The sequence below is a fragment of the Diplotaxodon limnothrissa genome, linkage group LG17 (genome assembly GCF_057381915.1).
Source record: "Diplotaxodon limnothrissa isolate DT_005_m linkage group LG17, D_limnothrissa_male_GT1.1, whole genome shotgun sequence".
Lineage (NCBI taxonomy): Eukaryota > Metazoa > Chordata > Actinopteri > Cichliformes > Cichlidae > Diplotaxodon > Diplotaxodon limnothrissa.
In genome coordinates this window covers 40,830,097-40,900,606 of record NC_140612.1, presented here as the reverse complement: position 1 = coordinate 40,900,606, position 70,510 = coordinate 40,830,097, and the positions used below count along the sequence as shown (strand labels likewise).

General features: G+C 43.6%; 5 protein-coding genes across 6 annotated transcripts in view; 2 read left to right on the top strand and 3 right to left on the bottom strand.

Moving 5' to 3' along the window:
* ano8b (anoctamin 8b) overlaps positions 1-21,395 on the bottom strand; it is a 41,125-nt gene extending 19,730 nt beyond the window's left edge. For both annotated transcript variants that reach the window (XM_085375789.1, XM_085375790.1), the window contains exons 1-3: positions 21,045-21,395; positions 1,291-1,401; positions 1-7 (exon numbers count right to left, since the gene is read on the bottom strand). The exon at positions 1-7 is cut by the window's left edge and continues 126 nt beyond it. In XM_085375789.1, coding sequence (XP_085231915.1) covers positions 1-7; positions 1,291-1,401; positions 21,045-21,222 — 296 coding nt within the window. In that variant the 5' untranslated portion in view covers positions 21,223-21,395. The remainder of the gene's footprint in view (positions 8-1,290; positions 1,402-21,044) is intronic.
* Positions 21,396-23,800: 2,405 nt separating this feature from the next.
* gtpbp3 (GTP binding protein 3, mitochondrial) lies at positions 23,801-38,845 on the top strand. The gene is made up of 11 exons (XM_085375791.1): positions 23,801-24,075; positions 24,365-24,639; positions 25,881-25,967; positions 26,679-26,761; positions 28,026-28,145; positions 30,938-31,010; positions 31,647-31,790; positions 34,841-35,006; positions 37,541-37,656; positions 37,846-38,020; positions 38,234-38,845. The coding sequence occupies exons 1-11, from the start codon at positions 24,011-24,013 to the stop codon at positions 38,463-38,465; spliced, it is 1,536 nt and encodes a 511-aa protein (XP_085231917.1). The 5' UTR covers positions 23,801-24,010; the 3' UTR covers positions 38,466-38,845.
* A 4,185-nt stretch (positions 38,846-43,030) lies between these two features.
* Positions 43,031-47,395, bottom strand: plvapb (plasmalemma vesicle associated protein b). Its single transcript, XM_085375792.1, has 9 exons — positions 47,032-47,395; positions 46,556-46,732; positions 46,393-46,474; positions 45,891-46,092; positions 45,584-45,803; positions 44,752-44,901; positions 44,529-44,585; positions 44,020-44,124; positions 43,031-43,862 (listed from the first exon to the last, which is right to left on the bottom strand). The coding sequence occupies exons 1-9, from the start codon at positions 47,230-47,232 to the stop codon at positions 43,854-43,856; spliced, it is 1,203 nt and encodes a 400-aa protein (XP_085231918.1). The 5' UTR covers positions 47,233-47,395; the 3' UTR covers positions 43,031-43,853.
* A 2,212-nt stretch (positions 47,396-49,607) lies between these two features.
* On the bottom strand, positions 49,608-54,466 carry babam1 (BRISC and BRCA1 A complex member 1). Its single transcript, XM_085376223.1, has 9 exons — positions 54,376-54,466; positions 53,319-53,768; positions 53,173-53,231; positions 52,977-53,097; positions 52,711-52,789; positions 52,606-52,630; positions 52,376-52,505; positions 52,191-52,277; positions 49,608-50,365 (listed from the first exon to the last, which is right to left on the bottom strand). Exons 2-9 carry the CDS (start codon positions 53,751-53,753, stop codon positions 50,165-50,167), a joined length of 1,137 nt encoding a protein of 378 aa, XP_085232349.1. The 5' UTR covers positions 53,754-53,768; positions 54,376-54,466; the 3' UTR covers positions 49,608-50,164.
* A 484-nt stretch (positions 54,467-54,950) lies between these two features.
* Positions 54,951-62,382, top strand: ushbp1 (Usher syndrome 1C binding protein 1). The gene is made up of 14 exons (XM_085376221.1): positions 54,951-55,117; positions 56,107-56,330; positions 56,537-56,664; positions 56,852-57,015; positions 57,241-57,399; positions 57,521-57,768; positions 58,566-58,706; positions 58,835-58,923; positions 59,043-59,178; positions 59,309-59,519; positions 59,966-60,124; positions 61,355-61,452; positions 61,934-62,056; positions 62,168-62,382. Exons 1-14 carry the CDS (start codon positions 55,112-55,114, stop codon positions 62,331-62,333), a joined length of 2,052 nt encoding a protein of 683 aa, XP_085232347.1. The 5' UTR covers positions 54,951-55,111; the 3' UTR covers positions 62,334-62,382.
* Positions 62,383-70,510: the final 8,128 nt, after the last annotated feature.

Sequence of the window (70,510 nt, the reverse complement as noted above, 5' to 3'; positions counted from 1 at the left end):
GTAGTATCTGTAACAGGAAGTGGAAAAACAAAGAGTTCGTGTTGACGCCCCCGTAGGATCTGCCGAGTACTCCCACAGTCTTTGCTTTTATCTCTGAGCAGCAGCTGGAGGTGTGAGGTCATACTACTGAATCATCACGTTCTTCTCGGCCTGCAGGGCGCCAGCCTAAGCTTACAGCTGAAGGTGAAACTAGGAAATAAGAGCGCATCTAACATTTTTCCACCGACACTACAGTGACTGACTGAGCGTCACAGTAAAAGATAAGGTAAGATAAGATAAGATAAGATAACCTTTATTAGTCCCACACGTGGGAAATTTGTTTTGTCACAGCAGGAAGTGGACAGTGCAAAAGTTATGAGGCAAAAATTAGAATACAATAAGAATAAATACAGTACACAGCTGTACAGAATAGAATAAAATAAAATACTATATACAGTAGAATAAAATAAAATAAATATACAATAAGATAAAAATAGAATACAAATACAAAAGCTCGTGTTCACTGCAGTTATTGCAAAGTTAACATGTAACATAAGTCATATTGTATGCCACCGCCAATCAGCTCCCAACAGTCATCGTGGTAAGTAAAGACCCTGCAGTCATGGAAACCCCGACAATCACATGATCCTCTGTGAGGCGGAACTTGGTGACAGTGGGAAGGAAAAACTGCCTTGTAACAGGAAGAAACCTAAAGCAGAATCAGATTCGGGGATGGGCGGCCCTCTGCTGGGACTGGTTGGGAGTGAGGGGAGCAAGGCAAGACTAAAGACGCCCGTGGAAGAGAGCCAGAGAGGAATAATAACTAATGATTAAATGCCAAATTGTGTTTAAACATACAGAGAGTAGAAGAAGAAACAGTGCAGCCCTCAGCAGTCTAAGTTAGATCTGATCCAGGTTTAACTTTAAGCTTTATTGAAAAGGAGCGCTGTAAGCCTCATCTTAAAAACAGAGACAGTGTCTGTCCCCTGAACATGAATTATTTCAGTTTTTGGGTCCATGTGATTGTTTCTGCCAAAACTGTTTCCTCAAGACATTCCCAGGACATCACAATGGGCCGAACAATACAAAAAGGACACAGATCCTCTGTGATAGAACAGAAAATTGTTCCAGCGTTTCAAACACGGGGATTACCCTCTTTTCCTACATGAAAAGCAAATTAAAAAGTGATGATGAGCAGCAGCTCCACACTGAGGGTTAACTGCAGACATAGTTCTGTGTTTGTGATATGAAAGCTGTCAGTCAGGATTCTCACACGTATGAAAGCAGCAGGAATGTGTGTGTTTGATTGACCTGCAAATGTCATGAGGACGTCGCAGTTCTCTGTGGGCACCGTTTTCATCCAAGACTTATGAGACATGATGTGTCTTCCAGCCTGCAGCAGCCGCTTCCCGAACAGCTTATCTGAAAGACGGAGAGACAGACGGACAGTCAGACGGACCCACGGAGAGGGGGACAGTCACCTTTTCAAAGAGACAGGGTGTAAGCAGAAATGGCATTTTTAACATTTTCACACACCCCCGCCACCTGACCCCACTTTCTCCAAACCCTTACCCCTGCTGCCACAACACAAAGACACACACACACACACACACACACACACACACACACACACAACTGTCTTTCTTGACAGGACAGATTTAAATGTCACACCGCTCTGACTCACAACACGACACTGACTGAAATAATCCTGCCCTGCCAAGACCAGAGGCCACACATTGTTCACCACCCTCTGCTATGATTTATCTCACACACACACACACACACACACACACACACACACACACACACAGCGGTTATTTCTGAGTGCTGTGATATGTAATGAGTCTCAGAGACAATGCAATGCTCTGTACACACACACATGCATGAACTCGGTCTGTGTACATCTACTTCATCTCTGGTCCCTGAAGTCCAGAGCAAACTGGAAATAGCTCGACTGTCACAGTAATGTGACATTCAAAACGCTGCCAACTCCAGGCGGGCTGAAGGAAGACCAACACAATAAATTTTCCTCCCTGGATCCTGTAACATCGCTGCAATCTTTGCTGTCCCTGACACCTCGCTCATCTTTCAACAACCTCGCTGAAAAATCGGAGCCAGTGCAAAGAGTCAAAAGAAAGCCGAGTGAACTGCGATGGGCGTAAGCTCACATCCTGCTCAGCTGTCACAGGACCGTCTGTGTAAACTGTTTACGAGTCCTAAATAACAACGACAGCAGCGTGGAGAGGCCATCCCACAGCATCCCCCCCTTAATGAAGAGTCAAGAAAGGTGGAATCGCAGTCATGAAAAGTTTATTTTTGTATGTTTGAAGCAGTAAAATGAATCTTACAAATGTAAAAGCTCGTCAGTCTTATCAGTTCAGATATCACTTAAATGCTTTTAAAATGTGGCAAACAGGGAAGTGGCTGCTAATTTTATTACGGTGCTTTAACTCAAACTGTCACATTAATGCATCTCTGCGCTGCTGCCAGTCAGCGTGTCATCCTGCTTCCTGGAACTGTGAACAGAGGGACGCCCGGTGGGGCTTCGGGGAAAAAGCCACAGAGTGTATTTGCACATCTAGATTTGTTTTTCACCTTCACATTATGTATGCGCATCAGCACTGGATCAACGTGCACTATGAAGTCATCTCTGTATTCATGAAAGGTCATGAGATCTGCTGGTACAGTCCCTCAGTGTTTAAAGCTCTATTAATGCAGATTTATTTTTTTAAACAAAAAGAGCAAATTACCAGGTGCACCACGCAGGTGTTACAGGCACTCGAGCTGTTTGTTCATGTCGGACAGATCACCGATAAAACCCTCTGTAAGTCACACATCATGCACGCAGCACACTGTGCTGGGCTAACTACAACAAATACACTACAACACTGCACATGTGTAAGACGTATGAACAGGAAGCTTTGGGTGATTTTTAAAAATTTATTTAACCAGGAAAATCCCACTGAGATTAAAAACTGGCCAAGATGGCAGCAGCGAGTATCTCGCAGTTACAAAAATCCTCCAGGATTCAGAGTTTTGATTTAAAAGCACTTAATGAAATGAATTCTGACGTTTTCCGGTCGTTCGGCAGCTCGTTCCAAGCTGAGGATGCTAAATGGACAAAAGCTCTTTTGTCAAGTTCAGTTTGTGCAAATTGAACAGAAAGCAACAAGTAACGTCGCGGACGAAGACGATAACGAGCAGCACGTTTCACTGCAAGCAGGAAACATTCTTTGGTATTATTAAGAATGGATGGATCCACCATAGTTGGATATTATGAAATATAAATAACAGCATTAAGGTTACGCTGTAGGAACAACACCTACTTTTTTACTGTTTTTATTAATTAAGGCCATTATTATTATTATTTATCAAATATATCCAGGAAATCTAAAGATTTGTCTGCCTCCTATCTGGTGTCTTTTGTCGAGAATAATGATTTCAGTACCAACATCAGTATTTAAAGAGTCCCTCGAGTACTTACGAAGAGGCTGCAACCGCTTTATCTGGTTCCACGCTGATTTTCCTCTGAAGAACATTTTTAAACATCTCAACAGGCCAAACAGGAGACGGAGGTGTTTGTCTTTTTATTCTTCAGTGCTTCTCCTGGATACTGAAATGTGACTGGTTGTTCCACTGTGCTTTAGAGGAGATGCTGCAGGCAGCGCTGCAACATGACAGCAATTCTAATGAGTCCTGTATTCATCGCTGAAGGCAACACACACACACACACACACACTTGGAGCAGCTAACAGATTGGTTTCAACAAAGCTTCACTTCATGTGTCCCGATGTTTGATTCATACGTCGCCCGTCAAGGCTTGAATGCACAGACGGGCTCGTGCTGCAGCTTTGTGTTTGCACGTCCCCCCTTTGCTATAGAAATAACCCGCCTCTCATGTTCTGGGAATAAGTTGTTGTCAGTTTCATAGAAATGTATTTTCATCAAGCAGCACAAATGAGAGCACGGCCAGATAAGCAGCTATTTTTGGAGTGTTTTGAGGTAACGGTTTGTAAAACAGCAGCAAATAATAACGGTATTAAACAGGACCTGTGCAGTGAGGGTCGTGTGTTTGTTTACTCTTTTGATCCATATTTATCTTTAAACAACATCTCGGTAAAGACTGTGGAGCAGCTACACAGAAAAACAAAAGATCCCGGATGTCATTTTGGTCGGTGAGTCTGAGCTTGAAAGCCCCTTTGGCCTCGTAACAGAAACCAGGTCAGTGTGGACTCGGCTGGTCCAGGACTCGCAGTCGTACAGATGAATCCTGCATCACTCACGGCCTTCAGAGTCAGGCGGCTGCTGTGGGGCTTATCAGACAGCAGCCAGGCAGACATAACAAGCAGGGCGTCGTTCTGTGATCTGAGACGCTCGCTGAAGTGTTTCTCTGGGACGTCTGCGTGTGTGTGTGTGTGTGTGTGTGTGTGTGTGTGTGTGTGAACATGAGATATAAAGTATGAGATTAATGGGGTGTAATTCAGTCATGAAAGTCAAGCAAAGCTTTTAAATGAAGGTCACAGACCTGATGTGTCTTCTCTGTGAGCAGTTTGATAACTGATTGCCATTTATGTAACCTTGAGCCTCCTTTAAAGATTTTGCTTTGCCAGGTAAAAGCACGTTTGTTTTTAAAGTTTTATGAACTTATTTCTTCCAAATGGGATAAAAGCTGGGACTGAAAGCAAGCAGCAACCTGCGCGCCTGAGAAATGAAGCCGGCAACAGTGACTCCATCAGGTACCAAACATGGTCACAGCACAAGTTAAGCCTTCAAACTCCATAAGCCAGCAAACTGATAATAATATGTTTTTATGTGTTATTGAGTTTGTGCACAAATAATTAATGTTCTTTCGTTTCTCACTCAGTCCGGTTAGACATGAGGTTTTTTTGTTCTCTGCCAAAAGATGTGCATTCAGGAAAAAGATCAAATGAACGTGCTATGGAAAAATAAGCCTCATTAAACTGTCTGAATAAGCAGATTTCAGTTTGAAGTCCTTGAAAACCTCATTTCAATGTCAAATAAACAAGTGACAACGAATAAGTGAATAAGGGCCCACACAGCCTGCAGACGGCTCGGCTGGCAATTTCTGATCATGAGTGAAAAATGACTGAATGAGTCCCCAAGCGCTGGCCAGCGGTTGCTGGAAGTTGATGGCAGTTGTAGTGAAAATGTTTGGTGAGGCTCGTCACAGAGGCCTACAGTAACCCCTGGCAACCACCTGCCTTCCCCAACCAGTTGGCCAAAACCTCCCAGTGACTGTTTTGCTGCATCGGTTTGAATGGAAGAGCCGGACTTTACAAACAGTTACTCTAAAAATGCACGTTTCCAAGTTTCACTACTGCTGGGATATTTCATGAGTATTTACAGAGAGACACGGAAAATTGGCTCCAAACTAAAGAAATCACAGATTATTGTTGCAGCACCTTCTGTGCAACCGGCGCAACCTCCAGGAACCACACCCAACCGACACATCTTTACCTAGCAACTGGAGGTTGTATAATTTCCAATATGGCAGACAACTCTTGACCAATATGCACACGGTGTCATGTGACCCCAACATCCAGAGCTGCTGGGAGCCTACGACTGATAAAGCTGATTAATGTGGGAATATGAACCTAAACGAAGATGCTTTTACCTTGTGGTGCAAAGCTTTGAGTGGCAGAACTACAGAGGTCCTTAATGAGCATCCTTAGAAATCTCATTAAACTTTTACTGCAGCTTTCAGGTCCTATGATGAACCACAGGACATTTGATGACCGCACATTTCTCTTCACGAACTTTCAGCTCATCGCTTCAAACCACATTCCTGAAAATATGGTCACAGACGTCCCGAACAGAAATAAAATGTGTCGCTTTAAGTAACAACCAGGAACACATTTATGGTTTAGCAGTAATAGCTTCTGTGCTTCACACAGGAGGAAGTTCGGTGAAGCGTCGACTTATAAACAGGTTTCATTTAAACAGAAAGCATCAAAAGAAAGCACACACAATCAGCCTTCATCATCATAATAAACTATCTGTAACAATATTATGTAGTCTTTATCAAAGATTTTACACGTGAGAGATTCTGTCACCGTGAATCTGAATTATTTTCCTCAAAAATCACATCCTGAGAAAACAGCAGGTTTGGTGATTCGCTGCAGGTGATGAAATCTGTAAAATCAGCTTAATGAAAGTCTGCATTGAGCTTCTGAAGACTGGATGTTTTCGTCTATTCAACAGAGAGCCTGAGACAGACATAAAGTAATAAAGGCAGAGAGACAGACACAGCTCCCAGCAGACAGAGGAAGGACGGCAAAATATAAAACAGGCAGAAAATACTTGTACTGTCACATCTAGTGTGCAAATGACCCTGTTACAACGATTACATCAGTAAGTGGGACAGCGAGCCTAATCGGGTTCAAACACCCAACAGTTTCATTTATGTTCCTGACTTGTTGCCATCCTGTGTAGACGAGTCCACAAACAGCCACAGAGGACCCAGAGCTGATCTGTAACCCCAACACAAAGACTGACAGCATTTTTACACCGAGTCGTCAAATCAAATCGTGGCGCCGAGACGTTTGGAATAAATAAAACATTCGATCATTTCGCCCGAGCACAAAATGATCCTGCGCGTCTCGAGGAAAGGGATAGAAACCAGATCCGTCCTGCTTCCTCCTGCTCCCAAACACTGACTCACTCCATCGCTGTGGCAGCGGCCACCTCTCTGTACCGCAAGGTACACGTACAGACACCGACATCGACTCTCGTACACCACGTCCTTCTGGCAGCTGCATACACAGATGTGTTTAGAGGATATGAAAGGCCCTCATCCCAAAGCAGCACAGCCTTCCTGCAGTCTCTCACTTTCTTTCCCCTCAGTCTGCTCTCTCTCCTCTTCATATCTTTTTGGCACCACCGTCTCTTTTCCTCCATCTAAATCTTCTCTTTCCAGCCCCTCAAGGCAGAATCTATCAATCCCTCCTTCCCGCCATGCTTCCGTTTTATCCGTTTCTCTCCTTCAGCTCTCCTGCCTCCTCTCTCAGTCGTCTCAAGAGATATTTGTCATCATTGTGTACACAGAGCTCTTAGGGCTGATGCCTTCACACAGGCAGTGTGCTCTACTCCAGGAGCCAATACTACGAGAGAGCTTGCCTTCGAAATTACCCTCACCCTAAACCTTCTTCATCACTGAAGGTACGCGAGGAAGATCACGCCGTTTTATTTAAAACACACAAACGCACCAGCTAAGGTTTCAAACAGCCAGGCCCAATGACAACGAGCCATCGTCTTTTTACAGCCGTTACCACAGGATGTTACTTTGGGATAAGTCCTACCATGCTCACAGTTAGAGCTGATGTAGCATTTTCAGCACCCATATTTAATCATTTAAAATCAGCTGATAGATTTTTTTCTTTCAGACACATCTCTTTCTTTTTAAGACGTTTTTTTACATTTTCGGCTTCCTTGGATAGAGGAGCAGTGAAAGCTAACGGGCTCCAGGTCAGACTTGAACGTGGCCCCCTGAGCTCCGCCCACAAACAGATTTTTCTGACATTGTTTTACGTGTAGCTATTTGTGAGTCCGTCCCTAGCTAGCACAACAATGCAGTTTAAAACTAAATCTGTTTTAATTCAAACAAGTCGTGGATTAATTCCTTTACGCTCTGCTGGTTGTTGCCAATGACTGTAAGGAACATGGATGACGCGGCTCCACCTCCTCCCATTTTGTATAAATGAAGCTAAAATATCCCGGATCTGGGAGACGCCTTCTTGAATTTGAAGCCAGGATCTGCGCAGTAGTAACCACGGGTGGAGCCGTGGTATGAAACTCCCACCCACAGACATTCGTCAGTACAACCCCCTCTTAACTTTTACGTAGCCTGGACATTTTCCTGCTGGTTGCACTACAACCAGAAGGAAAAAGACCCATTAAGACAGCGGTAGGCCGGTGCCGGTCCGTGAGTCGTTTGGTACCGGGCCGCAAGAGTTGAGGCTCAGGTGTGAAATGTCTGGTTTTCAGGGTTTTTATCGGTTTTCAGCGTTATTTTGTTATCGTTTTTATTGTTAACTCGGTTTTCCTGGGTCTTTTCACGTGTGTTATGAATAAATGTTCTTTTTTTCGGTACCGGTACTAGTTTTATTTTGTTGTATTTATCCGCGACACGTTAAAGGCCGGTCCATGAAAATATTGTCGGGCATAAACCGGTCCGTGGCGCAAAAAAGGTTGGAGACCGCTGCATTAAGACACAATAATTACAACAGCTAAGATTCATACTTTGAAATTCCCACATCTTAACATGTCGTCATTAAGTAAAGAGTAAAGAGGTTTTTTTAATTAATATCAGCATACCTGTTAAAACATGGTGCTTAGCTAAATTATCACTATATTTTAAACAGTCCCTGGTTGTTGCCATCGGGGGTCTGTAGAGCGCCCTCTGGTGGATAAACCTCGCAACATCAATGCTCATAACATAGTTGAATGGTGTCTCTCCCATCGGTTCTTAATGCTGATAGCAATATATCAGCCAGTTTATGTATCTCCAACACCTGCACAAGTAAAAGGTTGTTGGTTCAATTCCAGCCACAGACACATCAAACAGAGAGCAGAGCTACTGACTGTGGAAAGGCAGCTTCATTCGTTTCTACTCGTAGTGACAGTGATAACGTGCTAGTGTTAGCAGCGTGTTTTTGCACCAAAGCATTTTCCAAATATGGGATAAATAAAATATCTAATGTTATCTTGACCCAGTGACACAGTCTCCTGATGCTGGATTAAAATTAGAATGACTGTGTTTCACTGACACCAAGGACATTCATATTTAATGCTGAATTACAGTTATTAGGACATCTAATTCAAAACTACAAGTATGAAATATTTAGCGTGAGAATATTCAGGAAAAAAACCTTCAGTGTTTATTTGCAATACTGTTGTTTTATTGAAAGCAATTTCCATAAAATGTTGTTGAAACTCGTGACAAATTGGTTCCAACAGAGACAGAAGTGCAGAGAGCTGTCCTGAGATAAAAGCACGTATCGATGACGTCGCTCGGATTAAGATTTCTGTGTTTGTTACACGTTTGTGACAAATGGGATAAAGACGCGAATGCCCGTGGATGTCAGAACTCTGGTTTCCTCATTAACAGACGCAGGGAGGATAACAGAGACTCATCCTTGGCTTCAAAATGACAATGATTGCTTATGACACTGGAGCCGCCTGTGGCTGAGAGCCAAGAGGACGAGGCAAGAAAAGAGCCCCACCGCTCACATGGCAGAATAATCAAAGCATGGCGTCTCCCATCCCAGCGTCTTTCTACCCTTTACATCACTTTTTTCCCTGCACTTCAAACCTAGTCTCTCTAAATGTGACGCCTTTATTTCCAACTCTCTTTCTTCTGCCAAGTGGGCTGATCGCTGGTTCATTTCAGGTTAGCTGGTTAATTTAAATGAGCAACCGCAGCGAAAAAGCAGAGAAGCAGGGCCTCGGCTGTTGTTTACAATATAAAACTAGGGGCTGTGTGCATTCATCAGGTAATAATCATAAACAGAATCCCTCTTGTGCCCAGTCGGTGCAGAGCACGCCTTCAGACAACCACAGACTGGTTATCTAACTGCATGAACTGAACATTGTCAAGCAAGGATTACGAATCATGAATAAGTGAGTGGTGATGATGAATATAGTGGACTGAATAGCAGCCTTTGTGAAGCAAACAAACCTCCTTGTTGAGCAGTGGACAACTGCCAGTGTGGAGGAAGGCTTTTCTGGGGGGCAAAAAGGCAACGCGGGCAAGCGGGCCTTTCTGAGCAGCAACGTTTTCACTTCAGTGACAGATTAGATGTAGTTCTGGCTACATTTGATCACAAAATAAACAATAAACTTGCTAAGAACTGACAACGTTGTTAGTTTCTGGCGAAGAGCTTGACGTGGAAGAAAAATATTCAGAGATGTTATTTGAGAAAACACATCGATTCGCTTCGTTTGGACACGTCACAAACGTCACGGATACGAGTTCTTGGTGTGTAAAAGCTAGGGGTGCAACCGTTGGATACAGTGCTTTCGGTTCGGTACGCATATGTATCGAACAATACAACATTTTTTTATTAATTTTATCAACTTTTCTTCTGACGATGCTGTCTGTGTTGAGCGCTCAGTGGATCTGCGTTCGACTACTTCGCCTAGGCTGCACTGTCGAGCGCAGATCCACTGAGCGCAGCGCAAGCTAGCAAGACAGAAGCTAAGCTCGTTGCAACATGGCAAATTGAACCTCCCCCACCCTCATTCAGATCTGGCCTTTGGAACTATTTTGGTCTTCAGGTGAAGTATGACCCTGAAGGTAAGCGCGTCATGGACAAAAATAAAACATCATGTCGGATGTGCCACGCAATGCTCAATTACATTGTTGGGAACTAGCGCGTTAGCGCAGTTAGCTTGTTGACACCGTCCAGCCCCACGCACGGGGCGATCCGCGGTAGCTCGTTAACGGAGATTTGCCGTGTTGTGGCGTTAACGTCATTTTAAATTAACGCTGACAGCACTAGTGGGAACACAACGAGTATGACTGCACATTTACTCCGACATCATCCTAGTGCAAAAACAAGTGGAAGCAGACAAAAACAACAAGCATGCATGCTACAAACTTTACCCGAGTCATTTAGACAGCCGTTAGCACGTGATCCTCATTATGGGGACCTGATATGTTTAATGTGCTGCTGAGAATATAGCCCAGAAGAAGCGTATAGTAGAGCTTTTATTTTGAAAGAGCCATTTCTCTGTAATAAACTCTCTTTTCCAAAGATGAGGGATTCCTCAATCAGATTTTTTTTTATTACTTTGTGGTTTCAGCAACATTAAATTTAAAAACTGTACTTTTGAGTTAAAATATATATTTATAATTTTAATAAATGACAAATTAAAAAGGCATGAATATTTTTTTGTATCGAAAAAATATCGAACCGTGACACCAAAGAACCGAACCAAACCGTGAATTTTGTGTATCGTTGCACCTCTAGTAAAAGCCATCAGCTTATCTAAATGAGGTGCAAAGTGAAATCTGGACAAAGTCCTGCTGGTGATGGTTTCACGTAGGGCTGCTCAATTAATCGAATTTTAATCACGATTACGATCTGGGCTTTCAACGATCATTAAAAATGACTGAGCCGATTATTAGCCCCTCCCTCATTTATCCGCGACACCTTAAAGGCCGGTCCGTGAAAATATTGTCGGGCATAAACCGGTCCGTGGCGCAAAAAAGGTTGGAGACCGCTGATTAAGAGGACCCGAGGGAAGCTCGGAAAGCTAAGCAGAAGTTATTTGGAGAGGAGAGTGACTGCCGTTGGTTGAAAAGAGTTAAAAAAAAAAAAAACTTCAGTGGTGTTGCACACTATTTTATATTATTTTTTTTAAAGTCATTGTTAACCCTTTAAAGCCGGTCAGAGCAGCACGCTCCGTTTTGCGTAACTATTTTTAAATCCCTGTAGAACCTGAACCGTGTAAGCTAGCGCAATAATTTGTTTTGCATATGAAACCGGAGGAGTTGTACTTACATCTGATGCCATCAGCTTGTCCTCGGTCACGGTTTCGTTCCACATATAGCTTTGCAAAAACTGCATAAAAAGCGCTTGCAGGAACAAAAACATAATATTCCAGAAACAGGCTTTGCCGATCCGATCAGCTGTTCGTAACACTTCCCACAGTGAAATGATGCACATGCTGTTTTCTTTGCAAATTTGCATCATAGGATTGTTTTTTGTTTTTCCTGCAGTATATACAAATTGCTGTATCTCCAAAATAAAACTATGAAGACACTCAAAATAAATTTCCTGTGGTGGGAAACTATTTTTTGCAACTTTATTGTATTTAAAGTTTTGAGGGATAAACCTCTTAAACTTCTCCAAGTAGAAATATATGTAAACAAAACAAAAGCGATTTTCAATTTTTTTGTAGTTTATTGCACTTTTTTGCAATTTATGTAATTACTATGGACTTAATACATACATATTATTAAAATATGGGCTATAACAGTTGTATTGATGTATAGCAACTTGAAATGCTCCCACAAATGGCACTACAGCATGTAAAAAAAAATATATATATATAAGCTCTGGTGGACTTGGTTCTATAGTAGGTCTTAAAGGGTTAAATAAATATCGTCAAATAATCGTGATCTCAATTTCAGTGAAAATAATCGTGATTATCATTTTTGCCATAATCGAGCAGCCCTAGTTTCACGGAGAATCAACAACACGACCTTTTATTCAGAGATCGTGCAGAGTGTGGACAACTGAACAGCTGAGGCACGGAGAGAAAACAGACTCATGCATTTTTAAAAAGCTTTTAGTGCATTAGTGTCCAAAGTACACAAGCTCTGTTATCGTGAAAGGGACTGACTTTACTAAGCTTAGAGTTTAGCAGTCGTTTCAGTGGGACTGCGGTTGGACCAAGCTATTTGGGAAGGTTGATTGAATTGTTGTCAGATCCTCTGACGTCGTATTTGCAATGACTCAGAGGATCCAGCTCCTACCAGCATCCTGGGAGATCAGAAAACACTATTAATCATTTGATAATCAGATACTGTGGTGCAGTGAGAGATCCCAGTAAACACTGGGCAAACTGGGCGCTTTTATTCATGTCAGAAAGCATAAGGGGAGGATAATTAAATAATTTGGAGAAAAGGTACTACAGTCAGTCAGTCTGATGGAGCTCTGTCTGTACGATGGTACCATACTCTATTCCTGGACAGGAAAGCCGGAAAGGAGGCTCCGAGTCGGATCAATACCCCGGAGGAACCAGTGATTATTGGACATAACGACACCATTCCTCCCATGAGGATATCATTAATGACTTAGTCAGCTTTGATTTCTTCAGCTTTTTCAAAAGGAGGAAATGCAGCAAATCATCATAATTCATTTAGCCTGGCAGCGCGCGCAGAGAGAGAGAGATGTTGGGATGGTCGGTTACGCCACTGTGCACGCTACAAGAAGCTAACACAGTTTAAACAGATGTAGCTGAACTCATGGAAATGGTCGGCGTGAGGCCTAATTCAAAGTCGCAGCATCTTTGAGCTGGCGAATCCTCTTCTGTTAGAAGGAGGCCACACAGTCGCACTCAAAGACCTTAAAGCAAACGTTAGGCGCTCAGCTGCTTTGCCTGAATAAACAGTGATCAGGAGAAACGTGGAAACGGGAGATCACCCTCTCTCACAGCCACATACGGGTGTTATAGCAGTGGCAATGCAGATCCTGTCCCTCAGCGCGCTTTTCCACATCGAACGAGCTGGAGTAAAAGCTACCAGGAAGACAAAGGGCGCGTAGCCGCAGAGGACACGCTGAGTTTGTGTCCTTTTATATATATATATATCGTGATGATGTAGACTCAAGAGTAAAGATAAGCAAGGAGAAAGAAGAAAACGGAGGAGGAAGAAACCTCTGCTGCATCACACCTGGAACTGTGTGTTCCTGTTCAGCTGTGGACTTTCACCACATTCAAGTTCACATTAAAGGCCCCAGCCAAGATCTGACTCACGTTTTTCAGATAAGGAACAAAGGACGCAAACAAAGAACGAGGAATGAAAATGACCTCGTTACACACTCTTCAACCCCACAAGCCCATCAGGCTGTACAGACTCACGCTACACGGCCGAGCTTCATCACATCTCACAGAACATCGTTTCAAACACGGGTGGAGGTCAGAAACCTTTAAAGACTTCAAATATATCAACTTGTATCGCAGGAAACAAACAGTAACACATAAATAAAGAATATTTCCATCCTGTTGAAGAATACAGCTGTGAGCGTATGGAGGCTTAAAAGACATATAATGGTTTCATTGCTGGTTGGAATCACCAGCCAGTTTGTTAGGTACATCTGTTCAAAGGCTCATATCATCAAATATCTAATGAGCGAGTCACGTTGCAGGAATTTGGGACATTCAGGGATGTAAACATGACCAAGACGGCCTGCCGAAGTCCAACCTGGTGACTCCGCCACAATGGAGGAGAAAGACGAACTATCCAATGAGCAGCAGTTCTCTGCCAAGAACAAAAGTGGAGCATTTTAAGAGGACATTCAAAGAAAAGCCCAGAGCGACGCTGTAATCTGTCATCTACAGCTCTGAGCTTTGTGCTCATATCAAAGCAAAAAAACATTGTTTTTTACACTCACACATGCAGCTGCTTCAGTTTGGAACAACAAACCCTGATTCTGATCCTCGTTTGCACTAAACTAGCTCCGTGTCTCCCTTACACGAAACCAAATCATATACATGCACACGGAGCCGCGTCAGACAACCAGGGTGACAAGCACCTCGAAGAAAAACCAGACAAGCAATCACAGGGAGCTGTAACATTTCTGACAGTGCGTCAGACAGACGCTGTCTGCATTCAGGCTGCTTCAGAGGGGTGAAGGACACGAGCGCGAGGACTGATTGCACCTCGCTACCCACAAAAAAATCAAACTTAGTGGCTGAAACAAAACGAGTCACAGGAGGGTATTTACTGAGAACCGTGAGTGATAAATAGGACAAGAACCAACGTTACTGTGCTTTAAAACTGTCTCCGTGCTAACACTGACACGGATATGTCCGGTTATGAGCTTCAGGAGAAAGAGCATCCCTCCCTGGTGAGTCGTACACGACGCTCTGACGAACCTTTGGTCTTTGTGGACACTGCGGAGCAGCTAATGTAGAGCGGTTTCCTACGACTGCGACAGGAAACAGCATTCTTCACCATGGTCACTGGATTTCTCCTGGCTTTGCTTAGCAACTGATGAAAAAAGAAGGGAATCAAATCCTGGCCTAGTCAGTGCAGTCACACAGGATAAAGGGTGCGCTGACCCAACTCCTCTCAGTCCTCGTATTTCTGTTTTTTCCTTTCAGGAACGAGCTATCAGCCTGCACAGGACCGTGCTTTGATCACAGAGTGGAGCCTAAACCCGCTGATAAGGTTTCTGCATTGTGTCACTGCTTCCACACAAACAGGCGGACGGGCAACACCAGCAGCTCTGCGCGCCTCACGCGCATTAAGCTCTGGAGTGTGCATTATCGTTTTCTGCGTGCAGGAACGATAATCTTCATGGCTATAAATGGAGGAGTGTAAACTTCCAGAGGCCATGAATGGAGTTTTTCAAAGTCGATTGGCTAGAAGCAAAGAGGCATTATGGAGGATATGATTAAGCCATTAAAAACTTGAGAATGTAGGGCAAGTGAATCACTGCTGGCAAGACAGACGGTTTATCGCAGCTCTGGGAAATTATCTGTAACTTCCTAAAACATATCATCTAATGTTGCTGGATACACACAAACACCTACGCAGCAGGAAGCCTGATAACACAAGTTTGTGTGTTCTGGAGCATCTCTGCAGTTTAGAAAAAGCAACCAACAAGCAGGTAACAAGAAGGTGGGGGCGGGGCCACACTGACCAAGGGCGGGGCTACACTGACCAAGGGCGGGGCCACACTGACCAAGGGCGGGCTACACTGACCAAGGGCGGGGCTACACTGACCACGTTCATCACAGCAGATCGCTCTCAGTTTGTTTTAGATTTTCTTTAGTTCATGTTTCAGTTCATATTACTGACTTTAGCTCATGGGCTGGTCCCAGTATGACCTACAGGGGGCTGGGCCAGTAAAACCAGCACACATATTTAAAGGACACCTCCGAAAGCCTGCGTTAGAAAAAAGAAACAGAAACAATCTGTTTTCTCAGGTCCATCATAAACTCATCCTGTCACGAAGGTCCAATAATGATGCTGTTCCTTTCATGCAGTGCAGAATCAGAGCAAAGGCGGCTGCGTCATCAGGCCAGTGCACTAAAGAGTTATAGCAACTTATCATTTAAGGTGCTTTTAAGTCGTTTTTCCGACTTTAGCTGTGAACGTGCGGCTATCAGGGAACGTTTTTGTGTTTCTGTGTGTGGAACAGTTTGAGTGTGGAGTTAAAACAATGTCCAAACATAAAGCACTTCAAAAAGAGGAAATCCACAGAAGAGGAAAAGTAAATGTCTCGGTTCAGTAAGTTGCTGCTTCGTTCTTATTCAGATTTTACAGTGAATGCTCCACAACTGGAGGTCATTGGCTTTAATGTGTGGAGTTATGAGTTGTTAAAATTAAATAATATGATAATAATTTGTATTTTAAGCAGTTTAATAGTCAGTGTTATTAGAAATATGTCTATTGCTGACAGATTATGGACGAGGATGGAATTAAATAAGTGTGCACTTCTTCCCAATGCTTTTGGATATGTAAACTGAGGATAGTTAGAGGGTATTTTGCTTTATCTTGTATAGTTTTTTTGCTAAATGACTTTCTGTATATTGTTTACATCAGGGGTGTCCAACTCCAGGCCTCGAGGGCCGGTGTGCTGCAGGGTTTAGACGTGTCCTTGATCTTTACCTAAATGACCTCCTCAAAGTGTCCTGAAGTTCTCCAGAGGCCTGGTGATGAACTAATCATCTGATTCAGGTGCGTTGACCCTAAAACCTGCAGGACACCGGCCCTCGAGGCCTGGAGTTGGACACCGCAGGTTTGCATGATCAGAATAAATTGAGAAAACAGATCTGTTCAGTGAACAGTCAGCATGGATAACTCGGTTCATCTCCTGATGCCAAATTTAAGACCTGTGCTCAGCTCAGCTCCTTTAACAATCTGGGGAAGCTCCCTTTGTTGGAACTCACAGGGATGCTTTGTAGTCTGACATTTTTCTGGCACACACAAAGATCCACTGTCCCCACAAACACACCACCGCTGTCACCATCGACAGAAAATCATTGCAGCATTAACTGCAGTGTTTAATATCATCTGGTCGGCAGCTTGACTTCACAATTTGAAGGCAAGCTGCTCGTCTAAAGAGCGGGCCGTTTCATTTTATAGTCGCCAAAGCGATCAGTCAGCTGTGCGTGTGACGTGTCGGGGAAAGGCTGATAAAGCTACAGCAGCAAGGTCACCCCACACAGAGGCATTTTTCCTTGACTGCTAATGCAGCTAATGTGCAGCTCAGCGCTTACACCAGAAGGCGAGGAGAGAGGGAGGAACAGGAAATACATCTCTGCGGAGCGTGCGATGAATATCGGGGGACACAGGCGAGGAGACAGATGCAAGAGAGACATTAAGTTCAGAGTCATTAGGCACAACACATGTGTCATTATATCATACTGCACGACATTCATCAGCCCTTTCATTACGAAGCCGTGGGAGGGCACAAAAGCAGAGGCTCGTCTGCCGCTGCTGTGAAAAGCAGCTCTTCTTTTAGGAAGTTCAGTGGGATGCTTTCCCCTCACGCTGCTGTATTTAAAGCAGCCTGTGTGACACTCAACCTGACTAAATCTGTCTGAGGCAAAGCTGAGGCATTCAACTCGCTGAAGAGGCGAGAGAGCCGGAGATACAGAGAGAGCGGCGCTCTGGCAAAGAGTGCACGGGTGACTGCTTAATGTTGTTCTCATGAGGACGAGGTCAGACAAGTTTACAGGGATAGAAATGAGTTGCAGAAAGAAGCAGGGGTCCAAGGATGGTTTCGGACTATCACCTGTGAACTTATTGTCAAATTTATTTAGATTTTACATCAGAGAAAGGATCACACAGGTTTTCCTGTGATCACAAAGTTACATTTATTTTTATTCCCAAGTTTTGGGCTAACTTATGAAGAACATCCACATCTACAATCCACTAACTGGTGTTTTGGGTCAAAAGAAGCTTTTAACAGCACCGTGAAAAAAGTGAACCGTTATCAGTGCAGGAATAACCTCAGCACATACGTGTCCTTAATCCTAAACCACAAATTGCATGGCCTAATTTCCATGACAAATCTTATCAACACTGGCCTCAGAGGGAACACAAACTAATTGCTGAGGCGTTAACGTTGGGTGTCTAATTAATCCTTGAGACGCGGGCTTTTGAGTTTTGAGGCTACAAAGGAGGATGGCTGCGAGGATCAAAGTCATTCCAGTCTGCTGCGGTGGGAGAGATTAGCAAAATACGGTGGAGGCACGGAGACAATCGAGCATCCGAGCCTTTCGGTTCCAGAGCACAACCAAGACCCCGGCTGCACGAAGAAGTCACCCTGCCCTTGTGCTTTGCTCGCTGACTGACACTGACACGTGCGAGGGCGTTATGTGATATCGTAGTAATCCCACTGAAGTCCCAGAGCCTCTTTTTCGTAACCCATGCAGGAGAACAGACACAGGAAGGAGTTACTGCTGCAGTAACTACTGACAGCGGGTTGTTGTTTTGATTTCGTAGTTTGTGACAGATGTGAGTGATTATGAGTTTCGTAAGCATGCATGTTGTTTATGCACCAAACTAAAGGAGAACGTTAGGACAAAAAATGTAGCTGGTTCCCTAAAAACACAGTGGCTACTGCAGGGGTGTCGAACTCCAGGCCTCGAGGGCCGGTGTCCTGCAGGGTTTAGATCTCACCCTGGGTCAGCACACCTGAATCACATGATTAGTTCATTACCAGGCCTCTGGAGAACTTCAAGACATGTTGAGGAGGTCATTTAAATCAGCTGTGATGGATCAAGGACACATGTAAAACCTGCAGGACAGTTGGACACCCCTGAGCTATTGGCCTCAAGGCTTTTCCCTTTGTGTATATAATTAACAAGTATTTATTATAAGTAAATGGGGCAGGTCACTCCAAAATCTTATAGTTATTTCAGCTTTTATATAAAAATAGGAGAACAAAATTGCAAATCTGCAGAAAAATACATAAAACTCTGCAGCAGTGTTTCTTTTCAGAAATCCTGAACCAGTTACTCAAAGAAAAGACACAAACCTTCACGTAGGAACGAGTTTCTCTCACCTAACAGCTGATGGAAGCTGGCAGCAAGCTGAAATTTAAGCTCAGCTTAGGGCAGCAGCATTAATGTTTACATCGTGTCACACTGCCATGAGCGCGAGCCCCTCCTCATGGTTGAAAGCACCCTTGCTTCTGCACAGCGGTACAGTTCACATTCTCGAAGATAGCTCCATCATATTTAAGGGAAAGCAGACATCTCTGATAACTCCAACACTGGGAGCTCACAGCAGAAACAGTGTCGATAAACAGCAGCACAGCTCAGAGGAAAAACCCTGGATTTCGTGGTGAACTACCCCTTTAAGAACTGCTTCATGGAAACGTCACTGCATCATTTCATCATCGCTGCTATCGGTGAAACAGTCTTGATTCACTGAACGACTGCAGGTGTAATAGTAGAGCCAGATGTGCTGAAAATCCTTTCCCACTATTTGCATCTCTACATGCGTGTTTCTGTAATGCTGGGCGAAACTATTACACAAAAGCATCTGTTTTCATGTAGATTCCCACACTGTAGATGGTTTTGAAGTTTAACCATCCATTTATGATCTTATGCTTATTTAATTCAGGCAATGCGAGCTCGCTGGACAGGTCACCAATCGCTCGCTCGCGTCCTGAGATTCACCAGGCTGAACCCACGCTGACAGAATGTGCAAACAAAACAGGACAAACCTGGATTCAAACCCAGCACCTCCTTACTGTGAGGCAACAGTGCTAACCACCACACCACCTGCCACGCATGTTGATGTTTATTTCTACACATAATATTCTCGAGCACAGATGGGAACAATAAACATCTCACAGCCTAGTTCATGTCACAGAAACCTTTGGACGCATTGGGCTATTATGTCTGCTGTTAAGTTACTGTCCCTGCACTGTGGGAAGCACGGGGACTTTCTATAAACTCATCTCTTCTTTCATTAAACTTAATAAACATATCGAGTCAAACAAAGCCAACATCTGAATAAAACTGGGATTCCTCTGATCTGACGATTAAAAACACAGTGTTAGATGTCTGATCAAGCATTCAATGCTTTCTGCACAGCTCTGCATACTTGACACTATTTAGATTTGTCCTACACATGTGTGTCTAGCCAGCCTTAAAGCCCTGGTTTCTTCTCTTTGCCCCGGCGCTGCCTCTAGCTAGTCGAGCCACCGTAAAGTTGAACTCATCTCCATTTCACTGGCCCTCCAACAGCCTGTAACCCATTCAAGGACCACTGGGTGCCACCCTCTCAACTGGATGACAGGCTGCTCTTCCATTCGGCAGCTGCCTGCTCAGGTTACCTCGACCAAGAGTGGAAAGAAGGTCTCATCTGCTGACAGCCCACTGCTCCACTGCATCACTCTGCAGCAGCACTCAGGAGGCACAGGCTGTCTCTGCACCCCGCATGCAGGAAAACAATCCTGCCTTGGCAGCTGAGGCTCCCTGTCCCAGCTAATATTGTGGTCTGATCCAAAAATAGCCTCACTTGTAAATCTTGCAAAGAGACAACTAAGATATGGGCTGTTCAAATCCACTGTCAGAGGCACGGAGTATTAACATGAAGCAGGCTGGTTCTGATTATCCTTTGTAAAGAAGAAGGAGGGAAAAGTCGATTTTATGATGTACTTTTTTCTTGCAGCCTCCAATACAAGAACAGCACCGGAGACCAAAATACAATGAAATGTGAGGAGGTGTGAACCGAGAAAAGGCAAACACTGCGAGCTCAAAGCAGATTAAACATGCACCTGTCCTCGAGTCTGTCCAATAGCATGGAAACTGACACTGAGGTGCACGACGCGGTGTGCAATAGTGCAGTCCACCTGCAATAGTTCGGAAATCCCGAGGAAAGTGATCTCGAAGGTAAACAACCTTAAACCAGAGGAGATGACTGACAAGAGAGAACCCCCTTCAATAAAAATAGGCTAACTATCAGCCAATCAAGGCCCGTGAGCTGCGTGTGAGGATAGTATGGACAACAACAGCTGCCCAGAGGGAACAAATGGGCTCATAACAGGAGGCAGGCTAATGGGCTAAACAGACAATAACCGACCAGAAGGTCATAACTCGGATGTGCCAAAGTGGCCATTTTTCCTGAACACCTATTATCACAGCAGTGAATTTTGGAAACAGCACGAAATGCCAGTCAGAGCCATCGTTTACAGGCCTGCTGCCTGACCAGGTGTTGATTTTGGGACGCCCTCGTGGAGACAAAAGAACCGTGCCACCGCGAGGTGCGCGACGGCAGTGCGCCTCTTGTCTCGTTTTCCAACAGCGTCGCCTTCACCTGTCCTTCCCCTCCGCCTCCTCTCACTCACCCAGCACGCCGGAGGAGGTCTGTGGCGGAGCCGAGCCTGGATCCGGCCTCTCTGCGTCTCCTTGCGGCGCTCGGTGTCGGTGCCGGGAACTCTCGGGGCCGTCCCCGGAGGTGGTCGCGCCACCGGCGGCCGCCCCGGCTGCAGCAGCGCCCGCCGCTGCCGTCCCCGTGTCGGGCATGCTCTCTATCAGCGAGGAGCGACTGAGGATAAAGGTATTCTCCGGGAAATCGTGCAGCGGTGTCGCATCTCAAGAGGAAGGCAAAGCATGGGTGTAGCGTGGGGGTCAGAGTGGGGGTTAAATGAGAATGAAAGTGAAGTGAAGGTTGTTGGCGTTGGCGCAGCGGCGGATCATCCTGGTGGTACTCTGGAGCAGGATGCGCGGTTAGATGGAGAGCGCTCCTCCAACCACTACAGGAGGAGGGACAAAGAGAGGGAGGGAGGGGTGGATGGAGGGGGCTGTGTGAGACACATGCACCTTCACGGTCGCTGACTGATTGTTGTCTCAGATTACATTACCAAAAATGTTAAATGTAACAAACCCGCACTACGCACGCTGTAGGAATTAAAAGAATCTGTCTGTTAGGATCATTTTATGCATGCATGTAATAGCGGTTCCTCCATCTCTGAGAGAAGTGTATTTTTATCACCTCGCAGGCTGCAGATCGAGGCCAAAAATAGAATCCAAATGGCTACATTAAAGGAAAACTCATTCAAAATGCATGGTTTTCACAGTGATGACATTACTTCACAGGCAAGATGCCCAATCAGATGATCTGGTGCTTTTAATGTGCACGCCTTTGATAATCCTTTCATAGACTATCACTCTTCTTTGACTATGATGGGAAAACTGAAGAAGCTGTGCAAAAAATATCTTCATGGATTAAATTTTTAGTGACACTTGTGTGTGGCTACCGGTAATATCGCTTCTCAGTCAAACACTCTACAGTAAACACGGCGTGGGGCTGTGTAATGTTTGCTTTGCTGCTTAATAAGCTTGGTCATTCCATCACTGTATCGCTAAGGCCAGTTTACATGGTCACACTGTCTTGAAAAGAGAGCAAAGAGCAGTCCTCCACCCTAAAGAGACACACGGCCCTCAAAATAAATGTTGTTACAGCAGAGCGAGTCAGATGATCCTCTGCAGGTAAAATATGTGCTTTGTCTTAAATTACTGTGTCTGCCCCTTTTCAACCTGTGGGGGAGTTGCTAAAGCATATGTTAGGAGTGCTTGTGTGTGCAAGGAAGGTGAACACAGCTATCGTTGTAGACAAAGATCATTTCATAACCTGGAATCATAATCGGGGCTGAGAGGTAACTGTCTCTGTTTGGACTGTATTCAGCAGCTGTGAGGTGGCAGCTGTCATGCTCTGTGCACACACTGAGCAGTCTATAAATTATTTAGATCCCAGGTTAAAGATTGCTCCCAGGCCTTGGGCCATGCCTCTTCACCGTGTACACAATCTATCATCTTGGTCGTCCCTCCTGGAGGCCGTGGTTCACTGTGCGGCTACAGAGGCAGGCTGGCAGCCCGCCCCCTCGTATGGCTCAGAAGCATCTCATCTGTGAGCACAAATTCTGCTTACTCACCACTCTCTGGGATGACAGCTGCAAGACGCTGCAGTGGGGCGCACACACACACACACACACACACACACACACACACTGATGCACACAGTCTCTGTTTATATTCTGTTACATGCACGCATTTATGTAGTCTATGAAGAACCACAGATCAAAGCACTGTTAGTTTTAATAGACAGAACACAATCTAAACAAATACTGTAAAACTTATCATTTGAAATAAATTAAAAATAGTAGTGCTGTAAGAATAACCCTGTTTGCACTGCTGTTGATTCTCACACACTAAGGAATACTTTCCACCTTGTGCTGAAAAAAGCAAAACTTGACTGCTGATTTGTTTCCTGGTTAACATGTGCATTCTGCATAATGTGCCAGAGCTGTTTCCCCCAGTCTTTGATGATTTGGTAAGTAAATTGGCAGTAAAACAAACTGTGGTCTGTCCTGAACTGAATTTTACATCCTCCTTTTTCATATACTAACCACAAAACAAAGGTGACAGACATGTTGGCACGTACATCACACAAACAGTAGATCCTTTGATAGCAGGTGCATCACTGAGTTAATCATTTGAGTTCATGTAAACATAAGTTTAAAAAAAACCAGTAGTGATAAAAAGTGAAACGTTTATAGCTGCAATAAGAACGATATTAGCTACATACACAAAAAGTAAAACATTGGAATTTGCAGCAATGATCGATGTACACCAATGACAGTGTTAATGAACCTTTTTGTGGCCTAAATCACATAAAATCCCTTCATATTAGAGGAAGATTTGTAAATATCACAACACAATTTCAAGTTAAACAAGACAACAAGAGTTATTTTCATGCTTTATTTCATGCAAAGCTACTTTTGTGGGGGGACAAAAGATTACTGTCAAACAGATTCCTTCCACAAAATAACCAACATTTTATATTTTAATGTTTAAATGGATGTATTTGTTTAACGTGATATAAAACAACAAAAAAGGCTGAAAATCAGACCTTTGATCCCGGAACGATCATATTTGAAATAGTCACACGGACCGAATTTTCAGCGTACGATGGGCGTGGCTTTAGATGGATTGACAAGCGTCGAACAAACGGGAGTGCTTAATCTGCTGTCGTTGTGAGAAACGCTAACCAATCGAAATCAAGAGTGGGAGGAGCTACATAAATGTGACTGAAAGATGGGAAGGAAAAGTCACGAGTGGGATGAGTGTGTAAATTATACTTTAATATAACATAAGATAAGACGCAAAAGAGTGAATGTCCGGATTTGGCAGCTAACATTAGCTTCACAGACACTCCGACGTTAACTGAAAAGAAGCAAAGTGGAAATAATGTGTTGGGTGTTGGTCTGTAGGAGAAGCGGCAAATAAATGAAACGTTTGGTGTCTCATACTGATGCTGCCGCTGCGGCCCGTGTGTGGTGGGATATGGAGAGCTGCTGTGCACACAGTCAGGATGAGGTTCGTTCTGTTTCCCGGCCTCTATGTCAAATTCATGTCTTTATTTTTATGGCTGCATTCACAGAAGCAAAATAGTGCTATTAAAATATAGATTTCTTTGGGCACTTTTCATTATTTACCCACTCAAGTTTAATGCTTGTTGTTACACTGACTTAACTTTCAGTGTTGTTTATTTAAGTGCTCATTTATAACTTTGATTTTGAGTTTAAATAATATAATAGAGATATAATAACTGAAAACAAGATGTAGAATATGTTATAGTATGAATCAGTCATTTTCTTATTTCCAGCCGTGGAGCTCCACCCTACAGGCTCTTCTCCTCTACCTGTGATGGAGCCCCAGCTGCACTGGCTGATGCTGACACCATCTTTGCGCTGTCGTCCGGGCACGGCAGGTGCGGGGTGGCAGTGGTACGTGTCAGCGGTCCCGCCTCAGCTACAGCCCTGAGGTGTATGGCTGGGTTCACGCAGCGTCTGCCCCCTCCACGCACCGCCCTGTTACGCAGCATCACAGACCCCCGCTCCACAGAAGTGCTGGACCGTGGGCTCGTCCTGTGGTTTCCAGGTCAGTTCCACTGGACCGTTCTAACATTTTGTTCTTCTCTGTTTTTGTCTGAGAATATGAGGATGTGGATATGTTTTTGTTTAGAAGCACATAAGTTACATCCATGTCCAAAGGTTTATCAGCATGTCCCAGATATGTAGACAGACTCGTACTTAATTATGATAACAAGGAAGTATTCCCTCAGCCAGTGTTATTGTTTTACATATCAGCACACAATATAAAAACGATGTAGTGTTTGCCAGGCAATAAAAGTAGGTAAATACAACCTGAGATGAATAATGCCTTATGATGTATTACACAGTGTTGTTATTCCTCAGGCAGGGACCACACCTTAGTTCTGATTAAACAGTGCTTATTGAAACAGGATGATGGATGGAGCGAGCAAAGATCTTGATTGATGCTGCGGTTTGGGAAAGGCCTCAAAGAGGATCAGCAGTTTCTTCTAAGTCCTGGGTACCAACAAGAGGAGAGGGTGGGTGGGGTTGGGATGCTAAGCCAAAATATAGAAGCAGTGTGTGAAAAACTAACTACGCTCCATGATTCAGGAACTGGTAGAACCCCATTTAGCAGCAATAGCTTGAAGTATTGTTGTGGAGGATTATAGGCTCACTCTTCTTTTCAAATGTGCTTCAGTTCACTGATTGTTTGTGGCTATTTATTAAGCCACAAGGCTGTAAAACAAGCCCAAACCTTCATCACTCCATCACTGTGCTGAAGTATTTGTGCTAAGATGCTGTTGGTCTCATCTGCCTAAAGCACATTGTCGCAGAAGGCTTGTGTTTGGCAGATGCAGCCATGCAAACAAAACATGCTAACTGAGTCTGAGACGTAGTTCTTTGTTTAGTTTTTTCCCCCATTTCTCTGAACACGACCTGAGCTTGGACTGACTTTGGTGGAAGGTCTACGCCTGAGAAGTGGAGCATCTGCCTCGAATGTTTTCCACTCGTGAAATAAGGTTTTTCACTGCATTGTTTGGAAATAGCGTGTAGAGGCTAAACGGTGGAAATAGAGCGGTGGCTGCTTTAACGGTGGGACACATTCTCTAAACAACATGACAGAGTTTGGTAAAACCACGTCATTTCTCACTAACCCACAACCATAGCTGCTGTGTTTGATCTAAAACCAGTAATAAATCTTTCCAGCATCTCACGTCCTGCCCGTTATTCACTTCAGTTCTCTTTACATATTTAAATAACTAAAGGATGCACAGAGTGTTGTTATTCCTTTGTTTGTTTCATCAGCTCCTCGTAGTTTCTCCGGAGAAGATAGCGTGGAGTTCCATATCCACGGAGGTCCCGCTGTCGTTACTGCTGTCTTACAGGCTCTTGGTAAGATGTGATTCTCAGTATAATGTTTTAAAAAACTTGATATAATTCAATGTGACAAGCAAACATATCCAGACTTGAGATGCAGCCGTCCCTTTGAAGAGCGTTTTGAAGTTTGAGTCTTTGTAGCTTCCTGAGCTCTAAGCCTCCGTAAGTACGATATCTGTTGGAGTCAGGCAGCCATCCATCACTGCGACTTAAAACAGAGAACTGACGCATGCATCGCCGCGTCTGAGATACTTTTAATATGCGCTGTGGCAAGCGTGACAGTCCTCCTGTGCTTGATGTTTTTCTCCTGTTGACCTCCCAGGGGGCAGCATTGTACAAAGCAGAGAGTTTATGTGCTGTAAGGTGTTTTTTTCTAAGCAGGGAGGAATATTTAATATTACATTACCTTTGTTTTCAAGGTTCATTCACATAAAATTGTTGCCTTCATTTGGAAACCAAAAACACCGAGCGTGTCGGTGAGATCAGTCGAGTAAAATGTCTGTAATCAGGAGACGGTGACCCACGTTTGGTTTTGCACTCACTATTGTCTCTCCTGATGAGATTTGCAAAGTGTCTGAGAAAACAATGAACCTACTTAACCTGTAGTTGTGCCTGTTTTTGCTCTCTGCGTGAGTCATTGACCTTATGTTTTGTCCTCAGTGTGTGCATTGTGTGCGCACACGTCTCATACATTTCTTCATATTTGTGTTTACGTGTGTTTTTCAGGAAGCGTGCCTGGCTTGAGGCCGGCCGAAGCGGGGGAGTTCACGCGGAGAGCTTTTCAAGCAGGGAAACTCGGTTTAACGGAGGCGAGTGGAGAGGAATGTGTAAAACACATTGTTGTGCATCTAGAGTTATTATAGCGGCTGTTCGGGGATTTCATATGCATGAAATGTAAACAGGGACAACTTCTCCTTTTGCGTATTTTGCCCTTTGGCGATTTTATTTCATTGAGTTGTCTGATATTCCCACATTAATGCAACAACTGGGCCTCTGTAGATGTTTTTTTTAATATACAGCCTGAAGCATTAATAAAAGTCTGTTTGGATTTTCTGTGAAGCATAAAAACTAATATATTAACCTCACACAGGACATTGGATATGAATAACACGTACGAACAATTTAATAAAGTTTTTAACGGACTGTTTTGAGAGGAAAAGTAAAATAGCAGATGAGCCAAACGCTCGCAGGACTTTCAGATAAGATGAGTTTTATTGGTGCTGAAAGGAATTTGGCATCAGTGTCTAAGCTGAGGCAGCGACATCCCTCTCTAAACAGCAGCAGGATGCACTTTCCTGTAGATAACACCTAATGGACATAATAAGGGAAAAACACTTGATGAAACAGCCCGCACCACTTCTGAAAACTGTTGTCAGTGAACACAATTCATTTTAAAATTCGTGTTGGAAAAGATGATGGGACACGTTAAAGTTTGCAGATATGTTTTTTGGAAATCGTGGGCGCCAAAATGGGTTCTGCACGTATCCCAGCAGCCAGACTCTGGGTGCTGAACAGGCCTGAAGACCCACATCTGCGTATTCAATGGGCTGCATTACATATATTTATATACGCCTCAGCCAGAAAGGGCTGAGTGGGGGGGGGGGGGGGGGGTCAGACGAGTTCAGTGTCTTCGACCAAAAGGTCAAAGGTCAGAGGGCAAGTTTCCTGAAAATCCAGTGACTGCGATAACTTGAAAACAGGTCAATGTAGGATTGTGAAACTGTTGCTAGCACAGGGATGTCTGCTGGGAGGCTGAGGGGAAGCGCTGGGTGTTCCCAGTATTTTATACCCTAAAACTCCTGCAGTTTGTGAAAGATGTCGGCTTCATCAAAACCAAAAAATTATTAGTTATGTTGTGTTATGTTAAAAAATAATAACAATGACATTTCTAACTTTTAACATTTGATATGTTGTGTTTAAATACTCTTTGAATGATTTGGAAATTATTGAATTTTTCACTTTATTTTAAACTTTTTGGGAGAAACGTTTGTTATGACAGGAGACAGAAAGGATGTGTACACATTAAACATTCCAGTATAAGGATATATGTAACATATGGTGTGTGATTCATAGGTGGAGGGGCTTGGGGATCTGATCCACGCAGAGACAGAGGCCCAGAGGAGGCAGGCTCTTAGACAGATGTCAGGCGAACTGGGACGCCTGTATCAGGACTGGAGCGACAGACTGAAACGGGTACGTCCTCTGGTAGAAAAGCAGCTGGTTTGAAGAAGTATTTGCCCGTTTTCATGATGTTTTAGTTATTTCTGTGTCACACATACATATTTAATTCATTTACACCTGCCGGACCTGCTGAATCGAGAGAAAATGAAGTAGTATAAAAGATCTGAAAGAGAAACTGCTGAGAAACAAAGTCAGCTTGGAAAGAGTCGCAGAGCATCGTCTTTCAGCTGCGGGGAACAACCCAGGAGTGACCGGCCGACCAAAATTACTCACATCGACGACTCATCCAGGAGGAAGAACATCTAGAGAGCTGCGGGGCTCATGTGGGAAAATAAATTGAGGACCTATCCTGATGAGTCAAAAGCTGGACTTTTTGGAGTATTTGAGGTCATCCACGTCGCCCCAGCCAATCACAGCAGATGGCTCCGCCCCTCCCTGAGCCTGGTTCTGCTGGAGGTTTCTTCCTGTTAAAAGGGAGTTTTTCCTTCCCACTGTCGCCAAAGTGCTTGCTCTGATGTTGTTGGGTTTTCCTCTGTGTGTATTATTGTAGGGTCTACCTTACAATATAAAGCACGTTGAGGCGCCTGTATAAATAAAGCTGAATTGCATTGAATTGAAAAACTGACGCGGCGATTCAGTCAAACCTGGTGGTGGTCGTGTGATGGTCTGGAGCTGAAACCAGGAATTCTGCCGCCTACAAGAAAATCCTAAACTTGCTCCGGTCTTCAGCTGGACTGGACGCAGCAGCTTTGACACCCGGTCTCTCCTCCTCGCGTCTCTGCACAAACAGAAAGCATCTGTTTTAACTCATTCCGAGTTAGCTTGGCACCTGAAACGAGGGGAACTTCTGGAGTTTTCCCAGAAGAAACTCAGGAAAGAACCTGTCCGGACTGTGCTGTAGGTCGGGATTCACTTGCTTCGCACCAACACAATGCATTTTTGTACCTCCAAGACTGCAGTGTTGATGCAGCAACCTATGGGAGTCTGAGGCTTCCTGTTTTCAAGTTGCTGCAGTCCGTGTGTTTCTGTTCAATGCTTGGATTCAAAGTGATAGTCTTTCCAGGGCACATGTACACAAAGTACTTTTAAAATATTAAAGTCAGTTCAGTTTGACCTCGCAGACATGGAATTAAAAGAAAATCATATGAATCCAATCAGCCAGCGTAACAGTTAAACAGAAGGTTTCTAAAGTCTTAATAACTTTTTTAAATGATTGAACTTTTCTCACAGATATGGATAAAATGCTCAGACAGGAGAGTCAGCAGCGGTCGAGTGAGTAACGGCAGCGTTTCCTCGGATCAGTGATGTGATTCACTTTCCAGAGAAAAATAAAAAAACTGTAATTTTTAGCATTCGTGGCATCAGACCTGTGTTAAGATTTTTATTTCCTGAGGAAAAGTGTGATATTAGTGAGCAGACAAAGCGGCACATCTGTTTCTGACAACTGTCGTTTTAGAAAAGTGGTTAAAACCTGCTGCAGTGTTTACTGAACGTCTGAAGCATGGCTAACGTTTATCTGAAAATGACCACGGTCGAATAAAAGCATGATACAGTACGTGCAGCGGTATTGTTCTTCTTATCTGTGTGAAGTATCCTGTGTGTGTCATAAATCAGTAGGTGTAGCTCAGGTTGGGAGAAATGAACGCAAATTTAAATCCCAGGTTAGACCGTTTTTGCTCCGATACTGTAGCTCGGTGCCTTATTTTGCTTTATTATTTCTAAAGATTTAAAAAGCAACGGTGTTCATTTGTGGTTGAGTTGATGCATGCAGTCCAAAATGATAAAGAAGTCATTGTGAGTCAGGCCCAAAGTTAAAGGACGCTGACGTGTTGCCGTGCGTTGCTGTGCGTTTGTGTAATCCTGACCTGATTGTGGTTTTTGTTGGTGTTTTGCGGAGGCAGCTCACAGGAGAAGGTCGCTGACTGCGGATGAACACTTGAACTCGCTGGATGTGGGCCAAGCCCTTTTGTACTCTGACCTGTTTTGAAAAGCATAAAACGTTGGTCTTTCAATACTTTGGCACCAGACCTGACCAGGTGTTCTCCCCTGAGAAAACCTTCTTAATTTGCTTGTTGGCAGCTGCTGAGCTCGGTTCCCAGAAGCTTTTAAAACACGGCTTTATTTTGGACGCGCATTTCTGAGAAGATTGCTAATAAAAAAGTATCCTATATGTTCATGTTGGTGGAGGTCAAACCTGCATTTGACACTAAACAATGCGGCTTTTTTAACCATAGGTTTCCCACATTTAGAAATTGATTCAACTATGGGAATCTGATGCTTCCTGTTTTTCTGGAGCTATACCGCTATTGTGTTTATGTTCCACAGTGTCAGTGAAGATACTGATCTTGGTGGAAATGCTGAAGCTTTTCTCTATACAGAGCTATTCCTGAGCTTAAATCTGGCAGTGAAGCAAACCTACAGAAAGACTCAGCAAAAGGGATTTATGTTCATATCTGCAGATAAGTGACGTGAATAACTGGACGGCTCAAAAGGAGAGAGCTTCTTCTTGCTTTTACCTTGAAACTGAACTTAGAGGACAAACATTGAGTGATATCAGTGACTTACAGGCTTGTTTCTGAATGACATCACTGCAGGCACAGCGACCTGCTGTTCACGAGTCTCCGGCTCTCTGTCGTGTATTTTTCTGGCCTGGTGTCACATTTCATGTAAATAAGCTTTGCAGTAAAAATAGAAAAAGTAGCTTCATTTTTGTAAGACTCCTCCAGAAATGTTATGCTTAAGTCATTGAAGGAGCTGAGCTTTAGCTCCCTGATTTCACCCCTCCCCTCCCTGTGTCTTCACAGTGTTTGGCCCACGTCGAGGCCTTCATAGACTTCAGCGAGGATGAGCTCATTGAGGACGGGGTCTTGAACCGAGGTACCTGTGCACTTTGACCTTTGCGAAACAGCATCAGGGCAGTCATGCTTTGGGGTTTAAAGGGGTTAAAGGGAGAGAGGAGTCCGACTGTTCTTCCTGTTATGAGCTCTAAGTGGCAATTTTTCCGAGGGTCATTTTCTTAGGATGTGTTGAGAGGACGGCCAGAAGGGGAGTTGAGGCATTTCAAAAACAAGCCTACTCCCAGGAAGAGTGCCGTCAGCGGCCCGACTGGGTTTCCTATCCTCTCAGCAGACCTGAGAGGGAGCGACCTCCCCTGTGAGTGTCGCCGGTCGTCTGGCACTGCCAGATTCTTTCATAAGTCTCAAATGTTTTGAGATTTGAGCACAAAGCCTGGGAACGGGTGTTTGTTTTGGTGGTGACTAATGTTGGCTCATGCCACAGAGCGGAAAATAATAATAGACTTAATAATAGACTTTCAAAAATAGGAAAGGTGGTATAAATACTTTGCTTTTCCACCTGCAAAGATTTATCTGACATCGTGTTCATTTTTACCTTCAAAGTGGCCAAAATTTGAGTGAAGTACTTTGTCCATCGAAGAGTTCGAAGAGTTTTAAGGAAAAAGAGGACAGCAATGTATTTTATAATGCCTCTGTGTCTGTGCTGATCCCCTCATAGTGGACGTGTCAGTAAGTGATCTGCAAGCGGAGATTGAGCGACACCTGAAGGACGAGAGACGGGGCGAGCGGCTTCGCAGCGGGGTCCAGGTGGTGATCGCGGGAGCTACGAATGCAGGAAAAAGTAGCCTTCTTAACAAACTCTGTAAGAGAGCCGGAGTCGGACACACCCTCACATACAGCCAAAGGATCAAATTATAATGTACAAAGAATATTTTTAATATATATTTTGATGGCGAATCAGGGAAAAAGATATCTGTCATCTCAGAAGTCAGAGGAAGTCTGTGCTGCGTCCCATCAAGCACAAGAAACCTGGTTTTTCCTTCTCATCAGAAGTTTTTAGCATCTGTTTGAAAAGTGCAAAAGTTTCTGATGGATCGATCCGGCTCATCCAGTGCAGCATCAGGAACGACTTTAGGGAATCGCAGCACATTTGGTGCAAACACCAACGTGGAGTCAGAGACGAGCCGATCACGGCCCAGCGTCACTGAGACCACAGTGAACATGTTTGTGAATGAAAACGTGGACAGCTTGGTTACATTTTATATCCAGAAGTCAACGTTCAGCTTCACTGTGACATCAGCATGGTGATATATTTAAAACCATAATTCAGACTTGGGCTGGGTTTAAATATCGATTTCCTGATTCAAATCATTTTTAGTTTGAATGAAGCGATATCGATTCATTAAATGTATTTTACCAGAAACGCCAGAATCTCAGGTTAAAGCTCACAAAACGATTTAAAACAGCAAATGAGGGCAGCTACACGGATCCACACAAGGATGCAAACACGAGTGTGGACCGTTCACCCGACAGCACGGACACGCCGTCGGGGCTGAAAGTCGACGTCTCAGATTCTGAAGCTGCAGGTTTCGTCACTCTGACCAAAACTGACTGAAGCAGCAAAAGAAGATGAAAACTTCTCGTCATTAATCTCTCTGACTTTGGCTGTTTTGTTTCCACCACGATAAAAGTCTCACTTCCTGCACAGCTCTCTCTCTCAGTGTACTCGGAGACCAGTTTACCATCAAAATCTCTGCTTTCTGCATTATTCACTGATTATTACGCACAAGTCGGCTGTTGTGTTCAGAGCTGTCGGCCTCATTTCTGCTGTTCAATCCAGAGGAAATGTAAACTTTTTAAAATTCTGCCTCTGTAACTTTGCTTCACCTCAGCAGCATCAGGTAACGTTCACATGTTGATTCATGGTTTTCTTCAGTTTTTGATTTACTGCAGAATATTTTTAAGGTCATCTGCTATAAAAAGCCAGGCCTGTGTTTTATCCTCAGTCACACAAAGTTACAGCTCTGATGAAGTGTCAGCTTTGTTTTTATACATAGAAGTCGATGCTCAGCCCTGATTCAGAACCAAAGAGGAGATTGTGACCATGTTTCATATTTGGTTGGATAAAGAGTTGGTGACTTACCTTTGTGCCCAGTTCCTTCAGTTCAATCCTTCATATTCTTCACTAAATGTGAAAGAATAATAATGAAAGGAGTCTGGATGGAAACATAAATGCACCTGAGAGCTTTCACACCTTTACGCTGCAGCTTAAGTCAAAGAGTTTGTTCTAGTTTTTGATTAGACAAAACTTTCACCTTTCGTCTAATCAAAAGGTGAAAGTTTTTAACTTCTGTTTTTCATCCCAGATTTTTGTATGAAAGACGGGAACCTTTATCTCTGTTTTACGCTTGTGCTGGTGCTTCAGGTGACAGTGGAGTCAATCTGTAGTAGGGCTGCCACAAACGATTATTTTGATAGTCGACTAGTCACCGATTATTTTTTGCGATTAGTCGACTAATCAGATCATCATCCATTGGACGTAAAACTACAGCTTATTGCACCAGCAGCATCTGCTCTTATATAACTATCATTAGCTTACAGCTTTAACTGTTTAAGGTCTGTGCTAACTAAAAATAAAGACAAGATGATAGTTTATTAAATTTTAATGAAATTTGCAGATTGTTTCGGTGGAGTTTAATAAACTCCTTGCTATCTAAACTATAACAGGACACCGGAGTATATTCTTGAGCATCTCACACTTCTGATAATCAGCTGTCTGCTTGACGTTTATTCAGCTGTGTAAGAACTATAACTTTAATCTCAGCCAAACCGATTTACTCAGGAACAAATAAAATACTAAAAAAAAGCCAAACAATAACATTTTAAGTTATCTAAGTGACTCATATATCATGTTTAACCTGAGTAGCGAAAGACGGCGGTGGGTTTGAAAACGATTTGCCGGGAGTCCGGTGTTCTCACGGCTCTAGTTAGCCTTGCCCCCGGCTAACTATCGAGCTAGTGGGTAACAGACGTCTCCGAAAACGTCGGAGCGCTTTTGAAAATATGCGGTGTCTTGATAAACTGGGCAGATATTTGAGGTTTCCACAGCTACATTCTCGCCTGAAAATATGTTAAATGTTTATTTTGTGACCCAGAAAGAATAATAAGAGTAATATTAAAACTAACTAGCTGCCTCCATTGTTGGAAACTGAGCTGGCCCGCGCTATGAATTCTGGGACACAGCTGCTGCTTCTTCTTCTTCGGCAGCTGGCATCCTTGTACATGCAGTGCTGCCATCTTCTGTTTCAGTCCGTTATTACACTCTTAAATCCTGCTACTTATTCCTGCGTCTTTCAGGATCTTACAAAGCTTCAAACGACGCGTCGACTATTAAATTAGTCGTCGACTATCAAAATCGTCGACGTAATCGTGGCAGCCCTAATCTGTAGAATAAACACTTAAAAGAATAAAAACATTTAAGATTTAAGTAATATTTTCACATTTGTTAGATACGTTTCTGTAGAGTTTAAATGTGCCGCTTCTCTCTAATTATGTATATGTTTGGTGTTTTGTAATATGAGGACATGTTTCCTGACATAATGTCGAACCTTTTAATGTAAGCTCTCCGGTCTTGAAGCTCGGATGTCTTCGTATCAGAGCGATCGGTGTATTTGACAGATGTCAGATAAAGTCCTTCCTGCTATGATTCGTGCTCCGGTGGCTCGAGCTCACACCCAGAAGCACAGATATGTCAGCGTTATTAGACCCGGGAGATTTCTCTGGTTATAAATGATCTGCTGTATTGCAGGTGATGAAATGACCAAATTATTACTTTGAGAAATGCACACAATGCTTGTTTTTTTGTGACAGGCAAGTTTATTCATTAACATTTAAAAACATTTTGTATTCCAGGTCAGAGACCTGCAGCCATTGTGTCTCCCATTGCTGGCACCACCAGAGATGTGGTGGAGACGGCTCTGGACCTCGGTGGGTTCCCCGTCCTCCTGAGTGACACAGCTGGCCTCAGAGACAGCTCGGACCTGGTGGAGAGAGAGGGCGTCCGCCGCGCTCGGGAAAGGTAGCGCATGGAAACCTCTTAAAGTTGGACTTCTGTTGCATTGTTTTGCTTTCATGTTAATAGAAAGAAATGAAGACTGATGTTCGAATACTTGCACAGGACAGGAATGCAAGTGAGTATTTATTGCAAAGTACTGCATTATGTATGATTTAACAGAACATATTGGCCTGCAGACCAATGCGAAGTGACCCTGGAAACAAAGAAAGGAAGAAATAAGTCATTTCTGTAATGTCTGTCCTACCCCAGAGTTTATATTGATGCTAGTTATAAATACACAGTGCAAACACTCTCAGGAGGTTGCATAACGAAGAGTCCCCTTTCCTCGTTGTACCGTCGAGAAGTTTCGTGTGTAGGAGAGATGAACATACAGTATCAGGCCATTCAGCATGACAACACATACATCTCTGCAGTCGGACTCAAAAATAGAAAACAGTATCCGCCGTGATGGAGCCGCGAAGGCTTTAAAACAAGTTTAGAAGTTCCACATAGAAATGGTAAACTAGTAAAGACATGAGGAATAAATAGCAAACAGAGGAAACATGCAAACAGCACAGAGAATAAAGAAACAGGTCAAGAGTAGAGGCTGGTAGGAGCCCCGAGGAAGCAGGTGAGGCACACAGAAAATCTTCTGTTTGACAATTATAACTTAAAGCTGGTTGCAGTGCATGTATGCCCGCCAAACGAGATAGCGCTGGGCTCTACAGTGTTAACGGAAGCTAAAGCCGAGTCGTTAGTGCCAAGTGTTAATAAAATATCTGCACACCGAGTGTGTTTGATTTAAAGACAGACTTTCTCCCTAATATTAGTTTTAGAAATATTGGAAACAAACCTGAAATCATAGAAGAGATCAAGGTTATCAAGGTCTCAAGCACAGGCTGCGCCACAGCGTACTTAAACCAAAAATGAAGGACACATCCTGAACGGTATTATCTATGACTCATTTGTGCCTCTTTAGGGAGGTGAGGTGGTAGGACGGCAGGAAGTAGGCTTATTTAGACTACAGCAGGTTTTTAAATATATTAGACCAGATCAAACTTGTGTAAACTAGTCGGGCAGATGGCTTCAGGTAGCTGATTCTAACAAGGTTTCAATGTCAGTTCAGTGTGCGAGCTAATGAAAGGGCTAAAACCTTAAAGCTTTCACATTAACTTTACATAAACAGTGTATGTTTCTACACCACATAAAGACAGCTGAGCCCTGTGATGGGCAAAGGTGGGCTTCGGTCCCCCTGCTGTCCTAAACTGAATATGAAGTTAAGATGGATGAATGGAAGGACAGATGGACGGGTGGAGGGACTGATGGAGTGACAGATGAATGGGTGGAAGGATGGAATGAAGTACAGATGCACGGATAAACAGATGGATGGATGGATGGGTGGGTGGCTAGTATGTGAGTCAGTGGGACATGAAGGGGCCTGCAGTGAAAGAAGGACCCTCATACTTGCAGGCTGTACTCACTGGTATAGAGTAAAGTGAATACTGAACCTCATACATGTGTCAGCCTTCACAGTACTACGCTGTATTTTTCTTATTCGTCACCTCCCGACTCCCAAAATGAGCACAGTATCAGCTTTGCTGTCACTGCTGGTATAAATCCAGGTGTGTCCAGAGGAATGCCATTTCCAGTGCAAATGCAGTCTCATCCCTTCACTCCTTGTTTAAGTTATGTGCCTGACCTGGTGGCTCTATAGGAAGGGCAGGCAGTTTGTGTTCTGTGGGAAACTGCTTTTGCAGGGAGCAGGAGAAAGGCTCGTGACCTGGGTCACTACAGGAAGGACGTGGTAAGTACAAGCATCCGCCTCCACTCCTGCTGCTACCTCGCAGTGAGACGGATGCAAGGAACCAGTATTTCACGTGAATACCATTTAGAGTGATGGGATGTCCCTGCCAGCTTTTCCGGGCTATAGCTTATAGTTCGTTTGTGAAACAGAACAACAGTCTCTGCTCTGAGATATCTTGGTGCGCAGCCAAGAGCGGGCACAGGTGGTGGGAAACGTGTTTGGGCTTGATGTATTTCCCAACAGTACTGCCATAGATTGTAGAGCATAAAGGAGCTATACTTTATCCTAGAGGAACCACCTGTAGCACAAAAACCACCACAAAAGCAGTTTTGAGTGCCGGTGTTTGTTCGTCTGTGTACAGTGCAAGATACAGATGTGAAGGTCATGGTCGGTGGGGTCTGAACCATAAATCGTCAAAGTAAGAAGTAAGAGGCCCCAGATTATTTTTACTCAGTACTCCTGGTTTGGACTACAACTACTTTCGCCCTTCACCTTCCTTTTGACCTCAGCTATCGCCCATAAAGTGTCCTGACTGCATCTTACGATTTTTACGCTGTTGTGGAAAAGTTGCCTCAAATAAACACATTTCAGGATCCACGTCTGAAATACTCACGACTGTCCTTGTTGTGGTTACCAGAACACATTCAGCCATGGAAACACACACGGTGATGAGAAATACCTGCCACGCCATCATTACAGGTCGAGTGTCAGCAGAGGGTTTGTGACTAAAGTGGAGGCTGCTCTGTTTCTCCAGGGTGGAGCAGGCAGATCTGACGCTGGTGGTCGTGGACTCTGCTCATCTCCCCTCTGAGGTAGACCGAGCCGCGGCGTTCCTGCGGGAGCACCTGAGGAGTGTGCTGCCTGACACAGGTACCGTGCCATGCGTTTGTCTACTGATGCACCGACTGCATTTTAAAGACGTTTGACTTTCACAGAAAGCCTTGGTGCCTGTAGCTGTCTGCAGTTAGTTAGTTAGAGTCTTAAACACGTGCATGAGGTAACCCCAGGCAGAGACAAATGAGGATCAGTCAAGTTAACTTACCACATCATGTCCTGCAGACAGGTGTCTCCTGGTGTTGAATAAGGCCGATCTGTTGCCTGAGAAGCAGAGACAAAAGCTGGACACGGAGCTGAGGGGTGTCTCTGGTCTCCCTGCTGTCCGTCTGATCTCCTGCCAGACTAACGAGGGACTGAAGGCCTTCCTCACAGTGCTGCACAGCAGTGTCAAGACTCTGTGAGTTTGAGTTTTGTTTTGTTGCCCCAGTGCGAAGGCCAAGTCTCATTTGAATGTCCTCTTGCAGGATGTGTGAGATGGCTGTACAAACTGAACTGATGGCAGGGATCAATCTTAACTGTTTATTTGTTAAGGCAGTCTTCCCAGTGCATCTTTATCTTTGTAGTTCTCCTCCAGAGGCTCTTCACATTCGCTGATTAACTTCCTCTGTAGGTGTGGCGACCCTCTGTTCGGTGCCCCCACCCTGACACAGGCTCGCCACCGGGCCCACCTGCAGCGGTGCGCGGCGGCTCTGGCTCAGTATCAGCGGTACCGTGACACTGACCTCGCTCTGGCAGCCGAAGGTGTCCGTTTAGCTGTCACCAGCCTGGGCCGGATCACTGGACGGGTCGGCGCAGAGGAGATCCTGGACATCATCTTCAAAGACTTCTGCATTGGAAAATAAAAGAGTGAAAAACTGACAGATATGCGATCGCCGGCTGCTCTGAGAGGAAAATCGCATTCCTGCAGTCTCACGGTGTCAGAAAACAGGACTGAAAGGACACCGCTGGGCGCTGAGCCAGGCGTCGACACACAGCTGAAAGAAAAAACTCTGTGTTCTTGGCCGCTGAACGCGTGCGCTCCCAGGACGCTAAAATGTTTTCTGTTGATGCTTTTTATCAGCCAAAATAGTTTGAGCATGATGACAGGTGCCTCAAAGGCCCAATATACCGAACAAGTGTTTGGCAAGCCTTGAGTCGTAATTTGAAAATAGATGTCGAAATCCTTTGAAGATCGGCCTCCTGGGCTGCAACACAACAGCCCAGATCTTTCAAATATAACCTGCAAGGTCATGGACTGAAGGTTTGGGTGTTTACTTGTACCGCAGGAACATGACTTATTTTTTTTACTTTGCGCCTTTATTACATTTATTTATTTTCCAAAAAAGAACTAATACTAATCAGAATGATTGTGTCGCTTTGTTACATGTTGCTGTGTTACGTTACTTTGGACCCTTAAATAAATGAGATCGTGTGTATTTTTGTAACAAATAAAAATTCTCTTTAAAGATACACAGAAGCTACGTTCTTGTTTTTTTGCTGAAGATAAAACAGTGAACTAAAAATACTCGGTGCCCTCTTTGAGTCACTAATAATAAAAATAATAATATAAACCACGGTGCACGGTGGTTAGCACTGTTGCCGCACAGCAAGAAGGTCCTGAGTTCAATTCCAACATCAGGCCGGGGTCTTTCTGTGTGGAGTTTGCATGTTCTCCCCGTGTTTGCGTGGGTTCCCTCTGGGTACTCCGGCTTCCTCCCACCGTCCAAAGACATGCAGCTTGTGGGGACAGGTTAATTGGATAATCCAAATTGTCACTAGGTGTGAATGGTTGTCTGTCCCTGTGTGTTAGCCTTGCGACAGACTGGCGACCTGTCCAGGGTGTATCCCGCCTCTCGCCCTATGACAGCTGGGATAGGCTCCAGCGCCCCCCGCGACCCTGAAAAGGATAAGCGGAAGTGAATGGATGGATGGATGGAATAATATAAACCCATCAGCTACTCGTTAACAGTACAAAATTAGCCTCCCTCATGCTATTAAACATCAAGGGATTTTTACAGCTTTTCAAAACATATTACTACATATTACATAATAAACAAATATAACACACACCAATGAGTTAGACTGCAGGAATGTCTTAAAGATATAAAGACCTGGATGGCCTCTAACTTTCTGCTGTTTTGGCTTCCTGTTAAATCCAGAATTCAAAATCCTGCTCCTCACATACAAGGTCTTAAATAATCAGGCCCCATCTTATCTTAATGACCTTGTAGTACCATATCAGCCTATTAGAGCACTTCGCTCTCGCTCTGCAGGCCTACTTGTTGTTCCTAGAGTATTTAAAAGTAGAATGGGAGGCAGAGCCTTCAGTTTTCAGGCCCCTCTTCTGTGGAACCAGCTTCCAGTTTGGATTCAGGAGACAGACACTATCTCTACTTTCAAGATTAGGCTTCAAACTTTCCTTTTTGCTAAAGCATATAGTTAGGGCTGGACCAGGTGACCCTGAATCCTCCCTTAGTTATGCTGCAGCAGACGTAGGCTGCCGGGGGATTCCCATGATGCACTGGGTGTTTCTTCTTCACTCACTATGTATTAACAGACCTCTCTGCACTGAATCATATCTGTTATTAATCTCTGTCTCTCTTCCACAGCAGGTCTTTATCCTGTCTTCCTTCTCTCACACCAACCAATCACAGCAGATGGCCCCGCCCCTCCCTGAGCCTGGTTCTGCTGAAGTTTTCTTCCTGTTAAAAGGGAGTTTTTCCTTCCCACTGTCGCCAAAGTGCTGCTCATAGGGGGTCATATGATTGTTGGGCTTTTCTCTGTATGTATTATTGTAGGGTCTACTGTACAATATAAAGCACGGCTGTATAAATAAAATTGATTTGTGTAGAAAAGCGATTTAAGTGACTTTGACCATGGTGTGATCGTTGGTGCTAAATGGGCTGCTGAACTATTACAGACCACATCCACAAAATTGTCTTAACGCACTTTGTGCCCCTTAGTATCAGATGAGCATTGTCCAAACACCACAGCCTACCTGAGCACCGTCCGTCCCTTTATGACCACAGGTCTGCAGGGGTGGCATGTCACAAAGCTCGGATCATCCCGGACTGGTTTCTTGAACATGACGGTGAGTTCATTGTACTGGGATGACTTCCACACTCCATTGCATCACTGGTGAAACAGGAATGTGTCGCTCAGCGATGATTTGAATTAATCTTTATTACACAAGTTTAAAGGTGCACGGACGTGTTACAGTAGAGAAGTAAAGGCGAAGAACAGATTGCACGAATCGCATGCTTTAACCTTCTTCATTATGCATTACATATATTCCTGTCTGTTCCTACAGAGACTGGCTTAGTGTTGTCTAAAGCCAGCGTTCCCTTTGTTAGACACATTCTTGTTGGCACTGCTTTCTGTGCCCTTTGTTTCCCTGTCAGTTTAGCCTTGATCAAATATTTATGTTTCCACGCTGAACTCCTCACCCTTCTTCCCCAGTTGGTGTCTTCTTGCCCCGTCTCTGACGACATTTGCACCTCTGTTACCCAGCACCACCGCTGCCTTTCTGCCTTTTCTGCGTCTCTGGCGTCTGGCTGTGCTATCTGACCTTTCCTCTTCCTGTGCTGCTCTGTCACCCTTTTTGTTGACTTTCATGTTCTGCGTTGATTAATTGCAAAACAAGGGAAGTGTAAACTAAAAGTGGGGCTTGTTGTCAGACAAATTAGTGGTAGTAAATTCTGGAGCTTTGTCTTTGAAGCCCTGCCCGTGTGCGATGGCCTCCGGGTCACTGTGTTTACTACAGCTGTGAAAGTCGGATGTTTTGTATATCAGTAGGAAAGGTGTACTTCTTTGGGACCTCACAACGCTAATGGTGCCGCTCTGTGAAAGCTCAGTGGTTGTTGTCAATTTTATGTGTCCTGTTGATATTTTATCTACAAATTCATGATTCCCAGAAGAATAATTGCGCTGACGTCCTGCACCACTGTAGTGCTGATGGCTTGGATCTGCATTCATGCTTCGTAAGAACCAAAAAATGTAATTTTAATTCTTTTTATATGGAGGGTATATGACAGAGATCTGTGACAGTAAAAGCGCAGCTCTGGATATTCTCGTCCATCAGTGCCTCGTGTTGACTAAACCTGAGGTGTTTTATTTTAGCTGAATCATCACGATTGCAAATATCAGTGCCCTGAGTTATAACAATGTAGTTAAACAAATTCAACATGATAACATGTCCTCATAATCATCAGTCTGCACACGAATGGGAAAAAGAGATGACGCATAAGCTTAACCTCATCGTCACAGTTTGGTCCATATGTGACTGATGATGGGTACTTTTAGCTTCCTGTAGGTTTGATTAATGACTGTCTGCTCCGCTGCAGCCAGGTCCACCCTGCACGCATTTTACTTAAACCAGTGTGAGTGCATTCGTAGCTATACACGGCACTGGAAACACTTGATGCGAAACAAAGGATTTCCTGAAAACAGGAGGCAGACCAGCTCACCTGTAACACACACATCCTTGTGTACAGCGAGTCTGGGAGATAATCCTGGTTTGTTTCTTATGTAATATGGAAACAAACTCAAATATTTGTTCTGTCTGGCCTTATTTCTTCCACTTCTGACGCAAGTTTGTCACAAAATGAAACTAAAACAAATCCTCGGGATTTATAAGACAGAACAGAAAAACTTTGTTGAGATGGAGCCGGTCAAAGGTCACCATGATCCCGTTCTTGTGAATGCAGAACACCTGGAGGAAATATCTTTAAATTTAGCACAATTATTGCATCAGATTCGGGAATAAACGGAGTAGAATTTGTTGGTCAAAGGTTAAACATCTTCTGTGACTTCACACAAACTTAAATGAGGACACAACCTGTTAGATAATCGTGCAAATGATAGAAAACGTGCACTGGTGTCTAACAGGATAAAAGAAGTGATGCTATTATCTACACAAATAGGCAAAGATGTTCTGCAAAAACGCTTTTGTGTCTGAACTTAAACACCGTGTTCACTAATCAACGAGGAGGCGGTGACCGTCTCAGTGTAAATGCTCACGCACAAAATCCCTTCATAGGCTTCATAGGACACGAGTCTGGCCTAGAACCCACGGACACCAGTGCTGCGTGTCCTTCGTTAACGTGCTGTGCCAGGCCGTCGCTGCAGCCGCCTCAGCTGCTGCTTGTTTGTGGGTCTCTCAGCGTTTGGTTTTTGCATTTAAAAAGCGTGTTTTTGTGAGTTCAGGCTGTGACGTGCATTTGGACCTCAAAGAATTATTACCGCGACACAAGCTTCACCTCTGAAATGAAAGAACACGTGTGTGAAACTGGTTGTCAGTCACCTGCAGCTTTGAGTTTCTGAGGATGTTTGTATAACGATGTAACTTTTGTTTAACCCTGTAAAGCTGAACGTCTGGTAAAATAAAAACAAAACTGCATAACTGTTAACATCAAATGGTTGTTTATTCTTTTATTAAATATACAGTATTTACATGAATAGTAGCCATGAAACAGTCTTCAGTCAGAAGTTGAAAACACTGCAAATAACACGACTTTTCACTGTGTTTCTGTTGTTTTCCTGACATCTTTTTCATGTCCAAACGGATCCACAATAATCATAAAAGCAGGCTTCTGTTTCCTGCCACAGACCGGACGTGCTCAGCCTGCTTATGACGAGAAAAGGAAGCAGTAAAGCCTGAAAACAGCACCGAAACTGGGACAGTTCATGAAGACTCAGCTGTTTTTCTTTCTTTTCTTTAAGCTGATCATCAAAACAAAGTGTTTTCAGTCAAATTCATGATTCCTCTTTTTGACATCCAGTGTTTACGACTTCGAGCGACTCGGCTGACGTGACCACGTGTTTATGACTTAATGGACGTCTGTACTGTCATCCAGGCTACGTTAGCATCTCGCCACTGGGACACTTAACAGTTGCTATTTTAAGACTAGTCTGTTTCTCACAGCCCAGTGAGCAGCTGTTGTCTGAGTCTTTGTTACATTTTTAATGTCAGCGGGACGAAATTTCATCGTCAGCAAACAAAAGTATTTTTCCAGAGTCAGTTTTTCTACCTGCACAGAGAGACACACAAAAGGACACATGCACACCTACTTCTTACATTTACCTGGGTACAATGCTTCAGAGCAGAAGTTCAAAAACACACGATGCAGTTACTATATGGAGGCAAAGCATCTGCACACTCTAGTATATACACAGGCTTTAAAAAACAACGTCCTGAGCGCTGTGGGCTGGATTTGCCTCTCTCCTCTCTCTGACCACCAGGATGCATTATTTCATTTCACCTGGAAGATAAAACATCAAAAAATTGTAAGCAAAGTAAGCTGGACGTGTAAAGGTCTCATCCCTGCTCAGCATCAGTATTTTATCATTGTCACAGGGATGATATCTGCAGGCTGATGAAGCTTCGAGCTCGCAGTCAACAGCAATCTGAAGGCTTACCGTTGGAGCTTTGAAGATGCCGGTTATTCCTACAGAAGTCCAGTTAGTTGGAGTGTGTCTGCCCTGCAGCGAGGACGCCTGAAAGCCTGCAGGTTTAGCGCCGGGCTGCAAAACAAAGGTCATTTAACGTTAGACACAGTCAGAACATTAGTGCAGCTTTCTTTTGTCATCTCGCTTCTCCATCCGCCCTGCAGCTGCTGCAGATTCTCAGATTCCTGTCCAATTCCCCCTCACCACCTCACCTCTGCACTGACGTCTATGTAATCACCAGATCTGCTGTGATTTCACAGCTCAGAGGTGGATGACACTCCGAGAAGGATGTGACATGATTACATCTCTGCTTTTGGGGATAAATAATAATTCCGATTGGAGGGAAATCGAATCTTCATCAGCTGAGATTCAAGACTGAGTCAAATGTAAATACAATAAGTGAACATCTGTCCCGAGTCCTAATCAAGCTCTCGTTCTGTGACAGAGTATTAGTTTGTTTATTTGTTCGTGTCTTTTACCTTCATATTGGACAGTTGTTGTCTCAGTTCTTCCTTCTCCTGCAGTAATTTCTCAACCTGTGGAAAGTACACACGGTGTAAGTCAAACAGTGTTTGTGTCGAATATGAAACTGCAGGATTTGCACTCTTAGAAAAGCAGATAAAACAGGAGTAGATGAACATTTGCATTTGCTTTGTAACGACACAGTGGCTCCCGCTTCCCGTCCACCCAGATCTGATTTACCTTATCATCATGAGCTTTTTGTGCGATCTGCGACTGTTTGGACGTTTTTTCAACAAACTCTGAGTGATTGCGTTGACACTCCTCGAAGTCGGAGATTAAGTGTTTGTTTTTCACTTCCAGCTGACTGGACTTTTCTTGAATTTCAGACACCTGAGAGCAAAACAACACAATTTTATTTTAATCTTGGACAACATATGAGTAGATAGAATTTTGTTTTGCTTTCCCTGCTGCAATTTTGAGTAAAAACATGAAAAATATCAAAATATTTATGACGTTTCGAACGTTTTTAAGCTGTTTTGAGAACTTTGACCCGACACTTTGAAGGCGTCCGAGGCTCATTTTAAAGTGCTGCATCAGCAGAGACACATACTTCACGTCTGCTTTACCCTGGCACTGCCTCACAGGACATCTGTCTCTTTAGCTGCATTTATCAGCAATGATACAATGCAGAGACTTCCTCCCTTGAGAAAGCGGTTTCCCACTCAGATTGTACTCTGGGATGTTCCACAGAATTAACTTCTTCAGGGAGAGTTCAAAAGTTTAAAGGCTGAAAGTCTGACCTGAAAATAAACACGTCCTCTCCCTCAAGTAGTTAATTTACTGAAGCAAACCTCTTTTATGCAGGCATCTCTCTGCCACGTTATATCTCACTATATTTATCTGACCTTTCAGAATAAAATGAGAACTGAAATCCCGATTGCCTATCACCCCTTCTTTAAAAACAAAAACAGATCTGGTTGATTGTCTGATCTGATGCATCTCTGAGTTGGCAGCAGCTGCACCAAAGAGTGATTTGAAAGTATTAAAAATGGCATTAAAAATGTTAAATTACCATTTTCCCCACATTGTCGAGATAAACCTGGAACTTGTTCTCCACGTCTCTGGACAGGTTCGTGCAGCTGTTTTTGATCTTGTCCATGTGCTCCCGCTGGCTGCTGCAGGTGAGGTGAAAGGTGAGCTGGTGAGGAAACAGTTTGTTAATCCGGTCCAAGAATTCTCTGGTCACCGTCGTGATGCCTTCTAGAGAATTTGCAAAGTCCTCTTTGCACTTGCTGGTGGAGGCAGAAAGAATAAAATAAAACGCTTTAACTTTGCTTATTTTTCAGGTTGTTTCAGTCGCACACGCCACACACACCTACCTGGTGTACAAGGCGTGCTGCTCCCTGAGAAAGGTGTTGTCGCGCCGCAGCTCCACCACCTCGTCGTTGAGGCGCGTTCGGTCTTTGACGGCTGTGTCTAACTCATCCCGCAGATTCTGCACCGTCTGGGTGAAGTTTGAGTTGACGACGTCCAGCTTGGCCTCCTGCTGATCGTAGAGTCTCTTCAGATTACTCAGCTCGCCTGGAGGATTCAGACAGAAACTGTCAGAAAGCGACGATTTCACTCTTATTAAGGCCAACTGCAATAATGCTAATTAAGGCTTAACGCATCATTTATTAATGCTTCAGAGTTATTAGATAACGAGTTTCCAGATGGTTTGCAACATGTTTAACTGTTTGGGCAGATCGAGATCCACCTCCGCAGCATTAAGACTCTTTTAACTGTTCAACTTCAGAGTGACGTCTGCAGACACTGTTTGTGTTTCATGTTTGATGAGACGATAAATGCCTGAGAAGAAGAAGATGGCACTGAGGTACATACTGCTCGTGCTGCTTCTAGTGATATGGGGCTGTATCGGAGGGAGGGGGCGCCGTGCTAGGTTCAGTAACCTGTTGCAGTCCTCCTGTGAAGAAAACACACACAAAGACATTTGATTCACGATTATATTTTCTTGCACTGGTGACCAACGGGGAAGTGAACTTACAGACTTTTTCTTCAGATCCTGCTCCGTCTTGTTGGCATCAATCTGCTGCTTCGCCATCTCTTTCTCCAGAGCTGCTCTCTCCTCAGCGCGAGCCTTCAGCTGAGCTTCCAGCTTACTTTTCTCCTTCCTCAGCTCGATGTTGTTGTCACTCAGTTTATTGAAGCCCAGCTCCAGCTCCTGCAGGATAACAGCACTCAGCATCAAAGCCATGCTTCTTACAGCTCTACACATGATGGTAGAACAACTGGGAAATCACGTAAAATACTAAAATAATTAGAATTAAAATATTTACAGTGAAAAAAAACACATTAATGGTTTCTGAACATGACATCACTGAAATCTAAGAAAACCTCTCAGAAAATAATCCTACTAATAAGCTGTTGTATTGTTATTCAAGGTGGGCCGGGACATTCAAATGTCTTTAAAATATTTGAATGCTTCAGTTTAATAAACCAAACTTAGACCAGCTCACTGACCTTGACCCTTTTATCTGCTGCAGTCTTCTCCGGCTGTCCGTAGATGACAAAAAGCACCAAGCTGACGATGATGAGTGACTGGATGAGAGAAGAAAAGAGGAAGACGATCCTCATGTAGTAGCCGCAGCTCTTCGCTTTGGACTTGTTCAGGTGCCTTACCCCTGGGCTCAGTTTGGCCCGAGAGTAGCTGGAGCTGTACATGACTGACTACAGAGAAATTATTTGTCCATAAAGAAAATCCGCAAGTATTCCCCCTGGAAGATGGAAGAAGTCGAGCGTGCAGTGAGGTGATGGTTTCCCGGACTTCTGCTCACCTTTTACAGCTCTGCAGCCCTGCCGACGTGAAGAAGCAGACAGGCACAAGTGGCAGGCAATGATGGACGTAAACAATGACCCTTAGGTGTCCAGAAGGGTCATGTTTATAATTGGTGCTAGAGGCACACTTCCTGCCCATCCCAGCCCAACCTCTCCTGCCTCTTCCCCTCCCGTCCCTAATCAGCCTGTGTCGCAGGACAGCCTCCTGCTGCAAAGCTGCCCAAGTTATCAGAAACTTTCCATGGAACGTTTGAAACAAAAATAAGTTGGTGTGATGGGAATTAGATTTAAAGATCTTCAAGACATAAATACATTTAAAGCTTTTCAACAAAAACTGTAAGAAAACCGTCAGTTCTAACAAAATGTGCTCACGCTGCCTAAAGAAGTCGCCTTTGCAGAGGCTGCATGCTCTCCTGTAGTGGAATCTACGAACTCTATTAAATGACCTTAAATTAGGGTTTAAAATAAGCGAGCAATCACTTCATTGTGCCTCGGTGGTAACGGGTCGGACCCACTTTTGCATTCAGAAGCACCTTAATAATAATTTGTGGCACAGAAACAACAAGGTGCTGCAAACATTTCTCAGGGATTTTGGTCCATATTGGTGCGACAGCATCACAGCGGCATCAGAAGAAGGTGCACTGCAGTCATAGATATGGACCCAGCAACAACACCCAGGCTGGGCTGCAGCGGGATGGGTCGATGATTTGATTTCATGCTATTTGCAGCAAAACTCAACAGACCGGGCAACATTTTTCTAATCTTCTGTGGTCCAGTTTCAATCCTCAGGTTCCTGTTGGCAGGTGAGGCCTCCTGCTGCTGGGGCCCATCTGCCACAGTCGTTCATAGATGCTCTTCTACAAACGTTGGTTGAAGCGCTCTGGTTTCTCTTTGTATTACTGTACAGTCTTGACCTTACAGTATAAAGTAACAGTTGTAATTTGCCACTACATAAATAAAACCTCTTTTTTAACACTAGAGATGGATGTGCAGTAAAATCCCAGCAGATCAACAGTTTCTCAAATACTCCAAGCAGCTCAGCTGCATCAACAACCACGCCACATTCATAAACTACATACATCATATTTTCTCAGATAAATATCCAATCAGTCAGGACTCATGTCCACCAGAAGCACAGACGTTCAGTACTTTAGTAAGACTGCTTATGTTTTTTTTTACCCATGACTCCATGAGATATAAAAATAATGAAGAAACAACAGGAAATATTCCTATTTAATTATAGCTGCTGCAGACTGATGTATTCCCCTGGTGCTTGATGAACAATATGAACCATTTAAGGAGTAAAAGCAGAAAATGCCAAACAAAATTTTTTTCCAGCATATCCTGTCTTGAACGAGCACGGAAAGGAGTCGTGGTAGTGGAGGAGTGAAGGAGTGAAAACAATAGGGACCTGTCATTCTGTGGGGATGGGGAATAACAAATTCTCCCTGCAGAGCGCAGACACCCTTCACCCCCCGTCCCACCCACGGCATCCACGGCAGATCCGGTGACGTCAGGCGCAGTCGGGTCAGCCGGGGAAGGGTGTGAAAGGGGAAAGGGCCTCTGAGCCTGAAGCTTTCCTGCTCCCTATTGTCTCCCTGACAACCTGTCCTCAGGTGGAAAAACTTATTTATGAGGCATGTTAAGAGTGACAGAAGACAACGAGTCGGGAAAGAGGTGTTAGATAACGTGAACAAAAGCAGGAAACCAAATGGCTGAAGACCGTGATAAGACACCTTTTAAGATAACAGACTAGACATCTTTGAGGTGACGGGAAAACATATTTTACAGCTAAAGCGGTGATTCTCAACCTGGGGGACAGAGCGCTGCAGCTCAACGAGGGGAAAATATGGAGCGGAACCAAACTGAATATGATAGAGACATGACTGATGCCGTCAGTGCTTCACTAACATTCAAACAGCACGTGAAGCATCAGAACAAGACTGAGAACCTCCACACTGAATTAATCTTCATGCTACAACTGGAGAAGACTTCCTGTTTACAACGGTGTCTGCTGCTCGACTGCTCAATCACCGCCATAAACACGAATATAAAGACATCTGAGCTGCAGTGAAATCACAGTTACAGCTGAAGGATCCCAGCAGAGGCTTTGCTGCCATCTCCTGACAAAAGCTAGACATTAAAAAAATGACATCAAACACACGAACACGACAAGTGTCATTAAACGAACGTTTTTAATCCGCAGAAACAGTTTTACAAACGTCATCTGTACACAACGTGTTTCGAGTGCATCTACGGGCAGTGCAAAGGGCCGTTTTTACAATCATACCCTTTATTTTTTCATTGCTTATGTAACATAACGTAAGTGTGACAGCTAAGAAAGAAAACAAGCCCTTATAAAACAAAGTAGATTAAAACAGACGTACAGGCAGGATCACGTGTCTCTGTGATTCATTACTTCAAATTAAGGTTCATTAGTTTCCCGATCGCCTGCTTCGGAGCAGTGTGGTGTGTTAGAAAGCAACGAGGGATGAATGATGCCTTTACACCGTTTAGCTGCTCTTTTATCTTTTTCTTGGATTCTGGGACTTTTAATCATTCTCACGACACCTGCAGCTAACAGCTGCATGAGTTCTGCAGCCAAGATGAAGAAAAAAAAAATCACTCGTCTATTTTAGTATGGACATACAATGTCTGTGCAGTTGGCAACTTACCAAACCCCTTGGTTATCCTTAGATCTACACCTACATCCCAAATAATACATGAATTACAGCAGCTAAGAGAAAAAATGGTCATAATGTGGAGGAAAAACCGAAACGCGTGCGTGTGGATTTCACAGAGAAGCCAGTGTCCCATTTTAAACTGTTGCCTCAATGTCCTGGGGGTCGTCCCCCTCCAGCAGGCTGTAAGATGCATGACTCTGGAAAGGCCTTTGTAAAGGGTGAGCCAGAAGTTTGGCCATGCAATTGTGCAGCTCAATGGCGGGTCCGCCTAAGGAAACCTCAAAGCGGTAACACATGCCCTTAGAGTCCAGGTTACTGAAAGAGGTGTAGTTGTCCTGGAGAAAAAGCAAATACTCAGTTTAAGAGTATGCAAGAGAATATCAGGTGAGACAGTGTAAAACAGCTTTTTACATACAGAATCAAAAGGCCGGTGCTGGTTTTTAGTGTCAGTACTGCAGTTTTATCATCACTGGGTGTGAACACGAGAGCAGCAAAGGCTTTGAAGGTGAGTCGGGCGTGCAAAAGCTCCACAGCCCAGAGTTTGGCATCGCTGTCTTACAATGTGCAGAAAATATCTTAAAAGATAAGCTTGGAGGCATAGATGGTTCATTTTTTCAAATATATATTTGGGGGGGGTTTTAGCCTTTAATGAGATGGGACAGTGGAGAGAAGACATGAAAGCTGGGAGACGATGCAGGGGACGACATGCAGCGAATTGCCTCAGAGCAGAGCTTTAACGCTCAAACCAGTAACTACAGCGGTGCCCTGGTTCACATTTAACATGCCACAGAGGCTTTTCAAACATGCTGAACACTGACGAGAAACAAGGACGTACTTTATGTTTAGACAAGTAAAGGTTTGGATTTATTCAAAGGTTACAACATGCACTCACTGGACCTTGTTGGTACCGCTTGTCTCAGCTGTCTCAATCCTTTGGGTCACTGATTCAACAAAACACTGGAAACATTTCTCAGAGTTTTTGGTTCTTCTTGACGTGATAGCATCACGCAGTTGCTGCACAGTCATCGTGGAAATCTCCCGTTCCACCACATCCGAAAGGCCAACGCGCTCTAACGGCAGAGGTCATCTAAGTGCAGTGATCTCATCGTCACATTCAAGAAACCAGCTTGAGATGATTTAAGCTTTATGAGATGGTGCGTCACGCTGCTGGGAGCAGCCATCAGGAGATCGCATCACTGTGGTCAGCAACAATACTCAGGGGTGTCCAACTCCAGGCCTCAAGGTGTCCTGCAGGTTTCAAATGTGTCCTTGATCCAACACAGCTGGTTTAAATATCTTGAAGTTCTCCAGAGGCCTGGAGATCTAAAACCTGCAGGACACCCTCGAGGCCTGGAGTTGGACACCCCTGCTTTAAACGATTCTCAGCTGGTACTAAAAGGACCAAAGTGTGCCAAGGAAATATTTGCCACACTCCAATCTTCTAATTTTGTTGAACCTGTGCGGAGCGTAGCCTCAGTTTCCTGTTTGTAACTGACAGGAGTGGCAGCCAGGGCGCTCTCCTGCTGTTGTAGCCCGTCTGCTTCAACATTAAGGCACCAAAACACGTCACGTTTAAAGTGACTTAAATCACCTGCTATGCTGACATGTGATTGGCCGATTGGATATTTGCATTAACAAGCAACTGATCGCGTGCACCTAAGAAAGTAACCAATGAGCGTATAGTGTGGTTTGTGTAATACTTGCTAGCTGAAAAATTTGTTGTCAGTAAAGCACTCACGCACTGTGTGCCATTATTGTGTCGTCTTATCCACTCAACTAACTTATTTTAACAGATTTGATCTTGATCACGAGGTATTTTATGTTCCTCTGTTTTCTTATTCCTCATGTTAATAATCATCCACACGTCCCCCCCTTTGGTAGGACAGTAACTGCATCGCTGTGGCACAGCATGAAGCTTGTTTGACTCCTTTAACCACCCGGTCAGTGACAGTCTAAGGCTGCGGTCAGTTTGAGACTGGATACTATTTGATGCGATGGTTTATGGACCGAGACCTCTGATGAATGTTTCCAGCACCTTGTTGAACCTGTGCCATACAGATTTAAGGCACTTCTGAAGGTAAAAGGGCGTCAAACCTGGTACATGGAGCTGCTGCACACAGTTTGAACCAATAACCCTCCATCACCAGCTTCTGCACTCACCCTCCAGCTGGTCTCATCCCCCTGCTCTTCCACCCCGTTGTGCAAATAGACCACGTCGAAGAAAAAATATGGCGACTGCAGCATTTTCTGTGACAGGACAGAGAAACACAAAGTGCACAGTCAGGAACAGGTCCCACGTGTAAAAACTAAAATACAGACACAAAGAGAGACTGTGCTGTACTTACACTAACAGCCTCAGATGGGTTGAACTGCAGCTGCCCAGCATGACGGCTGTAGATAAGCACAGTCCGCACCACATACGGAGGCGGGATAGTCTGAATATTCTCCATCAACGGCAGCTCGATTTTCTGATGTCTGCAAAGGCAAAAAATGAGCAAACAGTTGAAACACTTATGTGTTTCGAAGCTAAAAAAATCGCATTTTTAATCAAATTTACAGCAGATCTGTTACTTACATGACATTAAGGAGATCTTCCAGGTCTATAAAAGGGGAGTTAAGGGTCAAAACCAAACATCTAGAAGTTACTAGCATTTTTTTGTCAGTTTCAGTTTAAGGATACTGAAGGACTCGCACACGTTGGTCTCCAGGTCATACAAGCAGCTACACAGCTCCCTGGGATCAGAGGTAAAGCCTGACAGCTGAGATATGTCCACAGATGGATTAAATGACGTTACATTAGGGAAGTGCATTCAACCGCCATAGACAACAACAACAAAAAGGAACTACATGATCATGCCCAAACAAACGGCTAAGAGTGTGTTGAGTCTTCTACATTTTTTAGAAGTCACACATAAGAAAAAGCATCCTAACAGCTCTCGTACTCACCCACAGGGCGTCATCGTTGACGACCACCAGAGCAAACTCGTGCCGTTTGTCAATCTTGTGTTTTGTTCTGACAAACATCTCAATCATCTTCTGGGATATGTTCAGAGCATTCGTTTTAGACCTAGGTTGAAAAACAGTCAAATTAGGTGGTGAAACTTTGACGACACACAATGAAGTTTAACATGCAGCCGCCTACCCGTTAAAGGACTCCAGCTTTGGCAAAGACATCTCTTCAGAAAGATCTAAGCAGATAATCTGTCATAAAAGAGAAGAACTGACAGTGAAAATGACTTTTTTTTTTCTTGTGACTCTTCAAAAATCAGAAATGCTAAGTGGACCCACCACTTTCTCTGGGCAGTTTACACGGGGCACTCTGAGCTGATACTCTGCCGGTGAAGGGACGGACGTGGTGAGTGTGGGGTGCTGCTGTGTGGACTTTGGCCAGTCTTTGGTTGACACGGCCGTAGTGGACAGTGGTACCGCAGCACTGGCCGCAGCAGTCGCACCTGTGACGGCAGTAGGAGCCACAGCCTGAGCCGTAGACACTGAGATGGTTGCGGTGGTGGAACTTGGAGGGCTGTCGCTGGTCGAGGCCTCACCTTCTCCCTCCACACGACTTCCCACGGCAGGCTGAGATATGCTGGGGTTCCCGTTGCCTCCGAGGCTGCCAGTGCTGCTGCGTCGGTCCTCAGCACCCTCTGGGTTGGAGCGCGTTCGAGGTCGGAGCTCTACAAGACGCTCCTCTCCATCTGCCTGGCCAGGCTCTGGTGTGTCCATTGATAAAGGAGGAAGCTACAGAAGTGGAGGTGGTGAGGTGAAGTTAGTTATTCTGGCTCTCAAAGATTTCTAGCATTTAACAGGTGATGGACTCACTTGACATTAAAAGGCTGGTATAATATTTGTAACTTTGCTTGCTGTCCATCCTTCACAAAGACCAACAAGTGCAAATCCACCTAAAATCCTAAACACGGGCTTCTCATAAACGACACCGCTTGTCCCTATCTTACAGAGGGCACATTTACACCAGACCACCACACAACCATTCTCATCAACTTTAAAATCATATTTCTACTTTCAGTACAAACTCAGTCCAGTGTAAAGTTCATTTTACACACAAGGACTGCTTCTCCACGTGTTAGCTCGAGTGTTATGTGTAGATAAACGCAGTGGTGTATATTTACAGGAAATATTATTAATTGGCAAAAGCTTGAGTCAATGCGACCAGAAAACCTGACAAAGTGCTAAAAACCACAGCAGACAGAGCAGCTGATGCTCCACGGCTGTGGCAACATTAGCCGTTAGCATTAGTTAGCTTTAACTAAAACAAATACGTCAAATCAGTCACTCTGTGAACTGAAGTATAACTTTTACATTTGGAAGAAGAAGAACAGACACTTACTTAATTATTACGACAGGTCTTGTATTTATATACGGTAACAACTCATTGAGGACTGAGAAATATTCCAACAGCGAGCTAACATTTGTTTTGAACGGACACTTCCTGAACGGAAATGATATAACCAGAAACTGGAACGGGTACAATGGAATTGTGGGTAATGAAGTTTATGGATTGTGGTGCTCAAAAACAGTTTTGCTGACCTAATAATATAGTTTTTACTGCAGTAGCAGTAGTAGTAGTATCATAAAAAGCTTTGTTTGAGTCCACAGATACTGTCATGCATAAGTAATCGATTGATTTATTGATGTATTGAATTTATTCTACCAAAGTGAGTCTTTTACTATATTTTTTGCCAACACCGGTCTGCAGATTGTATCCAAAAAATAAACAGGTAGCATTTTCCTGCGTATATATCACATTTTAACCAGATAGGATAATTCACACCCCCTTTGGTCATAATCAGACATAGAAGCACACTACGGACAAAACAGGAAAGGACTCAGAGTGAAAGGGAATGGGTGGGGATGACTTTTCCACTTACTTCATCCATCACACAAAACAGTGTTAGGCAGACATGGAGAGAGCAGACTTATTACAGAGACTGACTGACTCTTGGAAAATATAATTACACAAAATAGTAGGACGGAAGAAAACAGACCCTCATTTTGTCAATTTTTTTTTTTTTTTACACACGTGGTAAACTGAGTCACTTCTGCAGTCACACAGATCAGCGAGCATGGAGGTAAGTTATGATGAAATGTTTGAGGGATTGTTTTGAAGGTTTAGTGAGATTGGGAGCAACATAAATCCAGTTGAGCTTATGATATGTGACACAGTATATGAGTTTGTAATGCAGTTCAAAGCTGTCACTGGTAAATGCCTAATGCAGATGTCGCATGTTGCTCCAATATGCCCCATAAGAGAAGAACTGTTGTTTGCAGAACTGCTGCAGCCTCATAATAGAGACTTTTAAATGATTTAATCTGCCCCATCGATAAGGCAGGGTAAGACTTTTTACTGTTTGAAAACATGCACTTTGCACATAAGTAATAAAATCCACAAATCTGAAATCAGAGAGTTGGTCTGACAGCATGCGTAAAGTCTTTATTCCCCCTTTTCATGCCTAAATGACTTTTCTCTGACACTGACTGGGAATAGTTTGGTAATGAGGATAAGGAATTTCAAGTATGTTGCCAACTCTGGCCTGCACCATATATACGTGTGTTATTAAAAAGATGTATGTGTTTAATTGTTTAAAAAGTACATTTTCATTCTACATCTGACTGTAGTTAATTCCATAATTAAAGAGTAACATTTTGTTCTGATTCAACATTTTGTGTCTGAGAGATTTGTTCAGCGTTCTTCATGAAAACAATAGATGGTTCGGTCCACAAATATTTGCTTGGCAGGAAGTTGGATGTCAGGATGTTTTAGTTTCCTCCTTTTCCGTTGCTCAGAACAATAGCTGCCAAACATGTTTGGCTCAATAGCGTAACAGATTTTTAATGCTGATACATTATATAATTAAATTATTTTGCTGTACTCACTGAAAGGTGCTTGTTCACAGGACGGAAGAAGGCTGCATACATCGGGTGTGATGTGTGTTATTATTGGTGCACGCAGACGTGACAGATTGCAGAAATATAAAAAAAAATACAGCAAAAAACTAAATGAATGGGTCCTCCAAGTTATTTTTTCTTTCAGTCCAAACACGACTCCATGTTTCTGTAGGATTTCAGGCGAGGCAGATGTGACAGTCTGGATGCAGGGTCAAGGTGTGACAAGGAGGCGATGAGCCCGAGTGACTATATCTCCCTCTACCACGAGGGCTGTGACCCTGCAGTCATCCTCGAGCCTACACCAGCAGAGCTGGCTCAGTGTGAGGCTGAAGTGGGCACGCTGCTCAACATCATTGCTGAACTGAACAAGAAGATGGGGTCACTAAAAGCTCCAAGGTAAGCGAGGCGCCCGGCGCGACGGCTGGATTTACTGCAGCATCACCTTTGGCTCCACTTTGACTTGAATACTAATGCCATCCTTACAAGACACCTGAAATCTGTGGATTTGTATTCATCCTTGTGGGCAATACCACACATATTTTCACATTAATAGGGAGTTTGATATTCAACCTATAGCTCGTGTAAACGCACTACTCTTGCAGTGAACCAGATGACACGAGACCGCCGGCTCCATCCAGGCCTCTGGTTCCAGATCTTCTGTCTCACCGGCTCGTTAGAAGCAGCCCAGAAAGAAACAGCCCAACATCTAAACCTCCACTAAATGACCAAGGTTGGCGTTACCATAGCATCACTCGTTCATCAGCAGAGCTTATCAGTTTGGATGCCATGCACTTTCATCCAATCCAGAAGCTTCCACCGATTAATATTTTATGTTTATGTCCTTTATTGCATATTTTATGTTTGTTTGAGCATCATATACTGCATATATCCCTGCACCTTTGCTTTCTATCCACTAGGAGGCAGTGGTGTTGTCTGGAGCAAACTGCAGGAGGTTTTATCATCAGTGGAGGACTCCATCAGCTTCAGAAGGACCTGGGCGGCCCCCATCACAGCTTCTGACCAGGAAAAGCACAGAGAGCATCTGAGAGCAGCTCAAGAGAACTGGGTTAAAGCCAGCCAGGTATAAGTTAAAAACAAATAAGAATAATCACAATTAAAACATCTATTAAGTAATTTAAAGCTGCAAAGCCCAAGAAAAAGAGCTTCAGGTCCATATACTGGCTCTTCTTCTTTCATAAAAAAAGAAAATTCAGCAAGGATCAGTTTATGAGAAAAAAATGTCATTGTTCAGACTGTCTTTAGACTCCCATCAGTCCCTTTCATGATCCTGCTTCATTTCCAACAGATATTGGAAGAGATGGAAAGAGAGTTTGGGATTTCGTGCCGGTCGAGCTTCCCAAGAGACCAGTACCAGGAAGACATGCTGGATGGGGACAAACAGGAGTCTGCTCTCAGAAGCCCCCCACAGAGCAGCATCAGCCAGGTGGAAGAGGAGAAGAACAAGGTGGGAGAAGATGTCTCGTACTTTATTAGCCAGAATGAATCTCGTTCAGTGGACAAAGATCCAATAAACACTACAAGAGACTGACAAGAATCAGTGCAGCTGCCTTTCTCCTGTGTTTCAGCTGGTTGGTCTCCATAAAGCCTGGAGGTCTGGCGGCCACATTCCTTCCTACCGGCCCACTGCTGGGGCCCTAAGTCCAGACTGGGCCTCGCCCCCCTATCCCGGTTCACCTTTACTCCACAGGAGAGCCAACAGAGCTGTGACGCCTCTGACTGTGGGTGGGGATGGATCTCCACTGGGATCAGTTAACTCGGGCAGTCTCTGTCCCAGCCCCCTTAGCCTGGAGTCTGAGACAGAGCGGCTCAACAGGTGGGAGTGATTAGCAGCTTAGAAGGTTTAGGAGTTATAAATAAAAATAAAAACTCGACTACCACATTGTTGACACACGCTGTCCCTGTATTTACATGTATGTAAAGAAAGACACAGATACAGTTTCACTTACTAGACTTATGACTACATGTTCTTATAACCTCCCACAGCTCATTTAAAGATTCAGGTAGATATCTGTAACACTGGTTCTTATCACCTTTCTGCTTTAACAGAGTACTCAAAGCATTTTATACAACAGGCCACATTCACCAGTGCTTTCTATTTAACATTCACACTCCGACTTGGGATTAGTTTTTTATGCCCAAGGATAATTAGCATACAGGCTGGAGGAGCTAGGGATCGAACCACCAACCTTGCCATTAGTAGATGACCTGCTCTGCCTCCTGAAGACCGCCTCAAAGTGCTTATAAGGGTCAAATCTCAAATCTCACTGGTCTGATTGATGATGTAATTGCTGAAGTTTAACTCAACCAATCAAGTAAAGCAGCTTCTTCATGTGTTATTTTGATCATTAAAGCCATTTCACTCTTAACCCCAACCAATCACAGCAGATGGCCCCGCCCCTCCCTGAGCCTGGTTCTGCTGGAGGTTTCTTCCTGTTAAAAGGGAGTTTTTCCTTCCCACTGTCGCCAAAGTGCTGCTCATAGGGGGTCATATGATTGTTGGGTTTTTCTCTCTGAAGCGCCTTGAGGCGACTTTTGTTGTGATTTGGCGCTATATAAATAAAATTGAATTGAATTGAATTAATCCCCTCATCCTCACTCACTTTACCGCAGATGCATCGAGAGGCTGAAGGCCAGAAACGAACGTCTCACTGCAGCTCTGGAGCGAAGGAAAGGAGAGTCGGAGCAGATCAATCTCACGCTGAACAGGCTTGAGTCCGACTGCTCGGCCCTGCAGATGGCTCTCAGATACTGGTACCAATAAATATTTCTGTCTGTGTCAACGCTGGACGAGTTCGTTATCACCTGTCAGAAACCATCAGCACGCACAGGTCGGTTTAACAGTATTAGCAAGGTCACGTTTTGTGTTTTGCGACTGACAGTGAGGAGTGTGAAGAGGCCTACGGCGAGCTGCTGTCGCTTTATGACGCCAGGAAGCAGCAAAGCAGTCCTCAGCAGAGTGTCTCAGCAGGTGATGGAATACCGAGTTTTAATACTGCTCGCACCAAAGAGCACTCAGACACTCACATGTACAATATACGGCTTTCAAGCATTAGACACAGTTGTGTTCTCTCTTTTTCCCATCATCAGAGCCGGTCGGTGACATTCGGGACCCAGACAGTCCATTAGCTCAGCTGAGGAAAATGGGCACTGAAGAGCTGTCCACCTCCTTCTCGACAGCAGGGGTCACAGAGGAGACGGAAACAGCGAGTCACACCGGGCAGAGGTGATGTTTTAAAACGCTTACACACAACAAAGCTGACGAAAGAGTTCGAGATCACCGTGTAGGAACTTCAAATATGCAAATTTCTTGGGCTGCGCTTTTGTCAGCTTGTTCACTGCAAGTAACCCCACAGGACGCCCGAGCCCGAGGATCGGGAGGCGGCTCTCCGGCAGCAAATTGAGCGCCTGAAGAGGGACCGGGCAGCCATTTGCCTCCCTAAGCCAGGTCCAGGAGCAGAGGCCAAACTGAGCCCACCTGGACAAAGAGGGGGTCACATGACTAAAGACAAGCCTGATAACAAGAAGGAGAAGGCTTCCCTGTTTTATGAACTGATCTCAGTCAGGGTATGACGTACATTACAATCACACCATGGCCAGGAAAAAAAAAAAAAGCATGCAAAACTATGGATGCAAAGAGATTATGAGTGAAACAGATTTATTCTATGAAAGGAGTAAAATATTTGCACAATTTCCTAAAACACTGTTTGCATAGTACTCTAAATACATATACAGGATATAGTGGATGAGACGCCATGAATATACAGATTATAATAAATTCATAATAACTCAAACAAAAGTGCAAACCAGCTAAACGAGACAGAGTTTCATGAATTTACATGCAAACAAAAAAGAAAAATCAGGGGACACAACATCAGGATATTCTAAAGAAATCTTCATGCATTGACAATCTGAGGTAATATTTATCAAATCAATAGAGGCACCAAAGCTGGGCTTTGGTGCCTCTATCCAATCATGTAGCTGCCACTCTTTAAATAACCGCTTTTGTTCAGGAGGAGATGTCAGATCTGCGAGCTTTAATCCGCCTCAAGGAGAAAGAGCTGAGGTGTCTGGAGTGGAGTTTAATGGGCCAGAAGGCTCAGGGAGCAGCTGGGGTCTTCATCCCAGAAAGTCTCCAAGAGGAGGTGGAGGATCGTAGGACTGAACAACAGGTAGGATACACTCCTGCAGCAGCAATCCAGACGGGGTTTTTATCCTTTCTTTTTTTCAAATTGGAAAATAATACAAAGTCAAGGTGAAACGAGCAAGAGGGAGCAGGACGCTGGTCTACTGTGACAGACCCGATTCAAATATGGGTGCCCCACGTGGGAAATCACACATCTACAAAAGCAGAATCCCTCCAGGCCAGGAAGGATATTTTGGTTCCACAAGGTCTTCTGCTGAGCTGTCCTGTCACTGCAGCACAGATTCATGCCGCGCATCTCTGTCATTGTCAAATGACAAAGAGTGGAACAGCTCCTTTAGCTTTCCTTCCCCCCGTGATGTTAATTTGCACTGGCTCTTTGCCTCCAGATTACAAATGTGAATAGCTTTCAAACTTCCTGTGCTGCACGCTGCCTGGTTTCTGCAGACTGTGTCCTGTTTGGCTACTTCACCTAAAATCTCAGTCAGCGCCCAGGCCGTGTAATAAATGCTGCGTGTACATGCAGGCGTCTGAACCAGCTGATTTTGCTCAGCTGGAGAAATTAGACCCAAGTATTATGTTCCTGATACGGTCAATGATAAAAACAAATGATGTTAGAATCAGAATACGTTTGAGGAAATTATGTGGTCACATCGCTCTGAGACAGTAAGAGCAGTAACTGATCACAGGCAGGGATGGTTCCTCTGTCTCTCACTGAGCGTGCTCCTGTCACTGGCCAACACGTCATGTAGTGGGTGGGAGGTATCGTCCAGCGTCGTCCTTGTCCTGGACAACGTCCACCTCTCTGACACCCCTTTGAGAGTCCAGCTCCATCCCCACAACACTACTGGCCTCGCAGATCACTTTATTCGGTCTGTTGGACACTGAACTGTAAGAAATACTGGCGACCACCAGCCCCAGCCTCATAGTAGCTCGTATGGTATGAATTAGAAAATCTCAATTAATTACATTCACAAGGTTTTGAGAAAACTTGACCTCTGACCTTGACCTTGAGGTCAATATTGGGATATCAAATCCACCTCATTTTCAAGCTATCATACTCACAAACTTCGGTGTCCACGGCCAACAGTGTCCCATCAGCCTTAAAGTGTAAAAGCACTTCAGAGCTAAAAACACGAGACATTGCATGATGACAGCCTGGAGCCACAGCTTTAGATTAAAGTCCACATACGCCAGAGGAGAAGTGAAGACACCTTTGGGACTTTGGGCGGTATCTTAACTGAACGTTGTGTTTCAGAGGCTCTGTGAGAACGCAGCGAAGCTCGGTTGTGAAGGGGACATCGCTGGTTATAGGACAAGACCCATCCTGAAAGAGCTGCAGGCGGTCCTGCAGAGGTGAGGGTTGGATTCTGTCTTTTCCATACCTGTCGGTGTCATATGGCCTCTATATAGAAGCACTTTAGATCTTGACAACTTCTAGTTTCGTGTTTTAACAATAAAATCTGATAATAATTATGATAGTAATTATCTGGATGTTGAATATGTGGACGTACTTGAATATAATCAGGTTTGAAAATGTGTCAGACATCTCTTGGCCGCTTTGAACTGTTGCTTAGGAACGCTGCAGACTTTGCACATAAAGAATTTCTAGCTGTTTCTCTCCACGATGTGCTTCAGAGAGCACCTTTTCTCTTCTGAACTAGAGTGCTGAATACTTTTAAATAAAGCACTCCTGTTAACACAATGCATCACAGCGGCCCTAAGGCCAAGGACGCATGTTAAATATGAGTCTGTGAGTAAACATCTTTTGTGCTTGCAGCAAAATGAATAACCTCACAGCATGTTTACCCACTGACCTCACTATTTCTTTTTCCAGGGAGCAAGCCTTGAAGAAGCGGCTGGCTTTGGTCCATGAGTCACTGAACGCAGCCGTCTCAGACAGTTCCTCCCACAGGAGGGACAATGCGGAGCAGATAGCTCGCCTCACACAAGCTCACAGGTGAATGGAAAAAGAAAGCTGCTGAATATACTTCTTTGGTGTCTGTTCATCAGGCCCTTTGTGCTCAGCTTGAGTCAAAGTTAAAAAGTCATGTGGATCTTTTCGTCGCAGCAAAGCCTTGAGTTCATACCGTCAGATACGGAGGAAGTATCGGGAGCAGGTGTGGCGGCTGGAGCAGAAATTGGCGGCCTCGATGGAGAGTCGACACGGCCAGGGCGGAGCTGCAAAAGCTGCAGAGGAAGCCTTGGAGTGGAGGAGGGAAGAGACTGTTTTATAAGACATCAAGTCTTCGCTGAAAGCCATCTCGACATCCGTATCTTAATCACATCAGCTACATGTGTAAATATGACGAGTATAGCTTTCTGCTTTTATCTAGTTTATATTACATGCTTAGATTTTTAGCCTTTTTCTGGGCCTGTAAAGAATATCTATTTATCTAGCAATCATTAATGACATCCAGCACTTTCTTTGGCTCTTGGGGGGTAAAAAATAAAACATAACACTGTGATTTCTACCTGAACGGTTGTGTAAGATTTATCAATAAACTGAATTGGACTCTAAAGCTTGGCGTCTCTAAAAGGATCCACATCAGACAAACAGCTGGGACTCAAAGACTGAGCCCACTAAAGGCCTCGGGACTGACCTCAACAGTGCACGCGTCCATTTTCCTGCAAACACCAACTGCACGAAGCTGCTGCCAGGCATCCTTCCTTTTGTGACAGCGGGGTTAGTAGTCGACATAGTAGCGTAACTACTCGTTTTCTAAGCCTCGCCTCACTCTCGTATGTCTAAACTTACCTTGTGTATAGTTATCGTGTCTGGAAATATCTGCCTTGTACATTTATGCTGTAATCCCGTTATACTGAGGAACATTTTATGCAAGGTTAAACATAAGGTTTCCATAATGCAGTCTGCACCCTGAAAAGTACCCATGTTGTTTGTTTTTCTGCTAAATCACCAGGAAATGACACAGTCTTTAAATTTACTTACAGTATAATTATTTCTTTATATCCTGTAAAAACCTTATTTGTTACCTCTTTATTCTAGTGTACCTATTTATTTGTTGGTAATGTGCATACTTCCAGATGCACTGGGCTTTTTTAAATTATTATTTCTAAATTCAGTGGATTGACCCTTTAAGACCCGGCTTATTGAGCTTCTCACCTTCTTTGTCACCCACTCGTTCATATTTCAGTCGCTCTGCCTTTACTCTTTATTTCCTCCCCCTCCATCTTCCCTGCTCTCATCTCTCACCCCTCGCCCTGACCTGCCCGAGCCGGTTAGCTGCAGCTGTGACTGCCGGTCAGGAGGTTAAGGCAAAGGTTGAGTGTCACACCCACAGGGTCACAGCGATGCCTGCCTGTTGTGTTAGGCTGTGAATGGAGAGTTCACAGTGCCAGACGAGGTGGCGAGCCCCTGACGCTCCGACTCCTGCCTGAGCTCGCCCTTTCCCGAGCAGAGGTCACCGGAGAGGGCCCGTCCTCCCGCTCCCCCCACGCCTCCAGGTCACCATCGCCATTGTTGTAATAGCTGCCATTAGAGCAGATGATACAATTATCTTTCCATTTTGTGTTGCCGCTCTCTAAGATCTGCGTTAAGCTTCTGAGTTCATCAAAGGTTTTTTCGATGACACGATTGTTGTAACCTCTGTGTGACTCTTGTGTCAAAGGCAACGCAATAAAGCAAAATGTCTCTTGGAAAGAAATGGATTTTTGTTCTTTTGTTTATCCTCGAGGGGTGAAAAAGTGTTCAGATGTTTTATTTCGGTACCTAAAAGCACTCTATTAAAAGTCGTCTTTCAATTATCAAAATAAAAGTAGTGACAGTTTATTCATTTTAAACAGCGTATTATTTTTCAGATATCTCGCCACCATGGAAAACTGGAGTAAAATGTATATTTTCATTTAAAATATACTAACATAGTGTAAGTGCAGTAATCATTAAATATACTTTGATACATTATTACTGCCTGTTTTGAGAAATGCACACACAAAGTTCCAGATCGAGTAGATACAACAAAAAATGTCTGATTTCAATAAATCAGACATTTATCAGACAGAATCAGAATCAGAATCAGAATTCTGATTCTGATTCTGATTCTAAATGCATATATATTTGCTGTTGTCTGGCTCCCTGCTAATATTCCATGTTTGTTATTTAAAGATGTGTGTAGTACGTTAGCCCACATGAAATGTTTTTGTTCTTTAAACACAACTGGAGCCGACCATTTGAAACATTTTTAATAAAATAATAAAAAAGACTGACTTGTTTCCGACTCATTAACAGTCCACAAACATACAGATATATAATGACTACAGCTGTCTCTTCTGGCCGTTTTTGTGTGCATGTAAAATCCTAATTCAACTGAATTCATTTGCAACATAATTACAAAAATAAAATAGTTCAATGTAATGTTAAACGCCTGTGATCTAATGTAGTTTTCCACCATTAAAAAGTGAGAAAGTGAGAAAGGTCTAATCTAATCTAGCTGATACGTGTGCGCTGAAGCATGCGCTGAAATACAGTTTTGCAACAGTGCACTCCCAAAGGATGTGAGATTGGAAAGTCAAACAAAGAGCATGAGAACCGAGCGATTAGCCCCAACAGTCTCATCTGTTAACATTTAGGCTCCATATTTCTGGACACACTTCTACCCCCACGTGTAGCAGCCTCCACTCGAGCCTTTGGACAGCAGCGTTTCTTTTAGTGCCTGGGAAAAATACCCAAAGCATTATTAGACAAAGACAGCGGCTGTCAATCAGTGTGGGGGTGGACACAATCACACATGCACATACGGAGATGGGGGTGGAGGGGTGGGGGTCCTGACCCATGGGTTTCAGGTCAAGTCATTTACTCTCTGCATCCGTTCCTGCATTTTAATAATTTGTCCCTTCGTACGCTGTATAAAGACATCACAGTCTGCACCTTCAGGCCTGTACCTCTTCTTTCTCAAAGCCATTAGCTCACCTACCACAACCACTCCATCTCCTGCTCTCTTTACGCCTCTCTTCTCTGCTTGGTGCCATAGGGCACTGCCTCGCTGACCTGACATGTCACTCCTGAGCTCTCTGACACCAGCCGGCCCATCAGAGGGGTCGGGAGCATGATGGAGGGGGCTTTTGGCACGGCAGAGCGCAAAAGAGATTTGACCTCAATCAAACGGCCTATGTGCTCACACACACTCAGATAATGAGATCAAACAGCTCAGGCCAGCAGCCCATCGCACCACTGAGGCCGACAGATAAAGACTACAATCTTGTTACACATTATAAGTCCACTTAGGGGATTTTCATGCTTTTATAGGATTGCATGCTTGCCTGTCAGCAGGTTGAGAAAGCTGTTTAGATTTACAAATTCAGTTAAGATCAGTGTTTCATTGTGCTTCGATCAGAGCTAAAGCTTTCATGGAAACAGCCTCCACATCAGAAAAATGAACAAAAACAAGATTTTAAGGTCATTTTTACAGCGTGCTCCTATTCTAATGTGCTTCTCTGTACAATGCAATATTCAACACCAGTATGTGATTTATTGTAATGGAACACATACTGTATATCAAGTACATGTGGTAAAAATTAGAAATGCACAGACTTCATCTGAGAGAGTGCACAACTGTTTTTATAATGTTGGTATAAAGGAAGCCAGAACTACAAATTCTTGCTAATCTTATATCACGCAGGAAGAGAAATCCTTCAGTCCTTTTTGATGCAATAAACAGGCTGGTGTCTCTATCTTTTTCTGGCATCCCCCATATTCTCTAACAGTACCATTTCCATCCATTTTTGCGTATCCTTATCAGGGAGCAGAAGGGTAAGGTGCTAGAACCTATCCCAGCTACCTCAGCACCATATCTTCACCTACTTGTGCTGATTTCATGTCCTGAAACAATCTTTTTTTTTTTTTTTTTTTTTTTTTTTCTTAAATGACATCAGAAACAGCAGTATGCGACATTACGTGATGGCAGAGCTTCAGTTCATCCTTTGTCATTTTTTTTTTTTTTTTTTTTTTTTTTTTTTTTAATAAATAGGACAGGGGGAATGAATGAGAGAAAGAGGGGGAGAGAAAGAAAGAAAACCAAAGGGGAGAAGAGACGGTGAGAAGGGGGGGGAAGAGAGAGAAAAAAAAACAAAAAAAAAAAAACTCCTGGGTCACCTGTATGGAGAAAAGAAAAAAAAAACAAACAAAAAAAAAAAAAAAAAAAACAGAGGAGACAGCAAACAACAAAGAGCAACATAATAATAGAGAAAACAAAGCACCATCACAATAAACTAGCTAGTCATAGATATCAATATTTACTAAATAATAAACGATATTGTGCAGCACGCAAGATAGACAGCGCACAGTGTGCTTTGAGGCAGCAGCCAAGAAAGCTTTAGTCCGCGTCTGTGAATACCCATGTGTGCATACCTGTGTGGATCAGCATGCTTGCATTCCCAAGGTATCCTGCAACAATTGTAGAAGATTGTCCTGCAACAATCTTAAAGCCATCAGGTGACAATTGTGTTTAAATCAGCATTAGACTGGTTTCAATTTTACCAAACAGAATTTTCTGTTTTATCACCATTAATCTCCGTCTTTTGGAAAAGGCTACTTTCCAAAGGGATCAGTTTTGGGATCTATACTGTTTAGCTTGTATATTGTATAATTCGGTCATTTAATTAACTTTTTTTTTTTTTACCAAATTTTGTATGCATCCATCTCTCCTGTTCTTTCCAACCTAACAAGCTGCCATCAGGTCTTGGTTAAATCGGTTGGCTACATCTAGCTTATGTGACTTTGAGGTTATCCTGAACAGTTTTTGTCTTTAGACTGGCAGGAAGCTGACTCAGCCCTCATTCATCAGAGGAACATTGCTGAGTTAAGACGTTTTAATTCTGAAGTGGAACTGCTGGAAATTGTTCATACTTTTATCTTTCCTCGTTGGGATCAATGCAACTCTCTATTTACCCGTCTTAACAAATCATCTCTTTAAAACGGAGTGGCACGTCTTTTAACTAATTCGGGAACAAGATCTCTTCAGTTTTAAAAAATGTTTTTTAACTTTATAGACACATTTTTAAAATCTTGTTATAACCACTGCAGTAAATCCCAGAGCTTTCACACTCAGTTTAAGGAATATTTGTCTCACCTTTATCCGTTTTATTTCTTTTTTAACTGCTTTATTTGCCTGTGAAGGACGCATTATAAATTCACTTACTTTAATAACCTTCACACTTTCACCTGCTCGTCCACACACCACACCGACAGGTGGTTTGGTGCTCTTGATATCAGAGCAGAATTTAACTTTGGGGCCGACCTCAGCTAAAAGCGTTCCCAACCCTCCTCTGGAAAATATTAACTATATATTGTTCATGCTTGATCATTTCTGCTTTATACATTTAACACAACCATTATCACAGCCTATTGTGCTGGAAAGAAAGAAAATAAACCAGCTGCTGATGCTTTTTTAAAACAAGCTAACCGTTTTGATTGTTTTTGAAACGTGTAAACAGGCAGAGCAGTCACAAAGAACTTACAAACACCTAAATACGATGTTTTACATAACAATGCAAATATAATTTAACTTATATTAAAATAACGACTAGCGAGCTAACAGTAGGTTACCAATCACCTGTGGTTGACAACATCGCCTAAGTTCACCGCACAAAGCTTCAGCCTGTTTGGCTGTATCCCAGAATAGGTTGCAGGCTTTTCTCATTACCTGACGTATGAATATGAATGGGGATTTATGACAGCAAGCCGTCATTGCTTCAGGCCTCCTGCAAGTCCAAACCTCACAAACCTTCATCTCCTGTAAGTGTCGGACCACATGGAAATATGCTAACAGCTAGCTATCTGGAGTTATTGTTCAGCAAACACGCTGTGGGCATCTACAGCATTAACAATGATTTGTTCTCTGGTTCTTCTCATTATCCTCCAGTGAACAGTCCGAAGGCTTAAACTGTCCTTGTTTGATGACATATTTCAGACTCTGGTTATTCCAGCTGTGGAAGCCTGATGGGTAAGCTTAGTCTGTACCTTTGCTGTTTCATGCTGCTGGGATTTTATAAACTGTGGTGTTATCAGTGTGTGTTTGCCTGTACTTGCTTAGTTTGAAGGTGGAATTAAAAAGTTACAGGTCAGTATAAAAAATTGAGCTTCCAGGTTTGAAAAGTGAAGCTAATGCAGAATCGCCTTGAACCTCCATTCTCTTCATTGGCCCCTGTTTTCAAAACGACTTCTGTGGAACTGAATTTATGAGTTAGTTCATTTTCTAAACGAGTCATTTTTAGAGTCAGAAAGCAGGATGTGTCCAAGGTTTCGTTAGATCTGCTCGTCTTCCTCAAGCTCAGTCTGAAAACACTGAGATGATGATCAAGAAAACTCCAAACTCAACTCAAGGCTTCATAACGAAACGTCACCAGCAGATGTTCGATGTCACCAATATCACATTTGTTCTGACTGTGCCTGTAAAAGCTGAAATACTTGATTTAAACTGAGCCCCCATCTCATTAAAGATAATCTACCTGTGTAGCCACGGCTCATAGGCCACCTGAAAGATTTGGATCTTTCTCAGGTGGTCCGGCTCTGATGACTTGATGGTGGGCATGTCTGAGCACACTGCATCTCAAACTGGTGACCCATTGCCTCATATTTTACTATGAAAAAAGAGCAAAGTTGCTATTTTTATGCTTATCCTGCCTATAAGACGGCAAGTGCTCCAGTTCATGTCTGAAGTCCACAGACATCAGACTGACTGTGGGGAGTGGATGAATGGTGGACAACCTGCCAATGTTGGATTAAAAAAAGAGATGGAAATGCTTCTGGTCATGCATCTGCTTTCTTCAGGCTCGAGACTGCTGTTTGGTCTGTGGAAGAGGTCAGCGACCTAATCAGAAACCCACTTATAGAAGCTTTTAGGTGCAGCTGATCACACCTTGTGCATTTTAGTCAATTTTAAACTGTACTGGAAACAACTGCATAAAATCTGTAGATGTATGTACCCTTGAAGTACACACGGATTTGTATTTGACGTGTTAGACATCTGTAACGATTGTACGGTGGTATAATGATGATAATAATTGTGAAAAAGCACGGTGGGCTTTCAAATAACAAAACTCTTCTAAGTCTTTAGTATTTAGTGGTGAAATGTTTTTGGAAAAGCATAAAGATGTTAATAATCTGATGTTCATGCAGAGTAATGTTTAGATTCACCCCACTGTTAAGGAGATGGGCTACATACAGACCTGTTTACATACATATTAATACCACTAAAGTAAGTTTTTTTGTTATTTATCAAACAGCAACTGAGACAGGAACCAACAAACCACAGCAGCTCTGTGGCGACATCAGTGAAAGGACTCCGGCAGGAAGTGAAGGTGCCTCCAGTTTCCGACAGCACACAGCTGATGATGGAAGTTCCAAAAGACCAATAACACAGTTTTCCAACATCTTCTGTTGATGTTTAGGACTTTTTTAATACATTGGCCTCGTGTTGCTTTTCTCAGTCTAAGCTAAAGTTACTCATTCACAAATGTAACACAGATGGTGTCGCTGTGACCGAACCGAGCGACCGATTGTGTCAGAGTGACACAAGTGGCATCATCAGAGCGTGAATACAAGAAACCACCAAAGTATTAGCTACACACAACCTCTAAGCCATAGCTGTCAAACTCTGGCCCGCGGGCCAAATGTAATTAGGCTGCGGGCCAAATTTGGCCCGCGGGCCAGAGTTTGACAGCGAAGCCATACCAAATGACTATCAGAGCTGGCCTACTGTTATTATACAGCTAATATATATAATGTTTTGTATTAAGCTTTGCTTGTTCCATATTCAGTTTTTCAGCAAAACTTGTTTGAGTCCATAAGAAAAGATTCATTCTTAAATCTGGAGGAAGATTTTTTTTCAATAAATATTAGCGTTAGCCCGCGACCTTGTTCCAGTTTTGAATTTTGGCCCACTGTGTATTTGAGTTTGACACCCCTGCTCTAAGCAGACTACAGCTCAAGTCTGTTATGTCTGCAGCTGCTGTCTGTGCGTTTGTCCACAGAGTAGCAGGAACCATGACTTTATAGCAGGAAAATCCTGGAAAAAATATCGGAATTCGATCATTTCCAGGAAAAAACAACAAATCTTGATATGGTCAGTGAAATGTAGCGCACGCAGAGGTGGGTAGAGTAGCCAGAAATTGTACTCAAGTAATAGTAGCACTACTTTTACTCAAGTAAAAGTAAAAAGTAGCTGTCCAAGAAATTACTCAAGCAAGAGTAAAAAAGTATTTAGTAAACAAGGCTACTTGAGTACTGAGTAACTGATCATCACACCTGATTTAATGTTTAAAAATGAGACAATCAGACAAACAAAAATATAAAGTTTAGAGCAAATTTTGGTATTTAAAACACTGAAAAGCAAAAAAAAGAGTTCATATTAATAATATCTGGAGTTTCATTTCTTTGCTCTCCAAATGACACAACAAC

Coding starts and splice junctions, on each gene's coding strand:
- ushbp1 (XM_085376221.1), top strand. Junction 56,665..56,851: donor ACCTCCACTAAATGACCAAG/GTTGGCGTTACC, acceptor TCTATCCACTAG/GAGGCAGTGGTGTTGTCTGG. Junction 59,179..59,308: donor GCGAGTCACACCGGGCAGAG/GTGATGTTTTAA, acceptor GTAACCCCACAG/GACGCCCGAGCCCGAGGATC.
- gtpbp3 (XM_085375791.1), top strand. CDS start 24,011: ATGCTGCCGCTGCGGCCCGTGTGTGGTGGGATATGGAGAGCTGCTGTG. Junction 25,968..26,678: donor TGCTGTCTTACAGGCTCTTG/GTAAGATGTGAT, acceptor TGTGTTTTTCAG/GAAGCGTGCCTGGCTTGAGG. Junction 37,657..37,845: donor GAGTGTGCTGCCTGACACAG/GTACCGTGCCAT, acceptor CATGTCCTGCAG/ACAGGTGTCTCCTGGTGTTG.
- babam1 (XM_085376223.1), bottom strand. CDS start 53,753: ATGGACACACCAGAGCCTGGCCAGGCAGATGGAGAGGAGCGTCTTGTA. Junction 53,232..53,318: donor TAAACTGCCCAGAGAAAGTG/GTGGGTCCACTT, acceptor CTTTTATGACAG/ATTATCTGCTTAGATCTTTC. Junction 52,278..52,375: donor ACCCATCTGAGGCTGTTAGT/GTAAGTACAGCA, acceptor GTCCTGTCACAG/AAAATGCTGCAGTCGCCATA.
- plvapb (XM_085375792.1), bottom strand. CDS start 47,232: ATGTACAGCTCCAGCTACTCTCGGGCCAAACTGAGCCCAGGGGTAAGG. Junction 44,902..45,583: donor TCGACAATGTGGGGAAAATG/GTAATTTAACAT, acceptor TTTTGCTCTCAG/GTGTCTGAAATTCAAGAAAA. Junction 44,586..44,751: donor AAAAAGCTCATGATGATAAG/GTAAATCAGATC, acceptor TACTTTCCACAG/GTTGAGAAATTACTGCAGGA.